The following is a 72,089-nucleotide window of genomic DNA, read 5'->3' as shown; positions in this document are numbered from 1 at the left end:
CCCCTACTTATACATCCCAAAATGCCATTGGCCTTCTTGGCAACAAGGGCACACTGCTGACTCATATCCAGCTTCTCGTCCACTGTCACCCCTAGGTCCTTTTCCGCAGAACTGCTGCCTAGCCATTCGGTCCCTAGTCTGTAGCGGTGCATTGGATTCTTCCGTCCTAAGTGCAGGACCCTGCACTTATCCTTATTGAACCTCATCAGATTTCTTTTGGCCCAATCCTCCAATTTGTCTAGGTCCTTCTGTATCCTATCCCTCCCCTCCAGCGTATCTACCACTCCTCCCAGTTTAGTATCGTCCGCAAATTTGCTGAGAGTGCAATCCACACCATCCTCCAGATCATTTATGAAGATATTGAACAAAACCGGCTCCAGGACTGACCCCTGGGGCACTCCACTTGACACCAGCTGCCAACTAGACATGGAGCCATTGATCACTAACAACATTAGAACTAGAACATTGATCTCGTTCTACAACAACTGGGAATGAATAACATCCACCTGATGGGTCCTGGAAATCATCCGCAACGGGTACTCCATCCATTTCAGCTCCCCTCCCCGCAACACCCTTCCCCATCCCTCTTCAGGAACCATTCTCACAAGAGTTTATTACGACAAGAAATAGATCACTTCCTCCACCTAGGAGCCATAGAACTGGTACCTCTGCTCTACGAGGCAAAGGTTTCTACTCTTATTATTGTGTAATACCCAAGAAGAAAGGAGGTTGGAGACCCACACTGGACCTCAGAACACTGAACAAATTTGTCAAAGCTCAAAAATTCAGGATGGTCACACTAGCAGCAATCATTCCATCTTTGGAACAGGGAGATTGGTTTTCGGTCCTCGACCTGCAGGATGCCTATTTTCACATATTGATCCTACCTTCCCATAGATGATTTCTCAGATTTACCCTGGCCCAGGACCATTACCAATACAGAGTACTCCCCTTTTGCTTCTCATAGGCTCTGACAGTAATTCTCCAAGGTCCTCTCCATTGTGGTGGCTCACCTACGCTCACAGGGGATCATGATTTATTTCTACCTGAACGATTGTCTCCTCAGATCTGGCTCCTTTGATGAGGCCCAGCAGGTTACCCAAACTGCTGTAGACTTGTTCACGGAACTGGGTCTACAGATCAACATTAAAATATCAATGTTCATCCTTGTACAGCACTTAGAGTCACATAGGGAATGACCTTGACTCATTAGAGACAAAAACCCTCCTGCCACAGTACAGGTTCCACACCCTGGCCATGCTCATAGAGACAGTACATGTCAGGTAAACACTGCCTCCAATTTCTGGGGCATATGGTAGCAGGTGTGTCCATGATATCTCATGCCAGACTTCACATGAGATGCCTCTAGATGTGGTTCAGCTTGGTCTACTAGCTGAACAGAGACAGACTAGACAAACCTCTAGCACTACCTGCCAAAATCAAGCACTCCCCGGTCTGGTGGAAAGACCCAGCAAATGTCTGCATGGGGATTCCTTTGTGACAAACTTTTCCATTATTACTTCTCACCACTGACACATCTCTCATAGGATGGGGCACACATCTCAGCAATCTTACGACACAGTGCAAGTGGTCATCCACTTAGATGTCTCTTCACATCAACCTTCTCGAACTCAGAGTAGTCAAGAATGCCTGTGCCAACTTCCTCCCATTAATGAAGGAAACACACACGAGTCTTGATAGACAACATAGAATGTATGTACTACAATAGAACCTCAGAGTTATGACACGCCCAAGGGAATGGAGGTTGTTCATAACTCTGAAATGTTCATAACTCTGAACAAAACGTTATGATGGTTCTTTCAAAAGTTTACAATTGAACAGTGACTTAATACAGCTTTGAAAGTTTACTATGCAGAAGAAAAATGCTGATTTCCCCCCCCCCTTTTTTTAGTAGTTTACGTTTAACGCAGTATTGTACTGTATTTTCTTTTTTCTTTTTTTTTTGTCTCTGCTGCTGCCTGACTGCATGCTTTCAGTTCCAAATGAGGTGAGTGGTTGACTGGTCAGTTCCTTACTCTGGTGTTCATAACTCTGAGGTTCCACTGTATATAAATCGACAAGGAGGCACCAGATTGCCCTCTCTTTGTGCGGAAGCACTAAAGCTATGGAACTGGCCCATTTCCCAGAATGTCACATTGTCAGCGGCGTACCTTCCAGGAGCACAAAACTCGATAGTGGACAGTCTCTGTCGCAAGATCCCTCCTGACCACGAATGGGAGATAAATCCAGCAGTACTTCATGACCTATTCAGGTGTTGGGGGACACTGACCACAGACCTGTTCGCCACTTACCTGAATAAGAAATGCCCATGCTACTGCTCCAGGGCAGGAATAGGACAACACTCTTTGGGGGTTGCTGTCCTCCTTCTGTGGGACAGGGACCTTCTATGCCTTTCCCCTGTTCCCCCTACTATCAAAAGTCCTACTAAAAATAAAAAGAGAGCGAGATCAAATGTCATACTGATTGCTCCCACCTGGCTGAGACAGACTTGATACCCTTTCCTGCAACAACTGGTAATGTGCCCACTGATCTCTCTCCAACCCACTCCATACCTCCTATTGCAGAATGAAGGACGCATTCGCCATCCTAATTTGTGGATACTCCATCTCAAGACCTGGCTCCTTCATGGTTCCAGCACATAGAAAGATCCTGCTCTGAGGGGGGTAAAGGAAGTGTTACTACACAGTAGAAAATCAACTACCCGTCATACTTACCTGCAAAAGTGGACCAGGTTTCAGGCTTGGTATAATTCCAGACAAATTTCCCTGTAATCTGATACTCTCCCAATGGCCTTAGATTGTATAATGACTCTCAAAAAATCAGGAGTATCTCTCAGTCCACTCAGAGTTCACCAAGTGGCTACAGCAACCTGTGGTGTTTAGATACTGCTTGTAATGATTAGAACTGGGAGCACTGGCTGTTGGGAGTCTGAAAGGACAGGAAACAGGAAGCGGGGGGAGGAGGAGTTGAGGAGGCGGAGTGAGAACTACCGAGGGTGCAGCAGCAGTTTGGTAAAGAGGTTTCCACTTTAGAAATAAAGTCCTGTTGTAGTTTGTTAGTCCCTTGCCTGGTTGTTACAACATTTTGGCGACGAGGATGGATCTTCTGCCTCTGAGGCCATGTGCACCCTTTCTGCAAAGCCCAAGTGAGCCTCCAATTGCTTTTACTGCCTGGATCCATATGTTTGAGACTTATCTGCTTGCAATCAGTGCTACAGAGATTTCTGAGTAAGAAAGCGTGTTCTGCTAATCCACTGCCTTGGAGAGAAGGCATATATTTTACACTTTTCCCCTTGCAGGTGATAAATATGAGACTGCACTCACTGCATTAAAGAACATTTTTGTGCCAAAAGTGAATGTAGTAGCTAATCGCTACAGATTTCGCCAGCATGAGCAGAAAACAGGGGACACTATAATGCAGTATATTGCTTCCCTGAGGAGTCTGATTGTAACTTGTGACTTTGGGAATATGGCAGATGAGATGATTAGAGACCAGCTCATTGAGAAAACAACTTTGCTTTGTGTAAGAGAACACTTACTTCTAGAACCACAATTTACTCTAGAAAAAGCAATAACCATTGCTACTCAGATTGAGTCAGCCACAGCTGAAGCCAAAATAATGAGCATGGATGCAGGAGGCACAGTCCAGGCTGTGACTCCTTTGTAGAAAAGTTCACTATTGCTGCAGACAAACAATTTTCATTAGAGAAAAACGAATGGAAAATCACCAAATTCAAAATACAGTAAAACCATGCTTTTGCTGTCGATCCCCACAACACCTTGCAAGCTACACAGGATGTCCGGCAAAAGTAGATCAGTGCAATCATTGCAAAAAGATTGAGCATTTTGCTAAAGTATGTCTCAGCAGCCAGTTCAATCAACATAGAATCATAGAATCCTAGAATATCAGGGTTGGAAGGGACCTCAGGAGGTCATCTACTCCAAACCCCTGCTCAAAGCAGGACCAATCCCCAACTAAATGATCCCAGCCAGGTCTTTGTCATGCCTGACCTTAAAAACTTCTAAGGAAGGTGTCATAAATATAAAGGGAAGGGTAAACACCTTTAAATCCCTCCTGGCCAGAGGAAAAACCCTTTCACCTGTAAAGGGTTAAGAAGCTAAGATATAACCTCGCTGGCACCTGACCAAAATGACCAATGAGGAGACAAGATACCTTCAAAGCTGGAGGGGGGGACGACAAAATGTTCTCTCTGTCTGTGTTGTCTTTTGCCGGGACCAGAGCAGGAATGCAGGTCAGAACTCCTGTAAAGGGTTAATAAGCAATCTAGTTAGATATCCGTTAGAGTCTGTTTTGTTTAAATGGCTGATAAAATAAGTTGTGCTGAATGGGATGTATATTCCTGTTTTTGTGTCTTTTTGTAACTTAAGGTTTTGCCTAGAGGGATTGTCTATGTTTTGAATCTGATTACCCTGTAAGCTATTTACCATCCTGATTTTACAAAGGTGATTCTTTTTCTTCAATTAAAATTCTTCTTTTAAGAACCTGATTACTTTTTCATTGTTCTTAAGGTCCAAGGGTTTGGGTCTGTGTTCACCTCTGCAAATTGGTGAGGATTGTTTATTAAGCCTTCCCCAGGAAAGGGGGTGTAGGGCTGATCACCTCCTCCCCATGCTGTGCTGCCCAGTGCAGCAGTCTGGGAGCTGACCTTGTTCGTGAAGACAGAGGCAAAAAAAGCATTGAGTACATTAGCTTTTTCCACATCCTCTGTCACTAGGTTGCTTCCCTTATTCAGTCAGGGGCCCACACTTTCCTTGACTTTCTTCTTGTTGCTAACATACCTGAAGAAACCCTTCTTGTTATTCTTAACATCTCTTGCTAGCTGCACCTCCAGGTGTGATTTGGCTTTCCAGATTTCACTCCTGCATGCCCGAGCAATATATTTATACTCTTCCCTGGTCATTTGTCCCATCTTCCACTTCTTGTAAGCTTCTTTTTTGTGTTTAAGATCAGCAAGGATTTCACTGTTAAGCCAAGCTGGTCGCCTGCCATATTTACTATTCTTTCTGCACATTGGGATGGTTTGTCCCTGTAACCTCAAAAAGGATTCTTTAAAATACAGCCAGCTCTCCTGGACTCCTTTCCACCTCATGTTATTCTCCCAGAGGATCCTGCCCATCAGTACCTGAGATTGTCAAAGTCTGCTTTTCTGAAGTCCAGGGTCCGTATTCTGCTGCTCTCCTTTCTTCCCTGTGTCAGGATCCTGAACTCGACCATCTCATGATCACTGCCTCCCAGGTTCCCATCCACTTTTGCTTCCCCTACTAATTCTTCCTGGTTTGTGAGCAGCAGGCAAGAAGAGCTCTGCCCCTAGTTGGTTCCTCCAGCACTTGCACCAGGAAATTGTCCCCTACCCTTTCCAAAAACTTCCTGGATTGTCTGTGCACCGCTGTATTGCTCTCCCAGCAGATATCAGGGTGATTGAAGTCTACCATGAGAACCGGAGCCTGTGATCTAGTAACTTCCGTTAGTTGCCGGAAGAAAGCCTCGTCCACCTCATTCCCCTGATCTGGTGGTCTGTAACAGACTCCCACCACGACATCACACTTCTAAACTTAATCCAGAGACACTCAGGTTTTTCTGCAGTCTCATACCAGAGCTCTGAGCAGTCATACTGCTCTCTTACATACAATGCAACTCCCCCACCTTTTCTGCCCTGCCTGTCCTTCCTGAACAGTTTATATCCATCCATGACCGTACTCCAGTCATGTGAGTTATCCCACCAAGTCTCTGTTATTCCAATCACATCATAATTTCTTGACTGTGCCAGGACTTCCAGTTCTCCCTGCTTGTTTCCCAGGCTTCTTGCATTTGTGTATAGGCACTTGAGATAACTTGCTGTTTGTCCTGCTTTCTTAGTATGAAGCAGGAGCCCTCCCCTTTCGCGTTCTCCTGCTTGTGCTTCCTCCCGGTATCCCACGTCCCCACTTACCTCAGGGCTTTGGTCTCCTTCCACCGGTGAACCTAGTTTAAAGCCCTTCTCACTAGGTTAGCCAGGCTGCTTGTGAAGATGCTCTTCCCTCTCTTCGTTAGGTGGAGCCCGTCTCTGCCTAGCACTCCTCCTTCTTGGAACACCATCCCATGATCAAAGAATCCAAAGCCTTCTCTCCGACACCACCTGCGTAGCCATTCGTTGACTTCCACGATTCGACGGTGTCTACCCAGACCTTTCCCTTCTACGGGGAGGATGGACGAAAACACCACTTGTGCCTCTAACTCCTTTATCCTTCTTCCCAGAGCCACGTAGTCTGCAGTGATCCACTCAGGGTCATTCTTGGAAGTATCATTGGTGCCCACGTGGAGAAGCAGGAAGGGGTAGCGATGCGAGGGCTTGATGAGTCTCGGCAGTCTCTCCGTCACATCGTGAATCCTAGCTTTTGGCAAGATGCAGACTTCTCGGTTTTTCCGATCGGGGCAGCAGGTAGATGACTCAGTCCCCCTGAGGAGAGAGTCCCTGACCACCACCACCCACCTCCTCCTCTTGTGAGCGGTGGTCGTGGAACCCCCATCGTAGAACAGTTCATCTCATGCCTTCCAATCGGCCGAGTCTCCTTCTGTTCCCTTCCTTCAGATGTATCATCTAGTCCACTCTCCGCATTAGTACCTGTGGAGAGAACATGAAAACGGTTGCTTACCTATATCTGCGCTGCTGGTACATGGATGCTCCCTTTTCTTCTTCTGGAGGTCACATGCTGCCAAATTTCTTCACCGTCCTCCTGTCCCCGCTGCATGGCCTTCTCTGAATCTTCAAAACATCGAGCCCGTAGAAGCATATCCTGACGTTTGTCCAGGAAATCTTCAGTTTCTCTTATGCGATGCAGGGTCGATACTTGTTTCTCCAGACCTTGAACCTTCTCTTCCAATATGGAGACCAGCTTGCACTTTGTACAGACAAAGTCGCTTCTGTCCTGTGGAAGAAAGACAGACATGGCACATCCAGTGAAGGTCACAACAGCTGAACGCTCCCCATCCATATTACCTTCCTTCTACGAGCTTCCTCAGGAGTTGTAGTAACTACTCAGAGAAGCTGGCAAGATGTAAGCCTCAGTGGGCTCTCCATGGGCAAACTCCCAGGCAAACTCCCTCTGTTAGCCTCTCTGCTGTTCACCACTCAGCTGCTTTGCAGCTGACTGGCTTTTTATAACAGTCAGGCCCACTCAAGGCTCACCGACACAGCCTCCCTAATGCAGCCCTTAGCGTACCTCCTCTCAGACAGATCCCAGGCAAACTCCCTCTGGTAGCCTCTCTGCTGTTTGCCGCTCAGCTGGTTCGCAACAGGTGCATGCAGTTACAATACCAGATGTTACTATGCTGAGCGTTGTCAAAATCACTACTGCACATATTCCAGAACAAATAAAGTGCACTGTAAATGGTGCCACCATACCCTCAGGCAAATCACACTCTATTCAGCTAATGCTGGACACTGGCTCATCAGTATCTATACTACCTGATTCCATCGATTTGTAGTACTTTAAAGATATGTCTCTTACTGAACCCAAACTTCACTTACTGTGCTATTTGAAAAACCATATTCCAGTACATGGCTGCCTGCCAGCAATAGTTACTTTTGGTGATTGCTGTGTAACTGCTGAGTTCTACCTTGTCCACAAAGGCACTCCTATCCTTGGCAGAGATTTATTGGCTGCTTTAAATCTCAGGGTAGTTAATGGATGAATTGATCTTCCTCAGCAAAGCACTCTTGCAGTGCGCACACCATTTTCAGCTGGGACCCAACACCAGGTGGAGGAGAAACTTGGCTGTGCTTGTGGGTTTCTGCATAACGTTAAAATGAGGAATAATGTGATGCCTGTACGACAGAAATTAGGGCGCTTACCATTTTCAGTCAGGGAAGCTGTTTCAGAGGAACTGAGAAAACTTGTTCAAAAGGACATTTTTGAAGAGATTGACTCCTCGGAATGGGTTTCACCTATAGTAGTGATGCAGAAGAAGGGTGGAGGCATTCACCTTTGTGTGGAGTTAAGGGAGCCAAATAAAGCTATTGTGATTGACAGCTGTCCTCTTCCTCGCATAGAAGAAGTATTTGCAGAACTCTGTGGAGCAAAGATGTTTTATATTCTTGATTTGCAGAGCGCATACTACCAGGTTATGTTGCATGAAGATAGCAGAAACGTCACAGCATTTATTACACATGAGGGACTATTTCCTTTTAAACGTGTTCCATACGGTCTCGCATCTGCTCCAAGTGCCTTCCAAAAAATGTCGTTGATTCTGAAGAATCAACATGGAGTTCAGTGCTATCTGGATGATATTATCGTGTTTGGAAATACTTCTGAGGAGCATGACTATAACCTGCAGTCTGTACTAAACTGCATCAGCAAAGCAGGTCTCAAGCTCAATAGGTCCAAATGCAAATTTAGACAAACTGAACTCTCCTTTCTGGGGCATACAATTTCACAGGCTGGACTAAAACCTGATCCAGATCATATCCTGGCAATTTCAAATGTTCCTCCTCCAACAGATTTGCAAACTGTACATTCCTTCTTGGATCTTACCTCCTCGCATGCAAAATTCATTCCCAATTATGCTTCTGTCACTGAACCATAATGAGAACTAGTACGGAGAAGTTGAACCTTAGTGTGGACAATGGATGCACAAGCTTGTTTTGAAACTGTGAAAGACTTGATTGTACATAGTCCAGTACTTGCCCTATTCAGTTCTGCATTGCCCACACTTGTAACTACTGATGCTTCTGATTATGGACTTGGGGCTGTCCTCACACAACTTCATGAGGACTGTTGCATTTGCTTCAAGGACACTAAGTAATGCTGAGAGAAAATATTCTACAGTCAAAAAAGAAGCACTTGCTTGAGTCTGGGCTGCTGAAAAATGGAGAACTTACCTGTGGGGCTGCACGTTCAAGTTGTGCATAGACCACAGCCCTTTGACAACATTGCTCACCACGAAAGGACTGAGAAAAACAGTTGAACAGAACCAAGCAAAGTATAAGGCTTTCACAGACAAGCGGCCAGGTGCTAAGGAACCAAAGTTTGAGTGTGGTACCTTTGTTAGAATATGAAAACCTGGAATTTTATGCAAAGGGGACCATAAATTCACAGCTCCTCTTAAAATCATATAGAATAAGGGACATTACACCTGTCGACTTTCTGATGGGCGGGTATGGAATGCTTCTTATCTTGCACCTGCCTATGCACCAAGAGGAGATTATGCCAACCCCCAGTCTGCATTGGAAGATTTCGCCATAGTATCAACACTACAAGACATTGCACGGGAACCGGGGCTTGAGAGACGGCCTGTCAGACCCAGATGACTACCTGACTGGACTAGAGACTATGTTATGTAGTATCTACAGTGTTTTCAGTGTAATATTTCTGCCAACAGTATAGTGTCTTGTTTCATATTTGTTCCTGTGGTTAGAACAACAATGCTTATTTTAATCGGGAGAGTTTCTTAAGAGAGGAGGGAATGTGGTGTTTAGATACTGCTTGTAATTATTAGAACTGGGAGCACTGGCTATTGGGAGTCTGAAAGGACAGGAAACAGGAAGGTGGGGGAAGTTGAGGAGGCTGAGTGAGAGCCACCGAGGGTGCAGCAGCAGCTTGGTAAAGAGGCTTCCATTTTAAAAATAAAGTCCTGTTGAAGTTTGTTAGTACCTTGCCTGGTTGTTACAACACAGCCTTCCATCAACAAGTAGAGGGATACTCAGTCCTTTCTCACCCAACCACAAAATGATTCCTCAGAGGTGTAGTAAACCTTTTCCCCCAACCCAGACATCCCACCCCGAAATGGACCCTAAACCTAGTACTAGAAAGCCTAACTAGACCACCCCTTGAACCCATGGTTACTTGTTCATTCTCATACCTGTCGATGAAGATCACTTGCTGAGGAGATTGGGGAAATAGCAGCACTGATGGTACATCCCCCATATACAATAGTCTGTCAAGACAAGGTCACGCTCAGACTTCACCCAAAGTTCATCCCCAACGTGACCTCATCTTTTCATATAAACCAACTGATTCACCTCCTGACTTTCTACCCCAGGCCTCACTGTGGTAACAGGGAGGCTATACTGTACACACTAGATGTTAGGAGAACCCTGGCATTTTACTTGGACAGGGTGGAGGCTTTTAGGAAGTTTCCTACGCTTTTCCTTTCCATTGCAAAGAGGTCTAAGGGCACAGCAATATCAGCCCAAAAACTCTCCAAATGGGTCTCAAACTGTATCAAAAACTGCTATCTGGTTTGCAGCATAACACCTCCATCCACAATCTGCACACAGTCCACGAGGTTGGTTTCCTCCTCTCATAGACTTTGTCAGAAGTGACCATTATGATAATCTAGTCTGACCTCCTGCACAATGCAGACCACAGAATCTCACCCACCCACTCCTGCAATAAACCTCTCACCTATGTCTGAGCTATTGAAGTCCTCAAATCATGGTTTAAAGACTTCAAGGTGCAGAGAATCCTCCAGCAAGTGACCCCGTGCCCCACGCTGCAGGGGAAGGCGAAAACCCCCAGGGCGTCTGCCAATCTGCCCTGGAAGAAAATTCCTTCTCGACCCCAAATATGGAGATCAGCCAAACCCTGAGCATATGGGCAAGACTCACTAGCCAGACACCCAGGAAAGAATTCTCTGTAGTAACTCAGATCCCACCCCATCTAACATCCCATCACAGGCCACTGGGCCTATTTACCACTAATAGTCAAAGATCAATTCTTGCTGACAAGTTTAACGAGTGCCCTCTGCATTCATTCATGAAATGTCCATTAGAAATCCAACTTTCCTGGGATGGAAAGATTCAAATAATTTCCAATGAATAAAACATTAGCGACCACTGCAACACCGAAATAACAACAAAATTTTGATTAAGCAATGATCACATTTCTAATTCATTCCATCTATCTGTTGTCTACATATAAATATCATTTTTTCACTGTATTTTTTTCTTTCAGAAAAGGAAAGCAAAGCAAAGAAGGGAAAAATCTCACAAAATGGATGTTGATAAGATGCTCTACAATGGTACATTTTCTTCATTAACAGTAAAATTCACCATGGTGCACAGAAGCTATGCAAAATTACCTATTTCACTTAAGCCCTCTGCGGAAGACCTATGTGGTGTGGAGGACCTTGTATTTGCTCTGGGGTGAATTCCAACCTAAGTTTTATAAAAAAAAAAAAAAAGACCCCATTTTTTTCGCTTTGGTAGTTTCTAGGCTACCAGCAAAATGACCAGTTAGTTCTCCAAAAGGTTAATGAGAGAGATTATGTTACTATCAATTATACAGACTGTACTGAGAAAATCTAAGCCTGTACAAAAAATCCATTGGATCCAATAGGCTTGGGTTTCTGGACCAGATTTGACCCAGGAGTATGTGGCTATGGATCTTTCAAAAATGAATGTGAAGCTTACTGGGGACTTCAGCCTTCCAAAAAAAATCCCCCCCACCCCTGCATTTTGTGAATATTATCTGTAACATTATGACTTTTGTTTTTATTTAAAAAATACCATAAATAGTCCAGTAAAAAGTATATGACATTTAGGTTCTGTTGAGTAGTTGCATGTTCTAAGTTTGACTTGGAAATGCCCTTTTATCACCTAATGTTGCCCTCTTCAGGAATTATGCACTACTATGTGTGTGACTGAGAGGCATCCAGTTACATGCATGGTATAAAAGGTCAATAAATCATAAAAAAAAAGACATACTTTTATGTGGAAAAATGCATTCAACTTTTTTTCCTGAGTAAAGTATGCAGAAAACCTGCTTAAATGGGGCATATAATTTTTAATGAATCAGGCCTTAGTCCTAGGAAATGAACCGAGTATGATAAATAAGATGGAAGCTGGTGAATATCAAGGGTCTAGTAATCATATCATCATGTTTGAAATACACCTGAGGGTTTGTGTGAAAGGTAGTAGCTCAAAAGGATTAGTCTTTAGACTAGCGGACTTTGAGAAATGTAGGATAAATTGGAGAAATTTGATTGTAATCGACTAATCAAAAACGTACTACTGAAAATTCAGAGGTGCTAATAGAAAAATCAGAAGGACATGAACTACATTAATTTCAATAAAATACGAGTCCAGTAGCTTACAGAAAAATACTTTGATTTATTTCTGTGGGATCCATGTATTATTTTCATAGAAATGCTTACCCTGAAGTGTAATTCCTTCTTTCCTGGTTTCCTTTAGTTACCATTTGATCAAACCATTAGGTCCTGAGTCTGCTTTCTTGACCAGTTTTAAACTGTTACACCACTGAGTTTAGTTTTGTTTCTTCTGTTTTATGCCAATTTGAGATCAGAATCAGGCCCATGCACTAGTGGCCAGTTTTTACTTCAGACTTGCCTTGCTTCAAAATGAAACACACAATTCAGTAGTCAGCTGATAAGAATCAGGTGGTCTGTGCAGGCATTTGAAAAAGCAATGGCTGTATCATTTATTTTATTTAATTTGATGTAATTGTTAAGAAATGTATGAACAGAGTTCCAGACATCATGCTGGGTGACAATGTAAGAAGAATGTGTAAATGGAAAGATTGAAAAAGCTGAAATAAATAGCTAAAGGAGGGAAAAAATAATGTATAAGCCCACTGATTTCAGTGCAGGATCAACAGAGCAACATGGCATAAAGTCTACAGGTACGGGGATATTGGAACCTCTGTTTGCTGTGAGCCCTAATAGGTGATATCACCAATATGGTTGATTTAATGTACCCTGTCTACATATACACATACATCATACATAATTTGAAAGCTTATTATGTCTACTTTAAGAAGATGTATGATGTGCAGCTGTCAAGTGGTGCTGTTATCATGCAAAGATAAACAGTGATACCATCAACACGTTAAAATGACCTCTTTGAAATATGTATATTTGTTTTAGTTCAATGACTCTGTGTATTATTTCAAGACATAACATTGGATTTCTTTGTGACCTCATAGCATCACAAAAATCTAAAGGGTAAAACAAAATCTAATAATAAATTTTTACAGATACCATTGAAATGTAATGGTGCTGGTGACATTTCTAGTCAACATCATTATCATCATCTTGTTCATCATTATGATCTCTGTCAAGAGTGCGTGGGTTACCACAGTCTTCACTGCTTGGGCATGTACACAGTTCTGTGCAGGGATGATTGTTCTGACTACAGACACAGTTGATTGTTGTTTGCACCTACCGTATAGGCACAGATAACATTTTGTAGAAGCTCATATGCCATTGGTCCTTGAAGAATACAGGAAGTAGTTCATCATCCACATTTTTCTATCCATGCTTCTATGGTGATCTGAATCTGGTTTACCTACGTGTGCAGACATCCACATCTTTGTTTGCCAAGATGCTCTTTTAACATAATCTTTACAGCTGTCCTCATATGCAAAAAGCCTCCAGAAAGAAGAAGTGTTTGTGTTGCGTGTGCTCTTACAATCTCAGGTGCATTTTTGAACCGTAATCTGTTTGTTCACATTTCTTCTTCTTGGCCATTTACCTTTCTTATATTTACTTTGGTGGACTGTTGACTACATTAATATTACCTCTGTTAGGTGGACCCTACTCTTACAAGAGGATATACATTTTCCATAGAACATGCTTCCTGGGCAGAGATAACATTTAGGTAGAAAATCTGCATAACACAGCAAGTGACATTTGTGCAGGACTAGTGAATGTAAATCAGTAAATTTACTGAATATATCAGTAAAATAATTGATTCCTTTTTTAAATACAACATTTAAACATAAACTAAAATACAAGGAACTGGGCATAATTAAGACCCTCATTTTACCTGAAGATAGCAGAGAGACTGAGTTCTTGTTATCAATATCAACTGATCAACAGTGCCTATATGTATCTAAGCCGGATTAAGCCACTGAATGATCATAGACACTAAGATTTTGTGTGTCCCTCTTGCACCATATTCTTAACCTTTGAACCCTGATGCAGCATGATATGGCAAGTTAGGCAGTCAGAGGTCAAAGGATTGTGCCATTCCCACTATGCCACAAACCTTTCTTCTTTTTATAGAGCCAACTCTGCTTGCCTGGTTCTGGATTTCCTTATCCATCTTTTCCTCTTACCATCCTTCCACTGGTACAACATTTCTCTGCTCTGCATGCAGTGAATATGTAGTTATGATTAAGGCGTGTCAGTGTTTGTGTTCCAAGATTAGATTAAACTGATTTTTAAAGACACATTAGATGTTCCATATTTTTTCCTCTCATGGTATCTGTATAGGCAGAACGAACGTTGTTTGGGTGCCTAAACAATGTATTTTTGTACCTTAACATGTTTTGATTTCTTTTAAGTGTAACCGTAACTCTGAATTTCTTGAGTTTATAATGCTGGGGTTTAGGATAATTATAAATCCTTATTTTTTGTCCATAAATTACTAATACAGACTCTCAACCTTAACTCCTTTTCAGAGTAGTTATATGTCTTGGAATTTCCTTGTCTTTTTTATATTAAATATTTTATATATGAACATGAAACAAGAAACCCAAAGAGAATTTTATTCTACTGATTGGAAGATTTGTAATGCCAATCTTAAATTACTTTTTAGTAATTTGAACATTTAAGAGCAAATTCACTGGTATACCACAGCAACGCAAAACAGGCCAGAGTGCACTAGCTAGTTAATCTGAGTTACATATGGTTTACGTTGCCAGAGCAATGCAAAGCAACAAAAGTGTACTGGTAAATTTTGCACGTAATTTGATTTACTGGTTTAAAGGGCTGTGATGGTGACACCCGGGCTATGTGAAAGGAGGGTAGGGAGACCCCAGTCCCTGAGTCCCAGTGGCTCTGTGGTTTAAGGGCTACCCTTGTGCTCCTGTCTCAATTCCCATGGCAGTGCTGCCTTGTTGCACTGTGGAATCAAGATAGCAGTGCCATAGGGGAACCTTTCAAGCACCGCTGCCCAAGCTAGTATGCAGCCACTGAACCTTAAAAGAGCAATGACACTTGCTCAAGTGATTTACCAAAGAGAAATTTTTACACATGCACCTAGTCTCTCTTGTAGCACTGACTCATTACAATATATAGAATTGTTGCAATCAAATCTTCTGTGGAGGAAGGCTGTTGATTTGTTGAGTTGCCTCTGTCACAACGAGCCATTGACCTGACCTATCTGTAGTCTATGTAATTATAGCAATTAGATACTACAATAAGTTAACAACTTACTTTAATTATAACCCATTTCTTCAAATATAGCCTATGCAAAAGATTTTTTTAAAATTCTAATTTATGGAATTGTTCCCATTATTAAGATCATTTGGGACAAACAAAAGACTGACACATACTACATTTCTTAAAGGATGAGTTTTTAATAATTTTTAACTCATAAACTAACAAATTTACAGGTAAATTCTCAGCAAATTCATTATATATCCAAACAATAAGTGCTATAAGTTTGGGGCGGATATGCTGTATTCTTCATACAGAACCAACATTGAATCCCTGCTTCAGGTGCAAATGGGAACTCAGTCTTAACCATGGAGTTGTGACTGGTATCTCCATAATATCATATATTCATCTGGAAGGACTCTTGTAACATTGAAAGACAGATTTCTGCTATTTTGACTGTTTAGTTTCTTAGGTGTGATTTCCATTTAGACTAATCTTGATGCTGCATCTCTGTGAGGCTTAGCGCTGCCTTTCTCTATGTGCAGATATTAGAATTCTGTCTGAGCATACTCGGCTGACTAAGTTTCATCATCAGCACTAGCCAGCTGCCATACAAGGTCTTGCCGGGAGATGTCAGTTCTTGCTTTGTTCTGATAAGGGCCCCAAAAGTCCAAACTTAAAAGCCTACTCCTATGAGATGTGCTTTTCATGGGAGTGGTGAGAGCTTAGCACCTAAAAGCATCAGAGATCTGAGAGGGAAATGCACCTTTTGAAACTTGACTTCTCTCTCAAAGACCTGAATTGGGAGAAGGCAGCATTTATAGCTCTCAACTTTCTAATGTGCGAGAGAGGCAATCAGAATGTGACCTATGACCAAAATGTCAAACACCTGGGTGGTGTTGCTTTTTGCACCAAAATTGACAGATTACAATGGCTAAAAATATAATTTATTAGTTAAATGTTTTGATGCTGTGTGAATGAAATAAAACATTTTAAGAAGAAAGCTGGAAAGAGAGAAATTCCATGATGCACAACTGTAAGGATCTCTTGCATTCTTATTAGCAGGATTGGGACCTTGAGATCCCAAGCACAGACCTCTAGCACTTGAGCTAAAGGAGATCTTTTATGTGGGCAAAGCCAGTGGTTGATAAAGTGACCCAGACTTTGCCAGTGGGTCCACAGCTATTTGCTCGGGAGCAGCAGAATGTTGAGAGTTAGTATTTGTGGATTCTATTACTGCCCCTTAGAAGAGAGGTTTGTCTGATAATTAGAGCCGTGGTTATAGACAGACAGAGTAGTCAAGTAAATACATTTGGCACATTCATGTGGAAAAGCAATGTGATTAAGGCTTTGGTCTACCTGTCATATTAAAGCCTGCCTCTCATATAAAGTATCTGGTGAAAAGCAGTCTAGCACCATTGAACTCAATGGAGCTAGGCTGATTTAAACTGGGGTTGTGTAGGAAATACTTGCCTTCCTCCTAGGGCAGGGACATAGGTCCTTGATCAACAGTAACGGTTTTGAAGAGCACAGAAGTATAAACAGCAGTCATGGGAAGAACTGACCTTGGAACTCACGGCCTTCTGGCTGTAGAGCAGTGCACCCTACCCAAAGTCAAAGGCTGTTTGCATAGAGAAGGTCTGTCTATCACACCCTTTTACTCATGACTGTGTAAGAGGAAAGTTGATTCTCCCGAAATGCAGAAATTACTGAAAAATCTTGAATGCCTGAGAGGTCTGGTAGCACTTCAGAAAACAAAACCATTTAAATCAACATTGTCTATTTTATCCACTGTTATCAAATTAATGCCGAGATATAGCCAGAACAGAAGTTATTTTATGAGGTTTAGCAAACGGTGCTTATGCCCCAATCATTTCCTAGAATTCTTGGTGGCTATCAGAGGATAATACTTAGTGATGTCTTCCAACAGTAGCTTAATTTTTGCAAAACAGAAACAAATGTTTCTCAGCTTCACATGTCCTAGACCTGCCATGTGATTCCCTTGACCCATAACCAGAGCACATACAGCAGTGACAGGAGCTGAGGATATGAAGGTGGCAACTTTAAGACTTCAGAAGTAGCAGCGTTGGCATACGCAGTCTGTGCAGATGAATCAGTTCTCATAGAACAGTCCTTAAATTTAAAAAGCTCCTGAGCACTAAGGGCTCTGTCATCTTCACAGTAATCACAGATAATTCTCATCAGCATTAATGGGAAAGATACACACATACGGGTCCAAATCCTGAAGTCAGTGCCATGGTAACTTTGGTTTACTTCAGCGGGAGTTTTATCTTGGTAGGGACGAGTTTTCATTTAATAGTGAAAAAACATGGGTGAATAATTATTCAAGGAGAAGTTGCCAAAATTTGTACGCATATTTATTTGCAATATATTATTCAACCAGAACTAGTAAGGAGTAGGTAAATTCTTCAGGATTTGGCCTATGGAGAAGAAAATAGACACTAAAATGCTTTTTTGTTTCTGAACACTGCATAAAATGCACAGGCAGTACCTTCTCTGTTCCTTGATATGGTCCAAAAAGTGACTATCAGAGTGTAGTGGGTGTGACTGGTACAATTAAGTTTCATGTTGCCAGTTAGCTAAAGCTTGAATTTTGGGGTTTCATCTGTTGAACTGCTAGTTTGAGCTACAGTCTTGAAATACAGTAGAATCATTCATTCTGGATTATAGGAAACAATGAATGTTGACTTGTCTGTTTAGGTCACAAAAAGTTATCGTTCTAACCAGGGCCGGCTCTAGGCACCAGCAAAGCAAGCACGTGCTTGGGGCGGTACAATTCCAGGGGTGGCACAGTCCGGCCACACTTTTTTTTGGCTTGGGCAGTTGCGCTCTCAGAGTTTGGGGCGGCAAATTTTTTGCTTGGGGCAGCAAAAAACCTAGAGCTGGCCCTGATTCTAACAACTTACAATCATTATATTTATTTCTTCCTTGAGGTAGTCATGTTGCGTATGTGGCCTCCATTTTGGAGAAATTAAAGTCACGTGAGGTCATCAATTCTGTTTGTTGGATTTTTAGCCAAGAAAACTGTCAGTGGTGAGTGAGGATGCCACAAGCACCACTAGTGATAGCCATGACCACAAAAAGAAAGGAGTTGTGAGGAGGTCAGGGTCTATCTCAATTAGTATTTAATATCCCTGCTCCATTATGCAATTCATTGTATTCAGATGCTTGTGATGCAATTACATACTTTGGATGGTCTCCCTTGCAGCCAATCCACCCTTCCTATAAATACTTAGATAGAATTCAGAATAAACGTTATATCTGAAATGCAGCCACGGACACTACTACTTCTTACTGCATACATTGTAAATACTCCAGATATATTATTGGCTTGGTTGGTAATTTGCATGCAGGGGATCACCACTGATCACGGTGATTCTAAAATAAAAATAACTTGCATTTCAAAAGAATATTTTATGTCTCATTTGTAATTTTCCCATGCAAGTTATAACAATTCAATAGTTCTGCTTCAGTATGTGTATTGCATAGAAAGCGCCTGAGGTGCATTCATCCCCTATTTATTGTAATTGGCTGCTTTTCATGGGCAGAATGATTGCATTTTCTCTTCTTAGTTACAAAAAGTATTTTCAGATTTTGAACTTATGCTTTAAGCATTTGCCACTTACACTTTTATCTTAGAGTGCATTCACTGGGTTTCTCTTTCAGCATTTTCTAGTATTCTACATTTTACAGGAGTGCAAACTTTTCAGATATCATAATCTCACTTTTTTATTATTTCGCATTCCAAGTTTAAAATGGTAAGTTGCTTTAACCCAACCATCTTGTTGAGATTCTGGTATCCTCAGATAGAGAGAAAGTCTGTGCTTTGACTTGTCTCTTGTGACTCTTCTGGATAGTCTATCGTATCTGGAAAGTATCACTTTTAGAAGACGGTGTTTCCAGGAATGACTTTTCAGTGAGGGTAAGGGTGAATTTGATGTCATTCTCAGAAGTAAATAAATATTATTAGTATTTTTGTGGATGGCCATATCTGGGCCAGTCATGGCTCAGTGATTAAGGGAATATTTTCATGGTAGGAAGATATCTGAATGACAGGCCTTTTAGTTCCCACACATCTATTTTTCTAATCCATTCCTTGTTTAATTTAAAAGTTCTCATGATATCCTCAATTATTTGTTAAACAATAACAACAACCTTGCATTTTACAAGATAGACTATCTCATGGGGCTTACAATGGAAAAGATTGCACATTAATTCTTGGGTTTTTTCACCTTGCATTCATGGAAACTAAAGCATTTGTACAATACACTTATTTAATCTGACTTTAGTGTGTTAAAACTAGAGATGGCCAGAACTCAGACCTCATGTTTGGACTTTATTGAATTTCCTGGGGGTGGGGTTTTCAGTTTTGAAAAAATAGATTAAAACCTATCTATACCTTTGTTTCCAGTTTAGATCCCAAATTGGAGAGAACCATTTTCCGTTTCCAGTTTAGATTGATATTACTGGAAATAATATAGCCACATAAATGTGTACTATACATGCTTTATAGTACAGATAAAGATGGAGACTGTGTCCTGAAGAGCTTGTGCTCAAGATGGAAATAACATAAGGAGGGGTCGGAAAAGGAAGGATGAGGCAGAGGACAATATGATTGAGGTCACTTGGGAGGCTAGTGAGTCTTGAGGGTAACAGTTTATTAAAAAATTATAAGGCTGTAGTTTATATAAGCCTCCCTGAAGAAGCAGGTTTTAAGAAGTTAGAGGAGAGAGATGACCTGTTGCAGATAAGTTATGAGGAGGGCAGCTTAGATGTGGGTGTAAAATGGGGCAAAAAAGAGTGTCTCTAGGTTAGGCGCTTCAGCTGAATAGATAAGACAAGGTGGTTAGAGCTGGGCGCTAGGAAGCTAGGTTATGGGGACCCTGACAGTGAGAATGAGGAACTTGGATTTGATTTGGAAGAAGTGAGCTAATGAAGGGGATTTTTAGAGGTTCTGAATATGGTTGCATCATTGAGAGAGAGATTTTTACAGTAGTGTTTTGATAGATTTGGAAAATTATGGATTTTTTTTTTTTAACTTGAAAGGACGATTTGTGAACCTTGATGAAGAAATCTTATGAGAATATGATAGGCAGAGGTAGAACAAGGTCTAAAGGCAGCAGGAATAATGCATTTAAATCTAGTAACTTATTTCCTGAATAAAATTAGAAAGGTTGAGACTTGCTTACTGTTTAGCAGGAAGTTGAATATTCTTTATTATTGCACACAGCTTTCTGCATACTTTTAGTAGGCCGTAATATTTTTCTCTTAAAGTCAAACCTTATTTTGATGTCTTTATTTTCAGAGGTTGAGACATTATGGTAGGTTTCCCTAATCTTCGGGATTGTGGTTTAGTCAATTATGTGTATGACCTCCTGGCCAGAATGTCACTCTGAAGCCTCCTTTTACAGGTAAGCTGTTTTGGTCGGCACTGTCGTAATTAAGCGGACTATTATTGTTCAGGATACACTCCCTGCACTATATATGTGTGAGTATATATATATTTTCTTACTATATGTTCCATTCTATGCATCCGATGAAGTGGGCAGTAGCTCACAAAAGCTTATGCTCAAATAAATTTGTTAGTCTCTAAGATGCCACAAGTACTCCTGTTCTCCCGAGACTGTAGCTAAACAGGACTTGTTACAGAAGAAGCTCCCTCCAAAATCCATTGGTACCACTCTGAGATCCAGTTCAAGTGCAACATGAGTGGCTTTCTTCCTCCTAGAAGCTGTGTGTTGCATCCATAGCACTCCATTCTTAGACTCTCTCAGTAGCAGGGAACAATGAAGAACTAAAACTGAAAATGACGAAGTCCCACAGATTCCTTCTGGGCAGCCCTTGATTTTGTCATTTAACTATATGAATTGTTTAATAAGAACATTACAAGAAATGCAAATATAGACTTTTCTCTCTTGGAAGGAGGGTTGAGTTGAAAGCTTATTTTCAAATAATAAATTTCAGTATTGTAGAAACAGATTTAGGAACTGTTCTGTTTAGTTAGTTTGAGCCGGTAACTTTTTTTTTCTTCAGCAGAACAATTTTACAAAAAGAAAAGGAGTACTTGTGGCACCTTAGAGACTAACCAATTTATTTGAGCATGAGCTTTCGTGAGCTACAGCTCACTTCATTGGCTGTAGCTCACGAAAGCTCATGCTCAAATAAATTGGTTAGTCTCTAAGGTGCCACAAGTACTCCTTTTCTTTTTGCGAATACAGATTAACACGGCTGTTACTCTGAGAACAATTTTAGTGTCTATCATGAAAGGATGCAGGTGGTAATTTCAAATTTAGTTTGATCTGTATATTCATACAAAACAGTATTCAAAACTCAAAATACCACACAGCTGGGCCCTTCAAAGGAAGGTATTTTGAAATAATCTCTCCAGTACATTCAAATATTTATGAGAAGTTGTATTGCAGCAAATCTTTAGAATACCAAAAATTGTAGGGTTTTTGCACACTGTCCTGGGGTTTGCCAGGGAAATAGAACTCAAGTCATTTGAAAATGAATCTGATCCTGAACTCTGCTGCCCCTGAGGCCCCATCACCCCTTGAGGCCTAGGTTATTCATGTTAGACCTCTTCTATTGGAGGTGGCTGTTCATAATTCCCCACCCAAAATAATAAGGTCTTCCTTTTAATTCAAAACCATTTATCATGGTATTTTAATATCAAAACTCATTCTTAAATTCACAGTATTTAAATTACCCAATTATGGGCAAGCACGCCTGCCACACAATCACCACTCAGCCACTTGTGCTAATTTGGCATGTGATGGATCCAGTGATATGAGGTGTCAAAGTTGTCGCTAAAGGGTGGGCAGTAGCCAGAATCATCCCTTTGGTAGCGTGAATTGGGGCAACCACTGCGGGCCCCACGGGCCGGTGCAATGGGCTGGCGCGGTCGTCCCAGAAGAGACGAATCCGTCACTTACACCCCGCACCTCCCTAGGGACGGCCCTGGCAATAGCATTGTGGGATTGTAGTGGAAGGGCTGATTGAACTGATGCAGCCGTCTCATTAGCGTTTGCTATCTACATTGGCGCTACCATTGTCCACAACAGTTTCACTCTCAACAATGTGTTGCTGGGCCTTGCTCAGAGTAAATGGCATTCTTATCATGCTTATTCTTATTGGCAGTAACTTTGCGTGCGTGAAGGGCCACACACTATGTAGTACATCAGAATTCCTCAGTGTAGCCAAGATTATACTGGCAATAACCTGTATCTTGTCCCACGCATCTCTACCAGCCTCTAAAGGCAGTTATTGGATACAACCTTGAATACAATCAAAGGAAAAAAATTGGGGGACCAGGAAGAGTGAATTTCGTTCAATGTAGGAAACACTGATTTGGTAAAATTGTAAGATAGCCAGCAAGGGCATGTTCTAGGTGGATATCTGACCTCACAGCACAGTTTTATCCCATCCTATATTAAAAAGTGTTTGTTTAGTGATGCCTCATTGTGGTGAAGGGGAGCAGACACAATCTGGGGCTGGGGCACTACATTATCCCGGGGGAAAGTATTTGGGATGGCATTCCTTCTCTCCAACCCCTTGATTGGTTGTGCTGCTGAACAAAATCCCAGATAAAGAGCACCAAGTCAGCTAGAGCTTCCCCTGCTTCATTGGAATTCTGTGACTTGCCCTCAACAAGTGGAAAGGCTTTATCTGTTGAAGTAAAGATTAGAACTGGGTGGAGAAGTGGCATTCTATTTGGCAGAGGATTTCAATATTCCAGTTCGGAATGAAAACCAAAACTTTAGAAATTCTTGGTGAATGGGAATGGAGCCGTGGTGTCCAGACTCTCTGCTCTGTGCCAGCCTGCCAGGACTTGAAACCTGGCTGGCAGGCTCCCCTGGTTTCTGTCAGAATTTTGTTGAAATTGAAGCATCTCCACAAAACTTTTTGACTTTGACAAAGCAGCAAATGCCAGTGAAAAAATTTTTTTACCAGAATTTTTTCTTCTAGCTCCGGTAAGGATATTAATAATGACTCTTTAAAGGCAGCCTTTACAGACAGTATTTTAAATTGATAGTACTGGAAGAAATGACCACGATGTTTTCTTTGCTTGGAATCCTAACCCCCTATAAAATAAGTAATTGTAACACATTTGTAGCTTTCAGTGGTTCTGATTGTGCTTTCTGAAGATAATGCAGTGATGAAGAGGGAGGTGTGCTGGAGTATGGGTAGCAAAGTTAACTCCTACAGCTAGTCATAGATTTGTGAAGAAGGCAAAGGGAAAGCCCATTTTTTAATGATAAATGGGATTTTGATTTTCATGAGGAATTTGAAGCAGGACTTCTATCCCAATGGGGCAAAGGATACATGTCCTTCAGAATCAAAACTGTCAGAAATGGTGTCCAGGAAACCAAGCAGACAATCCTGACTTTGTTAGTCTCTAAGGTGCCACAAGTACTCCTTTTCTTTTTGCGAATCCTGACTTTGTAAGAGACCCCAGAACTGCTTCAAAACTTCTGGGTGTTGTGCATATATAATACTGCCCTCTCCTGGAATATTGTAGACCTGCACCATTTTTCTCTCCTATCTGAGGTAGTAAAGCTGTCTTTCACTTATGAGAGATGGTAGCCTGTGGTTTTTGAACCAAAGATCTTTCATTTGAATTCTGAAGTTCTGCTAGTACATATGGGCAGACAGTATAGAGCTTGATGCAGCTAAAAGATGATTTTCCCATTTTCAGCTCTGCGGTAAGAGCAAAGTGTGTTCTCTATGTTGCCATGGGTACTGACTGAATATGGAGGAAGAGAGTAGACAGGCTTCCTTCATCTGTATTATTACAAAACTATATTTTTGTTTATAGGATTAACATTATTAATTTTTCATTGTAACATTTTTGTTACAATCTAGAGCATTTAAAACCTAAATGTACTAGAGAGGAGGGAGAAATCAAATAATGTGTGTTGTTAAAAGAATTATTTGTATTTAAGGTACTGTACTATTAGGTAGACTGAAATAGTATGCCATGCTCTCAGTAAGCTCTGGCAAGCTTTCACATGGTTTTTGATAAAAGGAAAAAAGTGTATTTATAGGGGGTGGTATTTAAATTGTAGATCCACATTTGGAACATCCAGAAAATTGCCTGATTGGTTTTCTTGAACATTGTTCCATTGGCAAAGAGGTTTGCAGGCTTCAGTATTGGAGGTCCAGCAGTAGTTGAGCAGATTTTGTGCAAATATCATTCCTGTTTTTATTCAATTGACTTTCTATTTCATACCCTGCTTTTTGGGAGATTACTTGTTTGTAATTTTGGAAGTAGAATAGCGGAAGTAAAAGTTGAAGTGCTTAATTTTTGCTTATTCCACATATTTTTTTCAATTGCAGTCTAGTGAAGAGGTTTCTGAACCTGATCATATTGCTCTTTAAAGACAGGTAATTGTGTACTGTACTGCAATGGTAGACTGTTGATTTTCATGAATGAAAAAATACATTCATTACTCTGTGCAAACTTATTACTAGCTTGTATTCCAGGGAACAGTAATTATGTGAAAGGAAGAATTAGTTTTGGCTTTTTGTTAGACCTATGAGAGACTGAGTACACCTCTTATATAAGCAAACTCATTTCTGTTTATTTAGGGCTAGGTTGAGCCTTTAGGCTCAGGCCAGAGTAAGGGATAGCGTGTAGCTGCACTGCCCTAGAGCAGCCCTGGGAAGGAGTTGTAATTGAGAGTTGATGCAATTACTTCTCTTTTCCACTCTTGCTCTAGGAGGGGTAGTCAGTTACTGCGACCATTGAAAGATGCATGTTGCATTCCTCCTTGTGTCAGGCCAGCTACCCAGGGTGTGAGGGATGGAATAAAAGATTCCACCCTCTCCCTGTCCTTTCTGTCTCCTTTCTATCCTCACGGGGTGAGTATCTGGAGAACAGGGACTGCACTCTGCACCAGCACTGAAACCAAGATCTCACTAGGTCTTACTCAGCGGGGCAGAGAATGACGAGCCCTTACTATCCCTTATTTCCCCTGTCTGGCCCGGTCAGAGAAAGGCACAACCTGACCTTTACTATTTACAAACCTGTGATACTATGAAATTGAGTGAACTTGGGTCAATCAAGAAATTAAGCAAGAAACTGAAGAACAAAACAAAAAAGAAAATCTGCACTCGAGCTAGAGTAATGGTGAAAGAACAGGCATAAGACTTTTTCTTGTGCAGCAGAAATAGGCATCTCAACTTCACAAATGAAAATCCGATAGAAAGTGCCATTGGCAACTCATGGGAGAGACTCTCAGTCACATTTCCTAAGAGGTGTATGTGGGGGTTTCAGTAATGATTAAAACGGGGATTTTCTAAGAGATTTGGATGCCCAACTCCCTTAGGCTCCTTTGAAAACTCAGCATAAAATGGCAAATATTATGCTAGTGGACGCAAACCAAATAAAAGTATTTAATGAAGATTTGTAGCAGGTACACGATTATTTATTAGGGCATACAATTTTTCTGAATGTTGATCTTCAACCAGAAGAACTATTTAAGGCCTGGTCTACACTACAAAGGGCGATGTAAGGCAGCTTATGTCAAGCTAATTATGTCAGGGTCCAGACTTCGGCTTTGCTTCTGCCGATGTAAACACCCTACTTACCCTACTAATAAATCCACCTCCACGAGAAGCATAGGGCTTATGTCGGTGTAGTTAGGGTGACTCAGTATCCCTGTAGACACTGCAGGTTACTTACATTGGCTGTTAGCTGTCAGTCTTGTCAATTTCATGGCGAGCCATGAAACTGACAAGAAAGCTCAACCCAGCTGACAGCTTGGGCTGTCACCCTGGGTCGGGTGGGGGCTCCAGCTAGAGCCCAGCTGCCCCCCTGTTCCCAGCTGGGCTGGTGCCCCATCGCCCGGCTCCCTGCAGTGAACCCAGGTACTGTCCAGGCTCTGGGTTCCCAGCCCCACACTCCCCATTGGGAGCTCGGCTGCTGCACAGGCTCTTGACCCGCCGCTTCTTGCTGGGACATTGGCTGCTTCTTGGGCTCTCGCCCCTTCCCACTGTCCCTCTTAAGTTGGTGGAAGCACTCCTGGTGAGGACATGCACCACTGACAGAAGGAGGGTAGTGTGGACTTGAACCACAGCAGTTATTACTGTGGTGGCTGTACGTCGACCTAACATAGGTCGACTTAAGTTTGTAGTGTAGATATGCCCTTAGTAAATATGCAAAGAAGTATTAGAAATACGTCTCTAAGGGCCACATTTTCAAATGTTAGAAGCGTGCAAAAAGTACAGAAGTGGGTGCTGACTAATAATTGTGCTTTCAAAAGAAATGCAGTTCTGTGTGCACAATAAGTGATTGTGTGAGCAAACAAATGCAGTTACCCAGTTTGTATGGGCACCTGCATTGTTTACATATGTGCCAGTATTTGAATCTATATATCTTGTATGCAAAATGTAGGTACCTAAATTTGAAAAATTGACAGGAAGATCTAACGAGTCTTTTCCCTGTGGCATACCTACCTTGCTGTTCATATTCATGCACAATTTGCAGTGAGGCTCACATCTATTTCTCTTGTAAATTTGGCCCTAAAAGTATATCTAAGCTTATAGAAAAATGATGACATGATAGCAAATTATTTCTCAAATAATATCATATCTTGTAATTAGACTATGCCGTAATGCATGTGCTCAGTCTATCTTGTCTTTTTAATCTGATATATAATCTTATACTATGTATAACACTGCAGTATGTGAGTGCTGGTGATCTAGAGAGCACATGTATAGAAAGTAGGGATGGGCTAACCTCAAAAGGTCCAGAGGTTCATTTTAAATTCTTAGCCAAATATTTTTGGTCAGTATTTCCAGTGGTGCAGCTATGATGGCAGGACAATTGTAGCGTCCCACTTTTAGAAATCAGGTGATATAATTTCTTGACATGTTTAAAATACACACTTACCATGGTGAATAATCATATTATGGGTGCTGTTTTAGAGCCTGAAATATACACAACATGCTATAGGAACTTTTGTATATTTCACTATATGTAAACGAATGTATTTGTTAGTGAGAAGTGCAGCTAAAATGTTCCTAGAATCACCTGCCTGTTGTGAGTTTTCCCTGATGAGTGAGTGAACAGTTTTTCTATGCCTGGGGTGGACATGGGTTTTTCCTCATGCCATACATGACTGTCTACATGCAGATTTGGTCTACATGCAGATTTTGCTGCATAGTTTGGGTAGCTATGCACACAAGTAACCACTGAGACAGGTGCAGAGACAATATTTTGCAAACCAAGTAATTTGACCCAAGAACGCAATACCATTGTTCTTTGTCACCCTTGTTGTGTGAAGAAGTTGTTCCTCACTGGAAATGCTATTTCTATAAACTGTTTCAGGATCGGAAATGCTATATTTTCTTCCAGTTGCTGCCAAATGCATTGTCCTCTAATCTAGAGGGGGAATATTTCAAGCAATGTTACAGTTAAATAAAGTTGGTCAGTATTTTTGTGTGTGCATCATCTTATTCCCTCATTGGATATTTTTCTTGCTGTAGGACATGGTGTGAATTTGGTCTTTCTAAGAAGGAAGGTTTAACAAAACAAAAACCAGAACTGTCATTATATAGAACAAATGATGAAAAATGTAAATATTATTTTTCTCTGGAGGCATCACTAACTTTTTAGTTCTAATGGCTGATTTTTTGCATGTGCGCCATAGGTGGATGAAACCAGTGTGTTTTTGAATTATCATTGACATCAGTACAAGAGCCTGACAGTCTATTGGAACCAGAAAAAATGTTCAATGCGTGTTTGTATTTGCCTTGTTTGGAATGATTTACCAAGTAAAAGAACTTGAAAAACCTAATATAATTAAACTCAGAAGAATGATGTATCAACCTGCCATGGGTCTGAAATCCTTTTCTCAAGGAAGAAAACGTTACTACATTAAGAACCTCAAGATTTAATAAATATTTATTGAATAGTAATGTCCCATTTGATAAGAATCTCTCTCCATACCCGGCATTTCTAAGCCTACAGTGGAGGTGGAGATACTTTGCTTCAGAAAGAGACCCAGTGATTTGTAACTGACCTGCGAGAATTAGAATCTGTTTAACAGGAGCATCCCCTTTGTTAACCAGTTGTTTATAAATTTGAAAAGTGGGGAAGGGAAATATGTTGTCCTCTTCTTTTAGTAATTTGAAAGTCAGGCACAGAACTATCACTGCCTCGGTGCTCTGTGCATTTGTGGCAAAGGATAACATGGCAAAACCCCATGTCTTACAAAAAGTGCCGTCACTGAAAACGTTGCGGTGTTTGAAGCCACTGTTGCACTGCAAAGAGGGGCGTTAGTGGCAGTTTCCAGGGGTATTGTGGAGGAGGGAAACAGGCAGGATTCTTCCAGCAACACTGTGAGAAATGCTTCTAGTGACAGACAGTCACAGGATACCTTATATGCTCCCCATTCAGAGCCAGTCCTGTCCAACAGCTGGTGCATGGTGGGTGGGTGTGGCCCCTTTTGTGGTTTTTAGGGCGACTGCTGCTGCTAATATATACACACACACTGAGGCAGGGGCACTCGTGGGGGTTTGGGTGTAGAATCTGGTCCTTAATATCCATGCAGAATAAAATGTCTGTTTTGAAATTTTCATCCAGAGTTTCTCTATGTAGTAAATTGCACGGAACTCTATTAATTTCTTTCTAAAGAAGGAATGAGTGAGATGACTCTGCTGGTATTTCAACTTGTGGCTTCAGGAACTCTGCGTAATTCAGATCTAATGCTTATAGCTGGTTAAGCCATTCACACCAGGTGTATTAAAAATGCAATGTTTGTATTGAGAAAAGACTTTCAGTGTAAATTACAAAGGGTGGGAGATTGGTGAAGAAATTCCCTGGGAGATGGGCGGTGAGATAAGGCACCTTTAACTTCTAGGGCATAATAGGTGAACACTGCAAATAATTATTTGTGAATATTCATTTGTTTAATGCCCTCAAATTCTCTTTGAAGGCATCCACAACACCTTACATAGACTTCCATACAATCAAACATTTTGTTCCCAAGCACGTAAGTGGAAAGATTGTGTTATAAATACTTGGGAATATATATTTGCATTAATAGTCATACCAGAAATGTTAGGTGTTTCCCTTAAAAGCTCTTTTTGGTAGGGAGTTATCTAATCAGGGAGCAGAAATAACACTATGGGTGACCACCTCACAGTGCTACTAGCAAATAGTCTATGCACTGCTTACAAGCTAAAATATGTTCACGTAAACTTTTGGTCTAATTGTGAATAATGAACAAATTAATAAAAAGCAAAGTCTTTGCAGATGATTGGTTAACAGAAAAGGGGTCGGCATTTTGTCTAATGGTTTTCTTGGGCTAGTTTGCCCATCGCTGTTTTTGCCATTTAAGTAGCTGGATGGTCTCTGTGGAAGGAGATGATGGCTTCATTCTAGTTGACAGGAATCCACGTTACACAAAAATATCACCATAATTGGCAGACTTGTTGGCAGTGTCAGTAGAATGGTCAGCCTCTATATTAAAAAAAAAAAAAAGGGGGGGGGGCATGCAGTTATCACTCTGGAACAGTTAGGGCATATGGCAGGGCGGTGTGGAGAAGCTTACTCTGCTGCAGCTGTCCATAGTATACATGTGCTATGGGAAAATCTAGGACTTCACTCTGATTGACAGCACTTCATCTTTCCTGGGCAGTATATTCAGTGCGGGATGTATGTGTGTTTATTTTTAAAGGAAAACAGAGAGCTTTCCGCCTTCTGAATAGGAAAAGGTTTGGGTGTTCTAGATGTTCTGCTATGAGCATGGCCTGATCTTAGAAGCAAATCTGCGAAATGATGATTTGCACAAACTCCTGGAGCAGTTGCCAAAGAAATCTCCGCTGCTTTACCCTTTCTAATTCTTGTGGTGTTCCTTCACAACTTCTCCCTGGTAACACCTTTTGTTACAAAGCCTTATGCTTCAGAGCAGATGCTAAATTGTTCAGAATAGAGAAAAGGATGCGTATAATTTTTTATACGTGCAGCTAATTCATCTAGATTCTGATTTAGCTGTAATCAAATACACTTTATATATCAGGTATAATTAATATTCCAGGACATCCACAGTGCTTAAATATCTAAATTTTGTTAATGGATTCAGTATGCAAGCCTGTTGTGTAAGCACAGGACTACATAATCCTTTGGGGATTACTCTGGGTCTTTCGTTAGTGATCTAAAATACCACCCAGGCTAAAATATCTATTTTTCTGGAGGGCTTCTTAAGCGATTGATTATAAACACAGATTTAACTAACAAATCAATCATAATAGCTGGGATTATATTGCCAATCTGCGTTTAGTGGATTTTTATCAGTTAGCACCTGAAACTTCAGCTTTTGGTCTGAACTTTGTTGACTCTTGCTAGACTTTGGAAGACAGGTGGATGTGTTTCAATTAATGATGGGAATACAGTATCTGTAGGGTAGCCTTTAATTCTATTATCTCTGTGTGTGGATAATCTATATATTGTTTTTTCAAAAATAATGTGTTAATTAAGATTAAGGGCCTGTTCTGTAATTACACACACAAACTGATTATAATGAGTTTGTGGTTTAGGGCTCAATTCTGCCCTCCTTACTCACATAGGTCTTGATCCAAAACACTTTAAAGTCAGGGGAAAGATTACCATTGACTTCAGTGGGCTTCAGCCCTCTGCATTATTACTACTCAACATGAGGAAGGGGGCAGAATCAGTATTACTTGTATTTACTTTGAGTGGTTGGGAAATACAGACTTGTTACTTATAAAAAAATCTTGTAACTGAATGTTTCGACTTCCTGTAAAATACAATATAGTACATTGAAATATCTCTGTTCATATGTTAAAGGAATTATGCAAGTGTCTAAGTTAGACATAAGAAGAATGTAATGAATAACAGTTTTCAGAGTAACAGCCGTGTTAGTCTGTATTCGCAAAAAGAAAAGGAGTACTTGTGGCACCTTAGAGACTAAACAATTTATTTGAGCATGAGCTTTCGTGAGCTACAGCTCACTTCATCGGATGCATACCGTGGAAACTGCAGCAGACTTTATATATACACAGAGAATATGAAACAATACCTCCTCCCACCCCACTGTCCTGCTGGTAATAGCTTATCTAAAGTGATCATCAGGTTGGGCCATTTCCAGCACAAATCCAGGTTTTCTCACCCTCCACCCCCCCACACAAATTCACTCTCCTGCTGGTGATAGCCCATCCAAAGTGACAACTCTTTACACAATGTGCATGATAATCAAGTCGGGCCATTTCCTGCACAAATCCAGGTTCTCTCACCCCCCTCCCAAAAACCACACACACAAACTCACTCTCCTGCTGGTAATAGCTCATCCAAAGTGACCATTCTCCCTACAATGTGCATGATAATCAAGGTGGGCCATTTCCAGCACAAATCCAGGTTTTCTCACATCCCCCCCACCCCCCTACACACACAAACTCACTCTCCTGCTGGTAATAGCTCATCCAAACTGACCACACTCCAAGTTTAAATCCAAGTTAAACCAGAACATCTGGGGGGGGGAGGGGGTAGGAAAAAACAAGAGGAAATAGGCTACCTTGCATAATGACTTAGCCACTCCCAGTCTCTATTTAAGCCTAAATTAATAGTATCCAATTTGCAAATGAATTCCAATTCAGCAGTTTCTCGCTGGAGTCTGGATTTGAAGTTTTTTTGTTTTAAGATAGCGACCTTCATGTCTGTGATTGCGTGACCAGAGAGATTGAAGTGTTCTCCGACTGGTTTATGAATGTTATAATTCTTGACATCTGATTTGTGTCCATTTATTCTTTTACGTAGAGACTGTCCAGTTTGCCCAATGTACATGGCAGAGGGGCATTGCTGGCACATGATGGCATATATCACATTGGTGGATGTGCAGGTGAACGAGCCTCTGATAGTGTGGCTGATGTTATTAGGCCCTGTGATGGTGTCCCCTGAATAGATATGTGGGCACAATTGGCAACGGGCTTTGTTGCAAGGATAAGTTCCTGGGTTAGTGGTTCTGTTGTGTGGTATGTGGTTGTTGGTGAGTATTTGCTTCAGGTTGCGGGGCTGTCTGTAGGCAAGGACTGGCCTGTCTCCCAAGATTTGTGAGAGTGTTGGGTCATCCTTTAGGATAGGTTGTAGATCCTTAATAATGCGTTGGAGGGGTTTTAGTTGGGGGCTGAAGGTGACGGCTAGTGGCGTTCTGTTATTTTCTTTGTTAGGCCTGTCCTGTAGTAGGTAACTTCTGGGAACTCTTCTGGCTCTATCAATATGTTTCTTTACTTCTGCAGGTGGGTATTGTAGTTGTAAGAAAGCTTGACAGAGATCTTGTAGGTGTTTGTCTCTGTCTGAGGGGTTGGAGCAAATGCGGTTGTATCGCAGAGCTTGGCTGTAGACAATGGATCGTGTGGTGTGGTCAGGGTGAAAGCTGGAGGCATGCAGGTAGGAATAGCGGTCAGTAGGTTTCCGGTATAGGGTGGTGTTTATGTGACCATTGTTTATTAGCACTGTAGTGTCCAGGAAGTGGATCTCTTGTGTGGACTGGACCAGGCTGAGGTTGGTGGTGGGATGGAAATTGTTGAAATCATGGTGGAATTCCTCAAGGGCTTCTTTTCCATGGGTCCAGATGATGAAGATGTCATCAATATAGCGCAATATAGTGGCCAGGATGGTGTTATCAGGAAGATCACCGATGGATTGAAGTTTCCTCAGGAAGTCAGTGGTGTCTCGAAGGTAGCTGGGAGTGCTGGTAGCGTAGGGCCTGAGGAGGGAGTCTACATAGCCAGACAATCCTGCTGTCAGGGTGCCAATGCCTGAAATGATGGGGCGCCCAGGATTTCCAGGTTTATGGATCTTGGTTAGTAGATAGAATATCCCAGGTCGGGGTTCCAGGGGTGTGTCTGTGCGGATTTGATCTTGTGCTTTTTCAGGAAGTTTCTTGAGCAAATGCTGTAGTTGCTTTTGGTAACTCTCAGTGGGATCATAGGGTAATGGCTTGTAGAAAGTGGTGTTGGAGAGCTGCCGAGCAGCCTCTTGTTCATATTCCGACCTATTCATGATGACAACAGCACCTCCTTTGTCAGCCTTTTTGATTATGATGTCAGAGTTGTTTCTGAGGCTGTGGATGGCATTGCGTTCCGCATGGCTGAGGTTATGGGGCAAGTGATGCTGCTTTTCCACAATTTCAGCCCGTGCACGTCGGCGGAAGCACTCTATGTAGAAGTCCAGTCTGCTGTTTCGACCTTCAGGAGGAGTCCACCTAGAATCCTTCTTTCTCTAGTGTTGGTAGGGAGACCTCTGTGGATTAGTATGTTGTTCAGAGGTATTTTGGAAATATTCCTTGAGTTGGAGACGTCGAAAATAGGATTCTAGGTCACCACAGAACTGTATCATGTTCGTGGGGGTGGAGGGGCAGAAGGAGAGGCCCCGAGATAGACACAAATCAGATGTCAAGAATTATAACATTCATAAACCAGTCGGAGAACACTTCAATCTCTCTGGTCACGCAATCACAGACATGAAGGTTGCTATCTTAAAACAAAAAAACTTCAAATCCAGACTCCAGCGAGAAACTGCTGAATTGGAATTCATTTGCAAATTGGATACTATTAATTTAGGCTTAAATAGAGACTGGGAGTGGCTAAGTCATTATGCAAGGTAGCCTATTTCCTCTTGTTTTTTCCTACCCGCCCCCCCCCAGATGTTCTGGTTTAACTTGGATTTAAACTTGGAGAGTGGTCAGTTTGGATGAGCTATTACCAGCAGGAGAGTGAGTTTGTGTGTGTATGGGGGTGGGGGGGATGTGAGAAAACCTGGATTTGTGCTGGAAATGGCCCACCTTGATTATCATGCACATTGTAGGGAGAATGGTCACTTTGGATGAGCTATTACCAGCAGGATAGTGAGCTTGTGTGTGTGGTTTTTGGGAGGGGGGTGAGGGGGTGAGAGAACCTGGATTTGTGCAGGAAATGGCCCGACTTGATTATCATGCACATTGTGTAAAGAGTTGTCACTTTGGATGGGCTATCACCAGCAGGAGAGTGAATTTGTGTGGGGGGGTGGAGGGTGAGAAAACCTGGATTTGTGCTGGAAATGGCCCAACCTGATGATCACTTTAGATAAGCTATTACCAGCAGGACAGTGGGGTGGGAGGAGGTATTGTTTCATATTCTCTGTGTATATATAAAGTCTGCTGCAGTTTCCACGGTATGCATCCGATGAAGTGAGCTGTAGCTCACGAAAGCTCATGAATAACAGTGTTTCACAGGGCCAGGTTCTGATACTTGCGGATAGTTTAAGTGAAATCAGTGGGGCTGCTTTTGCAATAAGGGTGCTTCTTCTTTGAGGGCTGTCGCATTTTCTCACTCCTAGGATGTGCTAGCTGGTGCACCTTGGATGGTGGAACCTTAACTAGCAGTGCCCGTTGGAGCAGTTATGCGCCTTTTCTACCCCTCTGCTCTACTTGGTGTTCATGAGCTGTTTCTGGGCAAGGCTATAACGGGGGGCATGGTGCTTTGGCTGCCTCAGTTCCTTGCAACTGAGACCAGCTGTCTGATCAGGAGATGTTCTGGGCTTTCCCCAGAGCCGTCTTTAGTGCTTGGATTAGATAATTTGTTTGCGGTTTTTAGTGCAGTTTTGATAGTGAGTCCCTTTGGATATAAGTAACAGCCGTGGGTGCTTGACAAGTGACAACTTCCATAGAAATGCCTATAAATGAATAAAATCTAAATGCTTATGGACTCTCCACTATCCAGGCGAGGCCTTATCCTCAGGCTGCAGCCATGTAACTATGAGCAACAGGATACATTCACCCATGAGAGTTGCTTGATATCACGCCAGGATGTCAATGCCCCTGCTGCTGTCTCTGTACACAAATGGGGAGATGCAGGGAGAAAGCTCTGTACTGGCAGGTGGCAGCACAGGAGGTGGTAAGTGAAAGCAGCACATCACGCTATTGCAGTTAAAATCTAGAAAGAAGAACGTCACATGTGTAGAAATATCTTCCTTGATTCCCATTTTAATACAACTATATGCACATAATATTTTGTAACAGTTAAATATCACAAAATCCCTCAAGCAAATTATAATGTATAATTTCTATATGTTACTTAACCTATACTGTTTTTTAATAACGCAATTTCATACATGATAGGTGCAGAGCAACTCTGTCAGTATATTTTATGTCACATTATTGAATGTCTGTTTTCTACATTATGAGGGTAAGCAAGTGCCCCACAACTAATTTATAGTATTCTTAATGGATTATATTTTTCTTCTCACAGCTTCCAAGTGGCTTTGCAGATCAATATGCCCCACACACCGTCAAAGTGTGAAAGGAGAATAGTGCTAGAGTTACATTAGCTTAACTCAGCTTTGGTGTTTTTTGTTTTTAAATAATGCTGAGTAGTGAAGTGGTCAAAAGCGGGTACATAAATATCAGTTCTGTGCATCAGGATTGACAGATGAGATGGGATCCGACCAGTTTGGGGAGAAGAATCATTTTGGATCTTAAATGACCACCTGAAATGGGATGTAGTAAACTAACTGTATTAAATGAAATGTGAATGTTAGTTTAAAAATATGCAGTTTGTAGTCAAACGTACACCTAGAGCCTTAAAACCTGCTCTATGATAGCTTCCTACTTTTCAGGGTGAATGTGTTTTGAATTATATTGAATTCCCACATTAAAATAAAATTAAAGATCCTCCTGTATCGAAGGAATGGATGGAATTTTGAGGATGTGGAACTCAATAACTCATAACCTCAAAATCCTCCTTGCCATTCCCCTCTAAATCCTCTCTTATTGGGGACCATAGCAGAATTTGTTCTTAGCATGAAGCACAAGCAGATACAAACTACTATGTTGCATTTGATGTGAAGAAAGACTTTCATGCATGGTCTTGATAGTGCATGGTCTTAGATTCCTGGGAAACGAATTCCAAATAGTGAGGTTCTTGCATTCTTCTCAAAACCGTATATTAATCTCTTTAATATCTGACACAGTAGACACCTATTCAGATGAAACTCCCATTGACTCCAATGAGTAATTTGCCTGAGCATGTGCTACAGTATTGGGCTCTTAATACATTTTTTTAGACACACATGGAAAGACGAGTACGGGAAGAGATTCTGCTTCTTCTGATTCTCAATGCTTGCTCAGAAAAGAGCAATTGAAGGACAAAGTAAAAAAGAAAAAAGTCTGGTTTTTGTGAATGTGCTTTCTCTTTCATATCCATAAGCTCCCATGTAGTCTCCTTGTTGTTTAATGAGCATGTTCCCAAAGATTGTGTTGCCTGGATGTCTCTTTTTCAGTGTGTGCATTCTGCAGCACCTTAAATCTCGGTTCCCTGGAAAGGTTTGATATATTCTGAACTTATTTGAGCAGGTGATTGCTAATGAATGGAGACGACTAGCTTGAATATCTTTGTGTGATGCTGTTTCTTCTTATGTCTGCCAGTCGCTTGTCACCTGTTTGTAATGAACAGATATTGATGCAATATCTAGAAGAGTCATGAAATACATAATTATTTTCTTCAGGTTCCTGTTGTTTTCCACTGTTTGTTGGTCACTTGAATCTTTGTCAGGAAGTACCAGCAGCAAATAGTATCCTAGGTTTTGTGAACCCAAAATAAGATAATTCTTAATTTATACTCTCTTTTCCCCCTGCTTTTCTCCATAGGTACCAAATAATGTCTGCATTGTATACTTGTATACTTGCTTTGCCTATTTATATGAGCTTTTTATAGTGATTTTGAAGAGGTGACTCTTGTACTCTTTCTCACATAAGAATGACCATGCTGGGTCAGACCAAAGGTCCATCTAGCTCAGTATCCTGTCTTCCCAAAGTGGCCAATGCCAGGTGCCCCAGAGGGAATGAACAGAGCAAGTAATCATCAAGTGATTCAACCCCTGTTGCCCATTCCTAGCTTCTGGCAAACAGAGACTAGGGACGCCATCCCTGCCCATCCTGGCTAATAACCATTGATGGACCTATCTAGTTTTTTTTTTAATGCTGTTATAGTCTTGACCTTCTGAGCATCCTCTGGCAAATAGTTGCACAGATTGACTGTGTGTTATGTGAAGAAATATTTCCTTTTGTTTGTTTTACATCTGCTGCCGATTAATTTCATTTGGTGACCCTTAGGTCTTGTATTATGAAAAGGAGTAAATAACACTTCCTTATTTACTTCTCCACACCAGTCATGATTTTAGAGATCTCTATCATATCCTCCCTTAGTAGTCTCTTTTCCAAGCAGAAAAGTCCCAATCTTATTAATCTCTCCTCATACAGAAGCTGTTCCATACCCCTAATAATTTTTTGTTGCTCTTTTCTGAACCTTTTCCAATTCCAGTACATCTGCATGCAGTATTCAAGATGTGAGCATACCATAGATTTATATAGAGGCAATATGATATTTTCTTGAGTGGTAACACCTAATTTAGAACCCATCATTTTATATGTATAGTTGGGGTTGTTTTCCAATATGCATCACTTTGCATTTATCAACACTGAAGTTCATCTGTCATTTTGTTGCCCAGTCACTCAGTTTTGTGAGATCCCTTTGTAGCTCTTTGCAGTATGCTTTGGACTGAACTATCTTTCGTAGTTTTGTATCATCTGCAAATTTTGCCCCCTCACTGTTTACCCCTTTTCCAGATAACATATGAATGTGTTGGATAGGACTGGTCCCAGTACAGACCCCTGGAGTATGCCACTATTTACCTCTCTCCATTCCAAAAACTGACCATTTATTCCTACCCTTTATTTCCTATCTTTTAACCAGTTACTGATCCATGAGAGCATCTTCCCTCTTATCCCATGACTTACTTTGCTTAAGAGCCTTTGGTGAGGGACCTTGTCAAAGGCTTTCTGAAAATCTAAGTACACTATATCCACTGATTTTCCCCTTGTCCAGACACTTGTTGACCCTCTCAAAGAATTCTAATAGATTGGTGAGGCATGATTTCCCTTTACAAAAACCATGTTGACTCTTCCCCAACAAATTTTGTTCATCTATGTGTCTGACAATTCTCCATGAACAAGTAAATGGAAATGATGTTTTATGATGCCTGAAACTATGAAGATATCTGCAAAGGTTTCAGAAACATGCTCATATACTTGTCCTTAAGTGTCCTTAATTTTTGATGATGAATTCGTGTTCCTGGAAGGTTTATGGCTTTTGGACTTGGTTAAACCCCAAAAATATTGTAGTTGGATGGCTACTACGGATATACTCAGACAACTATGATCCTCCTGGTAACACATTTGATAAATGAATTTAATTACACATAAATACCAATTGATATGATCATAGTGTTTACAAAGTGTGGTTCATTTTTTGTATTGGTTGGAACATTCAGAGGTGATATCCACTGAAGCCTTTTTATAACAAAAAACGGTTGTCAAGAATGAATCTGATTACATGTACCATTCCCTGTATGTTAAAAGGCATTGCAATTAACCTACGTGAGTCCACTCCTCTCTGCTCACCTTCTATGGCACATGATCATTTTCTCAAATAGAGTGAAGGTAAAGGTACAGTATGTGGAAACCTTCTTATGTAGTTTCCTTCACAATCTGACATTTCTTTTTCATCTTCCTTGTGGAGAACCTTCAGAAATCTTTACATAGACTGATGGCTCTGCCATATAAGCAGAAAGAATGATTGCTTGGGGCAGCAAACAAATGGAAAAGACAAAGGTTTGGTGATTGTTTCTTCACCGTGTGACTGGTTGAAGGGCTTGAAGAAGCATATTTTTTCAGTTTAGGACAGCAAAACTTTCCAAGCAGTGCTGTCCTTTGTTTTGAGTTCTCCTAGATTTGACAGTGTTTCATTAGCACAGAGTGAAGCTGAATGCAAGTTAGGTTGAACAAATGGAACTTCATTAAATCCTGTGCGTTGCTCTGTCCATGTGGCTGCATTGCTTCCAGTCTGACTCCTCTCAAACCTGATTTCCTGGTATCCCCTCAGTAACAGGTGCTCCAGAGAACATTGGCCCTCTGATTACATTTTCACTGATCACGATGCATCATCTTTGTTTTACAAAATTTTAATGTAAAGATTAAAAACAGATAATTGACATTGAGACCCCAAGTCTGTGTCCCTTTGGCCCGAGTTTGCTAGTGCATAGCCATGTTGGAGTCTTGCCTTTAGGCACAGACTCAACTGGTTGCATATTCTTTAAGATAGTTTGGGATGGGATTTGGCAACTGTTTAACATACTGACACCACAGTGTTACACAACAGTTTATGATAGGGATAAAAAAGGAGGAGGAAGAAGACAAACACTATATTCAATTGAAATAAAGGGAGAAATTAGATAGCACAGAATGAAATATGATCAGGAAAATAAACACACTGTTGTTATGAACAAGCCATGGGAATTTTAATTACCTTGGTGGATCAGTACATAGGATTTGAGAAGGATACTATGTCCAACTTCTCTGAGTTCCCTGGACACAAGGTAGGGCATTATTTCACTACTGACTCATTGAGAGGACTGCCAGCTATTGAATCTCCAGTATCCCTTCCTGTAGTATCCATTCGGTAAATGTTCCATGGGAGGTCTCCTGTCAAATTTCCCAGCTTGACCCTGCTTAGCTTGTGAGATCAGAAGGGATCATAGTACAAGATGGTATGGCTTCCGGCCAATTGTAAAACACAGAGTTGGGCTGGGATTGAAATACCTAATTCCTGTGGCTATTCACTGCTCTAATCCTCACCTCCTTGAATCCAGCTAGTGTGCTATGTTTTGACATTACACTTGGAAGCACTGTCTTTCAGAAGCAGCCCTTCAATGGTATGACCAAACCTTGAAAGGTATTTTGTAAAGCAAAATTCCAATTCTAGTTCCGAAATTCTGTGGTAACTGTACAGAGACCATGCTCAGCCCATTTCTGCTAAAATAGGGAAGTATTTTAACCTCTCTATGTCTCTGTTTCTCCATCTTTAAGATAGAACTAATTAATATCCACTTTTGAAAAGCACTTTGAGAACCCCCGATGACAGGCACTTCCTGCCCTTTGTCCAATCAATAAAAGTCCAATCCTGTGAGTTGTTGAATGCCCTCAGCTACATTTGGTTGCAAAGAGATTTAAGGGTGCTTAGTGCCTTACAGGAGTGGGCACTATATTTTAAAAATACATCAGAAAGGATCCTTAACTAATGCTATTAAGCATTCAGTTCTCCACATTCAAACTGTAAATTGTTTGGGATGTTATTAGATTTAAACTGCCATTCTTTGAAAATATACTTGCCCTAGACAAGGTTGCTGATGTCACTGGTAAGAGTTCACATCCTGGGAGAGGCTTACAATTGAAATGGAGGTGTATCTGATTCAACCTCAAGGCAGAAAAACTGGATGAGGCAGTTTTGGTTTTTTTTCTTTGCCAAGTACGTGGTTTCTGCAATTACATGAGCTTGACAAATAGGGAAGTGCTTATGCTAAATTCAGTTTTTATTCTAAGGTCATGGTGTATCTGTGTTTCTTAATTCTTTGACATAGAAATCCGGGACATTTTATTTTCTTTTTTCCTCCATAAAGGGAATAAACATTTAGAGAAAATGCTGATCAGGTTGTAACGAGAAGAAATTTTAACAACAAAATGTTTTCAATGCTCCGTGTTTGCTATAGAGAGAATTGTTGCCAGTGATAGGTATAACCGTATTAGCAAGATAAAAATTCATATTGAACAAACAGTTTTAATTTTTTTTAACTAACATTATCAATAATTCTGTTTACTACATAAACAGAACATTTTGTGTCCAGGGTTGAGCACATCTTCCTTTTCAAACCATTGACTAACTACCTGCTATAACATAATTATCAAGCTGCTGCCTCTTGTACCATTCCACTTCATTGGCCAAGTTGCCTTATTTTGTTTAAGTAAGAGTCATTACTCTGATAAAATGAATTTGAATGTATACAAGTGCCATTGCAGGAAGAGAAATCTTACTTTACATAGGTATGACTTGTATTTTTTTTAGTCCCATTTTGATACATTCAGCTAACTCGTGATCTGATACCTTCAGTGAATGTAAATTTCATTAAAGTCCTCTGGGTTTCCTGGCCACCTCTCCACTATGAATGCTATTTTTGTTGTTTCTGCCTGTGCCACTTTATTTTCTCTTACCTTTTCCCCCTTGGTTTTATGTAAATAGTGCTTGGATAATAGAGGGAAATGGTTTCCATGGTGCTGAACAAATATAGGTCACGTTGTTTGGAACTCCTCTGCACTTGATCAGTAAAGGTGAAAATGTATATGATTTTTAATTATTCTATTTTATACATCTAAAATTAAGAAATAAGTTTAGTGTTTTATAGCAGCTTTTTTGTGGACTAGACATGTTTGTTGTTAATTATGAACTCTGCAAAAATTATGTTCCTCTATTGTAATGTAATTTTCATTGTATTTCATACTTTTTGAAATGTTGTTATGCATTGTACCGTCTGATTAAAGAATCCGCTGGAAAAAATATTACCACAGTGAATATCTGTCATTGACATCTGCCAATATGTACTGTATTTATCTATAAAGAAATCAAATTAAGAACTTGCAGTCAACAGAACTTTTTTGGAAGGGATAAATAGGCCTAAATGTCCTGTTCCCATGCACTGTCCTTTCAGGTCACTATGGTATATAGGTGACCTGAAAAGACCAAAGATATGGGATGGAAAGCTGTAGTGACCATCATGTTCTAAGCCAAACAGAGGCATACAGTGTATAGATTATTAAAATACCACAGTGTTTGTTAAACTTTGTCCCTCTGGAACTGTGCTTTGCTGCAGACAGCTTACTGAATCTGGATTGCAATTGTCTGACACTGTTCAGAGTTTCCTGATGTGACACATTTTTCCCAAAGAGATTGCTTGGATTCAGACTGCCATGGAAGCAGATCCATATCTTGTGGGGAGGGAGGCGGAAGGCTCTGTGTCTGCTTTGGTTGAATGTTTACCACAGGAACATTATGGTGGAGTCCTGATATTACCTGTGAATTGGACCCTTGTAGTTTGTGAACTCAAACCAAGAGGAGTATTGTTGGGGGAGGTTGTGAATGTCTCTTAAAGATGACAAAAAAAGAGTGAAAAATGTCAGGCTTGTGCACATTTTTGCTTCTTTATAATAATTTATATAGATAATATATAATCAAAGAAGGCCTAAAATTTTGAAGTTCTTACTTGTTCTTTATTTTTGCTTGTTCTTTTTTTAATATTAGAAACTCAGACCTGGTCTATGATGGCTGGTTAACTAGTGAAAAGATGACATAGAAAGAGCGAAGCAAGGGAAAGTTAAGCAATTGAAAGAGAAAGGGATTTTTAGTCACTGTTTAAAACTTAGTTTGTTTTGTTGGGGTTCCCCCAAGATTGCTTCCACTTGGTTCCCCAAGAACTCAGTTTAACTCCAGTCTCATCACTCAAGTTCCTTTATTTGGTATAAAGCAAAGTTATGCTGAGTTAATCAGGCTCAAGAGTAGGAGGTGAGGATAGGGCATACCACACATCCAAAGTTACACAACAAACCACCTCCTTTACATAAGTTTACACATGACTTTGCATTTACTATACATTGCATCACACGTTTTGGGATTGGCTTGGTCACATTGTATTAACCAATCCCTGTATAGCATGCAGTGCCATGAATGACTTATTCGTTACCTCATTTTAGATTCCAGGCTTATTTTGACCATTTGTAAGTGGTTCCCTGGGTGTTCCCCCTTATCGTAGTTCTAGTATAGACATTCTTTTTACAGACTACTGATCCATTTATGTCCCTAATCCTGTCTTTCAAGATATGAGGGCTTCCCCGTGTATAATTACTCATGTCAAGTCAGGCCTACATTCCACTGCTTTTGTTTTTCATTTTTATATTAGCAGTTGTTTTATTTGCATTATATCCCCATTTTTTTGTGCTTTCTTTAAGTTTGCTACCCAGGAACACATTCTCAAGACTGCAATAGTTTAATTATTTGAACCATGATTAATATTAGGCTCAAAGTACAAACCAGGGAGTACAAGCTCACCTCCTATGATATAGCCTACCAGGGTATAATCTCATATTATAAGATTGCTCTGACTTTAAAGCATCCTTTTGTAATGTTAACTTTGCTTTCATTTTAATTACATTAGAAAAAACTGGGACAAAATATAAAAATCTTTGTTTATTACAACAGGAAATGTAGATGTGAAACAGAACAAAGGACAATTAAAATAACATTCCCTGGGTCCATACCAGAAGTGGTCCTTTTCAGTCACCACACAATATTTGTTATCACCAGCATAGGCAGTTTTTACTTCACTAACATCCTAGCGTATCAGCCATGTGCAATTTTGAGATCATTCCCAGAGAGTGAACCCACATGCCAGCAACTCTGTCTGTAAGACATTACATCTGCACATGTACATGTCTCCCAGGTGCAAACAGCAGTAAAAGTCTGAGGCTTTCCAGATCTTGCATTGTCTTGGAATAATATTTGAGGAGGGAAAACAAACTTCTTTGATACTGTATGGGTTGTAATGACTTCACATTTAATTTCATGGCATTGGACCCTTGTTAATATTTTCTTATCCTGCTCCCACTGGTGTCACCTCTCTTGTATTAACTTTTCTGTTTTAAAAAGAGGACAAGTTTTCTTGCTCTGTATTGCTTAAGACTGCTCTTACTTTGCATAACTTATATCCACCACATACTACACATAGTATTATTGTTAAAACACACTGACTTAATACCATACTTTTTGAAAAGCAATGAGGTTTTTTATTTTGCCTATTTAACGGATGCAGTACTTTTGTTGCTATTTTCTGTTGAAATGCTTGGTTATGTTTTGAAAGCATATTTTTTGTTAACTAGTGACTATGACCTAAATACCTAAATACCTAAATGTTCCCAAGACCTCCTAGAAGTTCTTCAGCCTAACCAAGAAAGGTCAGATGAGCTATTCCTGATATTTCTGTGGTAAAAATAAGCACAAAATAATCTTAAAAAAAGCTTTCAGGTGTTTTTATATATCATACAGAGGCAAAAATGCTGTAAAACAAATAAAAAAATATTTACAGATAATTTTTAAGGTGAGGACAGGGTGTCAGATTCCTTCAAATGAGCGATTAGGCCTTTGGTTCAGAAGTCATCTTGGTGTTGCCTGTCTTGCTATCTATTACCCTGTCTCAAATTTGTCATTTTTGACTGAGAGTAAGGAAAAGATGGTGGCATGGCAAATTTGGAGTGATATAGAATCTTCAGATATTCCTGAACCTTATAAATCTGCTGTGAGGCCTGTGTAGAGTACAGCTATTACACTGGTTGAGTTTGCTGTTGGTCTGCTAGCAATGGGCCAGATTAAGATGTCCATGCTTAACCACCCTGGCTTAACCAGGAGATCGTCAATGATCTAAAACTCAAATAGAGTCCTACAAAAAGTGGAAACTCGGTCAAATTACAAAGGATTAACATAAACAAATAACACAAGTATGTAGGGACAAAATTAGAAAAGCCAAGGCACAAAATGAGATCAAACTAGCTAGGGTCAAGAAAGCCGTCTACAAATACATTAGAAGCAAGAGGAAGACCAAGGACAGAGTAGGCCCATTACTCAATGAGGGGGGAAAGACAATAACAGAAAATGTGGAAGTGGAAGAGGTGCTCAATGACTTCTTTGTTTCAGTTTTCACCAACAAGGTTGGTGGTGATTGGACATCTAGTGAATGCCAGTGAAAATGAGGTAAGATCAGAGTCTAAAATAGGGGGAAAAAGGTAAAAAATTACTTAGACAAGTTCAATGTCTTCAAACCACCAGGGCCTGATGAAATGCATCCTAGAATACTCAAGGAGCTGACTGAGGAGATATCTGAGCCATTAGCAATTATCTTTGAAAAGTCTTGGAAGATGGGAGACATTCCAGAAGACTGGCAAAGGGCAAATATAGTGCCCATGTATAAAAAGGGAAATAAGGACAACCCGGGGAATTACAGACCAGTCAGCTTAACTTCTGTACCCGGAAAGATAATGGAGTGAATAATTAAGCAATCAATTTGCAAACACCTAGAAGATAGTAAGATAACAAACCTTGTGGATGGAGGAAGCAGTAGATGTGGTATATCTTGACTTTAGTAAGGCTTTTGATACTATCTCGCATGACCGTCTCAGAAACAAACTAGGGAAATACAACCTACATGGAGCTACTATAAGGTGAATGTATAACTGGTTGGAAAATTGCTCTCAGAGAGTAGTTATCAGTGGTTCACAGTCATGCTGGAAGGGCATAACGAGTGGGGTCCCTCAGGGATCGGTTCTAGGTCCGGTTCTGTTCAATATCTTCATCAGTGATTTAGATAATGGCATAGAGAGTACACTTATAAAATTTGCGGACGATACCAAGCTGGGAGGGGTTGCAAGTGCTTTGGAGGATAGGATTAAAACTCAAAATGATATGGACAACTGGAGAAATGGTCTGAAGTAAATAGGATGAAATTCAATAAGGACAAATGCAAAGTACTTCACTTAGGAAGGAACAATCAGTTGCACACATACAATATAGGAAATGACTGCCTAGGAAGAGTACTGTGGAAAGGGATCTGGGGGTCATAGTGGATCACAAACTAAAAATGAGTCAACAGTGTAACACTGTTGCAAAAAAGAGAAAACATCATTCTGGGATGTATTAGCTGAAGTATTGAAAGCAACACATGAGAAGTAATTCTTCCGTTCTACTCCATGCTGATTAGCCTCAACTGGAGTATTGAGTACATTTCTGGGCACCACATTTCAGGAAAGATGTGGACAAATTATAGAAAGTCCAGAGAAAAGCAACAAATATGTTTAAATGTCTAGAAAACATGACCTCTGAGGTAAGATTGAAAAAAATTGGGTTTGTTTAGTCTGGAGAAGAGAAGACTGAGAGGAGACATAACAGTTTTCAAGTACATGAAAGGTTGTTACAAGGAGGAGGGAGAAAAATTGTTCTTCTTAACTTCTGAGGATATGACAAGAAGCAATGGGCTTAAATTGCAGCAAGGGCTATTTAGGTTGGACATTAGGAAAAACTTCCTAACTCAGAGTGGTTAAGCACTGGAATAAATTGCCTAGGAAGGTTGTGGAATCTCCATCATTGGGGATTTTTAAGAGCAGATTGGACAAACACCTGTCAGGGATGGTCTAGATAATACTTAGTCCTGCCTTGAGTGCAGGGGACTGGACTAGATGACCTCTCAAGGTCCCTTCCAGTTCTATGATTCTATGCAGATATCATTTACCACAAGTTTTGTTAGTTTGTGGACCTGAAAGGCTGGATGGGATTGCTCTTGAATGGCAACTTTCAGAGAAATTCCCAAGGATGATGGTGGCAGTAGCTTATCAATACCAAGGGCTTTATGGTGCAGGGTTCCACAGGGTTTTGTTCTGTAGTAGGTAGGTAAGGCTGCTATGGATTCCATTTTGAATTGTGGCATCACCATGTAGATGGAAGACAGCTTTCAGGTTAGGCAGCCAAGGGAGCCAGCCAGCCTGGAAAGATAGGGAGCCCTGGGGTCCTGGGGCAGTCTGCATGGTAGAGCTGCTTGAAATTGGCATTCTTGACTATGTCCCAGGGACCAAATTTTGTTTTGGAAATTCTGTGTGTTTCTGAAATGAAATTTGGTCAGGATTTCTGGTTCTCAAGAAACTTTGAAAAAATTGGTTTTGTTCCAATGCATAATGAAATCCAAATTTCAAAATGCTGAAATTTCTCATGAACTACAAATATTGAGTTTCAGCCAGCAGTAGGTATGAAGCTCTAACTACCCTGGATTCTCAGGTTCTTCACTAGTCTGGATGCTCTATACACATATGCTTAGCACAATATAGTATAATAATTTCTTTCAGATGTGTACCTTGCCACAACCCTCCATGCCTTTGTCACCTCCAGACTGAATTATTATAATGTGCTGTATGTGGGACTATGTCAGAAAACCACTCAAACGTCATTTGGTGCAGAATGTGGCAATCTGATTACTTAGTGCTGCAGGCTGAAGAGAGCATACTATACTAGTCTTCCAGAGACTGTACAAGGTCCTTATTCACTACCAAGAGTAATTCAAGGTGTTGATTAGAGTTGGATGAACTACTTGAAGTGAACCATTTATTTGACAAATATATCTTTCTCTTCTATTCATGGGTTATCCCCAGATAAACTTCTGTTTCTCTTAATTTATTATTAATCATTTATTATTTATTCTGAATTATTCAATGAATGGCTCATGTGGTTTATAACATATTTCAGCCTAAGGATTGCTTGTGAAACATTCATCATGACTATTGGCCTGAAAATTAGTTATGTTGTGTGATTTGTCATGTAAATCATATGGTACTGTTTCTTGTCCCTGACTAGCTGGCTTCCAAACTCACAAAAAGCTTTAAAATGGCCTTTCTCGTTAGCTGAGGGTTCTCACCTAGCATTCCCTAGATATAAATGTCTGGAGTCTTCTGGCAGGACATTTTCAATGGAGAAACCCTCCATTCTGGAATTGGTCTCTCCAGTTATTATGATACAGGCTGAGAGTTGACCTTCAAGTGCATGGTGCACAACTCATCAGCTTACACAGATTTTTGCCTGATAGGATAATGGGACTTTGTTTTATTTAATGTAATTGTTGAGAACGTTTGGGAATGTTATTTAAGTTCACTTTCCCTTTTGTTTAAAACTTCTGTATATCTTCCTAAAATGCAGTAAGGGGCATGTTTTATAAATGGAAAAATAAATGCTACCTAATTTTAATTATTTAAAACTTTTATTTAAGGGAATTTCTCATTGTCACTTATTTAATGCAGTGTTTTATTAGAGTCTTACAATGGGTTTTAAATTTAGGGCTAAATTAAACCAAACTCTTTGCATATCTCTTCTTTTGATTTCAGTGGAGATGTATTTCCTCTCAGCGGGGTGACTTTGGCTCTTAGGTGCCAACTCATGAAATAAAATAACATCATAATTCCTGTAATCTCTCCTCTACTGTTTTGGGATGGAGAGGAACAAAGCCATATAAAACTATGGCTATAGAGTAGAGCAGACTGTACAATGGAAAGACAGCCACTTGGTAATAGCTATTCTTGGCCCCACTGGCAGATTTAGAGTTAGTGGGGCCCTGTGCGCAGCTTCCTTTTCGGCTCCCCCTTGGGACCCAGCCAAGAAAAAGAACATTCTCTCTTATCTCCCCTCCCCCCATTTTCATTCTTTTTTTCTTCATCCTCCTCCTATATTATAAGTAATGGGAAGTAAATGAAAATAAAGTGAGGTACCTTGATTGGGGCAGGAGGTTTGGGTGCGGGGGGGTGTGTGTTCGGGGGTTGGGCTTTGGGAGGGAGTTTGGGTGTGGGCTCTGGGCTGGGGCAGGGGGTTGGGGTGTGGGAAGGAGTAAGGGGTGCGGGCTCTGGGAGGAAGTTTAGGTGTGGGCTCTGGGCAGGGGTTGGGGTGTGGGAGGGAGTGAGGGGCGCGGGCTCTGGGCTGGGGAAGGAGGGGTGGGGTGCAGGAGGGGTCAGGTGGGTGGTGCTTTCCTTTGGAGACATGGCTCCCAAAGCGACCAGCACATCCCTCTGGCACTGGCTCCTAGGCAGGGGAGCCCAGGGGATCTCTGCACACCGTTGCGCACAGGTGCTGCCCTGTAGCTCCCTTTGGCTGCAGTTCTTGACCAATGGGAGCTGTGGAGTTGGTGCTTGGGGTGGAGGCAGCCCCCCGAGAGGGGCTGCAGGGACATGCCGGCTGCTTCCAGGAGTGGTGCGGAGGGAGGGAGGCAACGTGGGCAGGGAGCTGACTTAGCCCTGCTGCACTGCTGCTGGCATGTCTCTGCGCACCCCTTGGGGGAAGAGGGGTAGCAAGTCTCCGTGTGCTGCCTGGGGCGGGGGCAGTGTGTGGAGCACGCATAGACGTGCCAGCAGCCGGCTGCTTCTGGGAGCGGTGTGGGGCCATCAGCTACAGAATGCGGGCAGCCAGCCTGCCTGCCTGAGCCCTGCTGCGCAGCCAACCAGGACTCGGGGGCAGGTTGTAAGATGAGATTTGTCCTGCATTTCAGGGGCCCACCTGTCACTGGGGGCTCTGTGCCACTGTACTGTTTGTTTTATGGTAAATCCGCCTCTGCCTGGCCCCACACGGTAGCCACTTCTAGCCTCTCTCTGGCTTGGTCTAGACAAGGATTTAAAGGAGTGTTGTTAGATGGGCTTAGCTAATGTTTTAAAAGTCTAGTGTAGACAAGGACGTATAGACTTTGACATGTGTTAAGATGGTTGAGTTAAAGCCTGAGTAGAAACAGGAAAAATGGCCCGGATGAGTCAATTAACAGATGTTCTCTCTGGCAGATTTCCCTCTCTAACCTGAAGAAAGAAAAGTGCATAGAGATAAAGGATGGTATTGCCGTAAAGGCACTGAACTGGGTAGTACTTGTGTGATCTGGGTTCTGTATGACTTTGATTTTGTGCAATTTACTTATTATCTGTGCATCAATTCCCCACTTCCCTATCTCACAGGGTAAATTCATGGTTTCTGAAGTGCTTAAGTGCTACTGTGATAAGCATAATAGAAAAGCTTGCAAATAAATAAAATAAAATCCATGGAATTATATGCTGCTTTGTGCTGGAGAGGAGATCTCTAGGGACTTCATTGTATTTTTCCAGGGACATCCATCCATTATGAGTTCTAGAAGCAACATCTTCTGCATTCAGTTTTATTTTCCTGAAAGGGTTACTAAGCAAAGCAGCCAGAAGCTAAAAATAATAGAAATTTGCAGGTAAATTTTCCCCTCTCACAACTGTTTATGTGAGAGTAAAAGATATAGATCCATGTGTTCACCAGTGCATCCCACAGTGCAACCCTTAAAACACTGTGAGTCAAATTCATTGCTGGTATAATGTCACTTACAAGAGTGGATATATTATGTATCTCTCTGGAAGGACTGATAGTGGAGTGGGTCCAGGGAAAGAGCGGTGTTCCAGACCTACAGCTACTGTGGTTTGTTGAAGTAATGCTTGGGTTTTCTGAAAGTCTTTGAGAACTACTGTCATATATATCAGGCCGAAAAACTGGCTTGTAGAGAAAGTCTACATAATCTTGTCCTGGATGGTGCATCAGTTATGGCAATTAAAGAGTTAAAAAGTGAAAATTTGTCCTTGAAGATATATAAGGCTGCGTAGAAGTGACTTTAATTTAGTTGCCTTGATATATTGTACAGGTCTTGCGTGTCTCTTCAACCTGTTATTCACTAACAAAATAAATACACAATGTAAATAAAACACCAGAAAGTTCCTCTTACAGTGCAGAGAATACTAGAGTAAAGAAACTTATACCTTTTGAAATATTTTAAGTATTTGTCTTTCATTTCTGAATGAGAATTACACCACAGTTCATCAATAAAAATCTTAGAAACTGCGTTCAACTCCACATAAGATTTAATAACCAAATAAATTAGATGTTACATCATTTTTCATTATTCAATGGTTCAGCTGTGTATGTGCTGATACTCTAATATTCTACCACACAGGATAATTTTTTAGAAATCAAACATTTAAAATGTGTGACTAGTAGATTTTAAGTGATTAAAAATAAAATCAAAACAGTAAATATTTGCTTTTGCATCCTGTATTATACAGAATAAGAATATTACACTGATGATTTAAAAGGTTTAAAAGATTATTTTCTCTGACGTTTTTACACATAAAAAGTTTGTAAAGGGAAGTGTGATGTTTATACTAGCAGTACACTATGGCCTGAATTTAGTTACTGATGAAGCAGGAAACTGTGTGAAGTAGTTTAGGTTGCAGCTGAATCAGGGAAACCCACCTTCTTCAGAAATTAATGGATGCTTTCAATCTTGCTGGCAGAGCTACTTTATCATTCATATGACTAAACAGACAATCAATTTAGCAGCAATGTATGGGAATGGAGGGAATGAGCAAATAAGCTATGAATGATGAGAACAGAAAAATCAACCCCCCCTCCCTTATTCTCTTTTTAATGGCTAATACCAACAGGGACAAGACCAGTAAAAAGAGGTTAATGAATTGCAAAGATCCTTTAGAAAGTGATTGACTGGTATTGAAGCTCAGTCAAATCAGTCATAAATATTTACTTTTATTAGCAACAGTGAGTTGCCTGTTATTTTCAATTGATTTTTAAAGCTGTCAAAAATCTACCACTGTGACTATTATCAAGTGTTTTATTTCATCGATATTTTCAAGTTGCAAACAGTTGCACAAAACATAGTGTCCTAAACCCTTTTTCAAATCTATTTTATAAGCACTGTTAATAATGATTAAAAACAGAAAGTTAACATAAGGTTCATGGTACCATTTAGACGAATCATTTAAATCTTTTCATTTTGACATTTAGTCAGTCATATTTTATATAAAAACTGGGGGTTTACTGTTCCCTGGTAATCTCTATTAAACCAGTAATGATTCTCTAACCTGCGGTTGTATTATCTATTTTACCAGTTTGGAATGAGCTATAATGGAAGCCGACTGCATTATTTTTATTTCCAGCCAATATAAATGGTATCAAGAACTCCAAGAGTTAACATGACAGCATCCTTACTGTTTGTGGAAACTGTGCTAAAATTTGCCCACACAGAATATTGCTATCTGCTGTAAAAATCAGAATTACAGGACTTCCTAAAGTTGGTATCTAGACAATCTGAAGTGAAAATATTTTTCAAGGTGCTATTTGTTACATTAAAGTCCAATAATTTAATTCAAAGGAACATAACAAAAGGAATTTCCTAGAGATAACAAAGAGTTAACATTTCCCAGGGCAGACAAGTTTCCAATTCAATTAGTTTTAATGAACCTTCTGCTCACTGGTTACTGAACTAGAAAGAACAGCAGTAAATGCCCAGAGGAAAGAGAGAGAGAGGATGTTAAAGGAGGGTTAGTGTATAGTATATAAATTTCCAAGTTGACTAAAAGAGTAGCCTTGATATAGTTTTGGGAACCAAAAGCCACAGAAACCTATATACCGTCTCTTTCCAGTGAATGATTGTCTCATGACTTTGGCTGATTTATACTTTTTCATGATTCTGTCCCACTTTTGACCCTATCCTGTCTTTGAATGAGTTTATTAAAAGAAAAATAATAATTTGACAAATTTAATATGATTTGCAACCCATATTTTCAGTTAGTTTGTTGAGACCTGGAAACAGAGGAGAGTAAAAAACACCATCAATTACAATTTTAAGTTTTCAAAAGTCAGGTTTAAAGGAATATAAGTTAATGAAAAACAAAGGAAAAGGCAAATAAGAATTCTATAGATACAATTCTCTGTTGAATATCTTTTAATATAAAAAGTATGCTAGTTTAAAAATGAAACTCTTTGAAGATAAGGGACACTTCACAAGGGTTTTAGCTAAACCATTTCCTGTTTTTAGGTGAGTTTATTGGTCATTGAAATTGTGCTACAAAATTTCTCGCCTGTATTTCCAGGATCAAACTGTGTGTCAAATTGTGGTTAAACATGCATACACACAAAATTACATATGTATACATATCCATCTTAGTTAAATATTTTAAGTAAATAATAGATTCCTATAAATGCTCCATACCCTATTATTGTTTGAAGTAAGCACTGTTTGTTATGATGTTTTTTCTTTTCCATTCACTGAACTTCTAAGGTTTAAGTTATACCTTTATTACACAGGCTTCCCTTAAAACCCCCAGAAGTATTTCATTATCTATTTTCTTGGATTAGTAGTAATAAATGCAACAATAGGATTTTTAGAACAGTTTTCAACATATGTTTTCACCCTGCTTAATTTATGACATAAAGGATTTAATAAGAACTAACATTTCACTAAGAACCAGCATTTTTTAGTTTTTCATGTAAGTGATATTAACTATCACTGTGTTAACAACAATTTGCTGCTTGCTATGTTTTCACAACAGTAATATTTATGACTAGTCACCATTGATCATGCAAACTGATTTTCAATTATACATATTCTTAATTGTGTATACATTTCCTTACATCATCTTTCATTTAAATTAAGACTGTCTTGTGAAGTACTGCATCTTTAGTCGATCCCACAAATATATACTGTACAACACATATAGAAAAGACGAGTTTAAGTTAACTAGTTTTAAGTCTATATCCACAAATCTTACCAGAAGAATACTAATCCTAAAGTAACTATAATCTATAGCTGTTAGAAAAAAGATATTCTATCAGTTTATTATTCATGTATTTTGTTAAGGTATCAATATCAGTATTAAAAGGAAAAGAATTTTCAAATTGTTCATATTTTAATAATAGAACATATTCAATGTTTTGCAAAGTTAATAAAACATAACCAAACCATGTAGTTAAACGGCAAATATGGATATTCCTCAGTCTTTAAGGTATTAAAGTAATCAACATTTTATGCAAGGTCTCCAGGTAATCTTTTTAGCAGTGAATCTTTAACCTGAGGTTACAAATATTCACATAATGGAATGTAGTGGAAGATACTCTCACACAGTTCTTAGATGGAGTTTGTTCTATGGAGGCAGGAGCATGAAGGATAAAAAAATAAAATGCAGAACACTAAATTCTGGTATTAATTTTTCATTCTCTATATATCTGCGTTCTAACCACACAGAAAATTATTACGAGAATCCTACAGTATATATAATACACAACTGATCTGTCTTTAGTCAGAGAATGAACTTGACAGGGCAAAGTTCTTTGGAAACATAAATATTCATGTTTCTCAAAATGGGATAAGGACAGGATTGAATTTTGAAAATGTAGCACCATTACAGCCATATTTCACTTGTATCAAATGTAATGGCAGCTAGATTTCATGTTGCTTTGGTTTTCTCTTTAACACAGCTAGGGAAATTGTAAGGCAGTATGTGATAGTAGAAAGCCAACTTTGGACACTATGTAATAAAAATTTTAGGGAGCCTGAAGATAATATTTAAAACTAGCAAATAGACCTTTAATTGATGTCACATGGAAATCTGTACAATTTCCTGTAGATTCAACTCATTTTACTTCCAAAAGGTGTAACTCCTTGAAGTTATAAATTCAGTAGTGAGCCATATATTTATTTTAGTGGCAAAAACTTCAACACTGGAATACCACAACTCATAGAAAGGTGAGACTTAGAAAGAAACAAACTGACAACTTCCTTTTAGTGTATTAAAACACAATAAATTGGCATAGAGGACTATGGGAAGGGGAACCTGAACAATACAGAAGATAAAATAACTCTGACTTCCAGTTTCTTAAATAGCAACTAAAACTCTAGAACTTGCCTCTAAGATATTACAAGAACTTTGTCAAGTAGCACATGAGAAAATAGAGCCCACAGCCATATAGTAAGCAAAAAAATTCTGTTTGAGTATTGACATGACAGTTTTTGAAAGTTCAAGCAGAAAACCAATTATAATGAGCACTGAAAAGCCCGAAGCCCTGCTGTTCAATAAATAAAAAGTACAACAAACTATTTTCCAAAAAGGTTCTAGAGAGTTTCTTCTTGTCCCACTACTTACAATATGATTACATAAATAGTCTCTATTTGCTGTTGAATTGCCAGGCAGCTGTATTAAAGTACAAATCAAATCAAGTCAGGATTAGAAAGTAAAAGAGCATGGTTTAAAGTAATCTATCCCCCAGGAACTGTGCTCAGATTCATCAAACAGAGCTTAAAGTACAGTATATCTTATACCCTTGTGTTTCCATGCTGCACTGCTGCAAAACCAGTTATTATTTTTGATATCCAGAGAATGTTGCTTGTAGCTTTAGGAGGCTCACTTGATTATTTAAAAGTACTATAAACCATATCTGTCACTACTTATTATTTCTTTTGGTTAAGATTCATGAGAAGGACATAAGTATGAAAGACAAGAAGCCTGTATTATTGATCATACAATATTTGTCTCTGCTGAATTACTTTGAATATCTTCTGTGGATAAAAGAATAATTAGTTTTTTCTAAGTTTCTGGTGATATACTTTTATAATGTTTTTAAAAACTTGGGAGATCTATTGTACAACACTTCTTACTATGTAAAGCAATGCACTCTCTTTAATATACTTTTATGGCCCAGGTATACAGTCTTTACTTGGGCAAAATTCCCATTGAAGTCGATGTACTAGATTCTCATTTTACCCAAAGATCCCTTGGCACTTTTCTGGTAGGTTAACGTAGATGAGAATCATTTGCCAAAGGAAAGACTGTAGGAGTGAGCCCTTACATATGTATATGCCCTTATTGTTAAAGAAGGAGAATTATATCTCATAGCCTAAATTCTGATCACTTTTGTTGTAAAAGAGCACATGGATGGATATGTAGCTGCTGTTACCCTCATCATGGCTAGCCATTTTTGACGCAAGAAAAAATAGCATGAATTTGAGTGTAGAATTAGTATGCTTATCTGATTAATACCTTATTTAGTTTTAGTTCTGAAAACTCTTTACTTTTCTCCTGGAGATGTGACTGGTAAAGTAAAAGGTAGTCAAGCCTAAATTGTCTTATTAACTCCATTAATAATAGCTACATGGGTTTATAAGGTAGATCATTAGGCAAAGCAGAGCTTTATATATAACCACAATGCACAGCTATACTCAATACGTTTAGTTAGAAATGATTGATCTTTACTGGTGTGTCAACTTGACACACTGGACTGAGTTAAGGACTAGGAAATCCCAAATTCTAATCCTATCTCTAATAGGTCTCATAATGATTGAATGTATGGCCTAGCTCCCAAATTATTCTCCCTGTATCTGTATCCCTATGCGCAAGATGGGACTGATAATACTTATCTACCTCCTAGGAATGCAGTGAAGATTTCTTAGTTAACATTTGTACAACACTTTGAAAATTGAAAGTGCTATGTAAGTGTTAAGAATTACTGTTGTGGTGAATGCTTGTTTTTGTAGAACAGACAGAAGTACATTTTAAATCCAGTAATAATATGGTTATAATCAAACATTTACATTGGAACAAATTTTAATTGTATGTATCGACATGATGGATGTATGTTGTCCTTAGTTAATATTTCTTATGCAGGTGACTGTGCTTCTAGACAGTTCCTCTGTGTCCCAAATGCCTACCCACGTATGGGTATCTACACCTGTATGTCACAATTTGGGAAACCTAAGAATAATATTTATATTCTATCTATTGTTATCTCATTGATTATGGATCACCTTAATGAAAGTCATCCCGGAGGTTTGGGAGTGATGTGTTTTTATTAAGAGACTTGGAATATTAGAACAGAGGAAGTCCAAACCAAATCCAGTGGCCCTTGTTCAAAATTCCTATTGACTTTTCAGGATATGGCCCGTAGTCCATTGATGGTGACAATGATAAAAGTGGTAAAGCAATCTACCTGTTATGGTTCCTCTTGCCAGATGTTTCATAGAAAGGTGAGACATTAGAATTCACTATTTCCTCTCAGCCTTACACCAGTGGAGTAACCTCCTGTGTCCTACCCCACTTATTTCCATGGCTTGCATGTCTTCATCACTTTCATTTCATGAAGTTGCTATATTAAATGGTGTAGTACATAAATTATTATATAACATTGGAGACTGGCCTGAGTAAAGGAACTGCCCCCCAGGTGCTTGAAGTAGTCTTAACAATTTCTGAAAATCTTTTAATGAAGTATTGATTTAATCAAGCACATCAAAATAAAGGCAAATGTACCATGATGTTGTGATTTAGAAAAAACAAAACAAGCCCTTTCTGCTCACTCCCCGCACCCCCATTATATTACAGGTAAACTAAGACAAATGATTTAAGTGCTCACTTTGTGGAGTAAATTGAAACCATACATCACTAACTTTAATTATTTTTCTTATAAATACTGTAAGGAATATGGGAGTTAATTGAACAGTAACATAAAATTAGTAATAATGGATGTAACACTACTGAGGGGAAATTCTCTCTCTTTTAATGCAAGTAAGATGGACTAATCTCCCTAACAAAAGCTATTTTTTCTATTTCTTTTAAAGTGATTGCAGTGTGATAATCAGGGGACTATGACACCCATTAAATTGCACTTCCCCGATCCTGCATGAAGAAATGAAGGTATCTGTGTTAATTTTAAACCTCCCTTTGATTGGGTGAACCTGTCTCCGTTTTGTGTGACACTGTTGCCACAGGTCATTGCCTGGTGCAGTGTACCATGAAACAAACAAATAGAAAAAGGCACCTTCTGGCACTTTAAGTTTCACTGCCATCTGACTGCAGCCCCAGTGGTTTGAAATGATGAAAAGCATAGCCTTGGAAAAATCTTCCTATGGTTAGATTGGGAAAAATGAGTATGATTATCACATGTGCGGGGAAGGGCAGGATAGACAGCTGAAGTCATCTCAAAACTCAAGAGAAAAGAAGAAGACAAGAGGTCACAATTATATTCTAGTATCACACTCCCTTTCACAGAGATCTGATATATTCAGTTTGTTCTTGTATGGTGCTTAGGGAAGTTCTAATTAAGGGAAGAAAGAATTTTGACACATGTGAAGCAGAGATCAATATTTAGCACTATAATCAGCAATTCGTGATGGTTTGACAATGTCACTATACACATTGTAACTATCCATTATTCTCTGAAAAGGGAGCCAGGCGGAGGCTACCAGGCTTACTGCAAGCTATCATGAATCACATAAAGCAGTGCCTCATTCACTTCTATTTGTCTTGCTTTTCATCTTCATTCATCCTTATAAAGAAGGCTGTACTGCCACCAGCCTTGAAAGCCACCATGCCTCTGAACTGCAGTGAAAAGGAAAACAGTTACTAAAAATGTCTGTTGCATAAAACACAACAGCCTCTTTCTATAGTAGCTGTGAATATTTACTACACTTATACATAGTACTATATAACATTGACACATCTGTTTGGGAACAGTGTTTGCACAATTGCACATACTTAGGAGCAGTGTGTTCCAATATTTGAAAGTATTACAGAATTGATTAAACGATCTTGCTATTTAGTAGCCCAAACCAAAAATTCTGTCCTATAACAACCAATACAGAGGTAAGGGAAGTGATTTTAAGGGTCTGATCCTGCAGTGAATGGCATTGTTGCCACTGACTTGTATAGCAGATGTATCGAGCCCTAACGGTATAGGAGTAAAAGAAAAGTGGAGGAACAAGCTTAATCTCCAGTTTTCACTAGCTGTACATCTAAACAGTCATTTACCTTCTTTACCAGCTAGACTATAAGAAAAATCTGATTCACAAATAAAGCACCCTGTTTGGTTTGCTATTGTGTGGTCCTATTCATTCTTTGCAAGTACTTGTATAATCACTAGGTATTTCTAGTGTATAATCACTAGAAAATGACTGTGGATATTAAAATTTAACCTGTTTTAGTGTGAATGAATGTTCTGAAAGTTTGTATTTGAATGTATTATTCACTGTTCATATTCACTATTCATCATTTGTTCTTTAGTTTCAAAAAATTCGGCTCATCCAGTCAGGAAGCAGAAACAAAGCCATCTGACTTAGTGACTAGTCACACACCATGAATATTGAATTGTCATGAGTTTGCAGACAACTCCTGAGCTAAAAATTCTCCAAGCTATTTGACTTTACTTGCAGATAATCAAAACATGAGCAGACATGACCATTTCACAGATATTAGTAAATTTGCAAAGAATATATAATTGGCAATGGACAATTCCATGAGCTCTAGTTTTGGATCATCATAATATGGCACACAGTTTTTCGTGGGAGTTTGTGAGTGATGTACTATTTTGGATGACAGTGCCTGATGGAACTTGATTCATTCAATAAACTGACATTTCCTACTAATTTAAACTGAAAGCATAATGTTTGTTAAAAGAGTAAAAGTTTAAATGTAAAATTCAACATGTTTTCACATAATTCATAATAGAAAATGTTTGCTGGCAAATTTCCGATAGCAGATCAACATAATAGGGACATAATTTTCCCTCTTTGTCAAATAATCGGTTGTTTACTTAAAAAGATATTGTAATATATTTCTTATCGATATTTCCGATCCAACACTTCAAATGTTTTTCCTTGCTTTTAAGAAGGACTTCTTCTTTAAATACTTGAAAAATATTCTCATGTGTCAGTTCTCAATTTTTAATTAGCTAAAGGTGATTTCAATGTTTTTTTTTTTTTAAACTGTTGAATACATTTTTTGGTACGGATGAGAATGTGCACTGTGCTAACTTAAAGAAATAAATACCGTGTAATATGTAATGGAATAATTTGAGTCCATTTAACATAAAGAACATTATTTCAAACATTTCTCATAACATTATCAGTCTTGCAGCGTGCATTGTATTACTGTAGACGGAAGTGAAAAAGACCTGGTGTCCTGCATTTCAGATTGTCATCTGGTTTTCACTGCTCTATTGCTGTTAAAGGGCCCAATCATGCAAAGCGCTGAGTGCATCCTGAGTGCCTGCCACTGCCATTGACTTCAGCAGGAGCTAAAGGCACTCAGCGCCTTGCAGAATTGGGCCCTAAGTGAGATGCTGACACAGACTCTCATCCTGACTATCCCAAGTAGCACTAATTAAGGGCTGTCCAACTGTGCTTTCTGTTGAGCAGTTTGCTCTGGTGGGTGACAGGAAACAGCCTGGGATCTGTCTGTAGAATGACATAACAAAGAAGTAAAAAAAATCAGATCTGGTGGGCTGGAATGAAGAGAGCTAAACTAGACCTAACTTGCATATTTTTGTTGTTATAAATGTGTAGTCTGAGATTAGCACTGAGCTTGCTATGTCATAGCTTTCATTATACATTTATCAAAGCTCCTTTGGTTGATATAAGTGATAATTAGACAGAAGCATAAATTAATAAGGAACTTGGAACAATGCTCTCTTTGTTAGGTTATCAATAAATCTTCCTTTTTAAAAATGGTGGTCATTGTTGTTGTACCCTAACCTGTAAACTGTGAAATGTAACACACATTTTAACAGCTGTGGAGACAGTGCACCTGGGGACAGTGGGGAAAACCAGTGTGTTAACATCCATATAGATTAACCAATAAAAGTCTGATCCAAACAATTAGAATTGGAGATACAGTAACCCAACGTTTACAGAGCACTGTGTTTAAAATCTGCACTCAGTTTGATTATGATTCAGCTTCTTTATCCCCTCCCTCTCCAAAATAATCCCTGAGCAAGATTTTGAGAGAACTGTACATAAATGACCTAATTCCCCACTATTGTGTTGTTTCATTACTTAAGATGTACCACTATAGCGTAGAAAAGGCAGCATTACTACAGGATTCTGTGAAAACCAAGAAAGGCACCCAAAGTGTTTCCTAATGCAAGACCTAGATCATATCGTCATGCTATGACATGACATTACATTTAAAAAACACAACAAAATGTAGAGCTGTTTTGCTGAAAGCCTGAAGCAATAATGCCTCCTGGTTGCTTCTGTGTGTCTAATAAATACTGTCTGGCCTACTACAATACTGTCCTTTTTACAGGGGTATCATTTAATTGCAAACCAAAGATCAAAGGTCTTTAACTCTTTAACCAAATTCCAATGTCTGCCAAATTCAATAGCTGTCATTCCTTTAGAAAAAGACAGTGTAATATGTGCGTTCTGATCTAATTTTATAGAAAAAGACACAATTTACATACTGTTTATTTAGTTAAGTCCCTAAAATCAATACCTTTGTCTGTAGCTCTTTTATTTAAAATACATCATGACATTGCAAACGGCAATATAAATGAATTTTTCTAAACCACACATGTTGTTAATGTTTTTTTATTGCACATTTTTTAAAAAGTTTGAATCATAGCATTTAATAGATCAACTTAAATGTATTTTAATATTGGATTACTAAAGAATGTTAAATTTTACATTTCTAAAATTATAAATATTGTTTTGAAAGGTCAGTCATTTTCCCAAGATCTATTTACCAAATGGAGGACATATTTCAAACCAAACCAGTACAAGGAAACTGCTCATGCTGAATAGTAAGAAAAACAAATGTACTTTCTTTAAACTGCTTTTCAAGAGCAAAGAGAGAGATACAGCTGCCTTGGGCAACAAGCATCTGAACAAAAATTTCAATATGCAGCAGCAGTATTTCAGAAAAACAGAACCCACTTTTCGTAGGGAAGAAATTTTAAAATAATTCATATAATTTATATGTAGGTTAAAAAGTAATTTGCTGCATGTAAGAGAATACAAACAATGTTTTATTGATGTTATTTGGGCCTGATCCAAATACACTTACTACGGCTAACCTCTCAATGAAGTCAATGGGAGTTTAGCCTGAGGAAGGAACCCCTCCTTCAGTTGTAAATGTGTTTGCTGTAATGACTTGTTTTGGAGAATTTCATCAAGATGCGAAGCAAATTAATAGTTTCATAACATTTATTTCTGTAATTATTTCTCTGTGTGCTTGACAATTAAATATTTATGGTTTGACAGTCCTTTGGAATTATTCACTCTCCTCATTGTCTTTTGGCATGTAATCAGGTTAGGCCCCAATCCTGTAATCAGAGCAATATACTGATTTCACTGGGGTTCTCTGCTGGCACAGAGGTCCACTCATTTGGATCAAACTGCAGGATCAGGGTCTTAGTTAGCAAGGCAGAGGCATGGGTAAGAGTGAATGTCCCCCATAGGTTAGAGATAGTGATGAAGGGCACAGTCCAGTCAGGTTCTGGATGCTCTCAATACCTATAGTTTCAGTGGAACTAGAGGGTACGCACATCTAATAGGATCAAGCCGGAAGTGAAAATTACTTTGTTTTGCTTTGTACGTTATGGTGAGTTAGATAAATTCTTGTAGGAATGAAAGTGCTAATGTTACAAATGCTACCTTCTCCCCATTCCCATGAGTTCCCCAGAGTTCTGCCGGTTCATCTCAGTCCTGACCTACATCAGCCTTACTACTCTGGTCCTGGACCTCTCCTAAGCAGAGGCTGCCAATCATGCTGAATAGAGCTAAAATGTTTTTTTTCACTTTTCAGAGGGGAGAGGTTAATTCATTAACACAATCTGCTCTAGACAGAAACCAAAGAATAATTGCTTAGAATTATTTATTTTTGGTTAGGCTCCTTAAGGTCATATCCTAACACAATTGCAATCTAGTTTGTTCCCCAGTGCTCCTTTTCAGGTGAAGCTCTACGAAGTGGGCAATGAAGTCCAGCTCTTAGGAAGCCCAGATAAAACCTATTTGCCTTTAGGAAAGCTTGTTTTCATCCTTGTAAATTCCTATCTCCAAAAGACACAACAATGACTTTCCTCCAGTCAGCTGTGTCGCACACCCTTTAGGAGTCCCATCAGCCCTCATTGCTATCAGAGATTCCTGCTCTGCAGCTTTTTAAGGGATAAGTGTACTGTTTCTGCAGCAGCCTTAACCCCTTTTCAGTTTAGGAAGTGCAAGCCTGAATTAGGGTTCATCTCTAGGTCTCCTGCACAGCAACATGTAACATTACTGCTAGGCTAATAATAAAATTTGTGTCATTAGTAGTGAGTATCTGGGTATCTTGTTTATCTCTTTGCAGCTGTGTAAACTTTTAACATGTACCTTTTTTTGTCTTTTGCTTGAATGACTTTTTGCCCTTGTCCCCTGAAACCTTAAATACTAAACCCACTGACTGCACTGAACTGGTTGGTAAGGGCAGAGCTGATCATCTGTATGCTTTTTCTGCTGCTGATCTTAGTTGACAAGTTGCTCATATAACTCCAATAGAGGCAGCTGCTTCTAAAGAACTTTAACTGATTACCCTTTCTCCCCTCCCCCACATAGAAAATGCCAGCCACCTTTAAGGCCTCAGGTATTTATCTTTTTATTTTTACCCATAGGCTCTCCCAAACACCTCTAATCATCCTCCATAATGCTTAACTGACAGAATTAATTAGAGAGCTGCTGTTGGTACATATACATAGATATTTATATGTTCAGTACATGCTTTTTATAAAATGAACATGTGTATTTTGTGTGATATCCTGGTTATTCTGGGATTTTCTTACCTACAGGGCTCTGCGTTTCTTTTATTGGATGCTTCAGCTCATTTCTCTGGAGTCTTCTGTAGCTTAATTGCTGAATTAGCTCTTGCTGCTTGATCTGCAGAAGCAAAGTATCAAATGACTTCACAACAGCAACAATTTTGATTGAAGACTGTATGAAATGGAACAACTCCAGTAACTTCACATTTGAGTCCTTGGTTCTTTTTCTTTTTTTTTGAAGTAATATTTTTCATGCTAAAACCTCACTGGCTTTTATGGTGACCAGATGTCCCAATTTTATAGGGACAGTCCTGATTTTTCGGGGTCTTTTTCTCTCATAGGCACCTATTACCCGCCACCTCCTGTCCCAATTTTTGACACTTGCTTTCTGGTCAGCCTACTGGCTTTCTAGGTTTTTTTTTTAATATCAGCTTTTGTACTGAATGCAAACTTTAAAACATTATTGTGTTATTAAAACTGCTTATGGCTTGTTTCCGTTAGTCCTCCATTTTTATAGTAGAATGTTGTTAATATAAGGACAGCTATTTGAAGGGGGTAGCAGAATTTCTTACCCACATTGTCTGTGATGTGCTGTTGATATTTGAAAAGTGGCTCCTACAAAATTTTCACCTTTAAGCTGTGATCAACCCCATCTTCCAGAGATGCATGTAATTGCATAGAGAATGGTGAAGGACTGGGGAATATATTGATGTATTTTCCTCTGTAATAAAAAATGTTTTTTCATAATCAAGGAAGGTGGCAACACCATTTGGCAAACAACATTATTCTGAATTCACTTTGCCAGTAATATTTAGCATGAGTGGCAGTGATTGCTAGAATGGAGGTTGAATAATAGTTTTCCATTCCAACATCTGTTTCCAGTCACTCATAACATTGTTGAAACTTCCATCTTTAGGGCTAAAACTTTCCAGGCTCTTGATCTCTGGCCAAAATTTATTTATTTTTAATTTGTCCTTTTATTAAAAAAAAATTCTTGCAAACATTTTCTTTTGGAAGAGCTCCAAAGCCAAAATAGGTGGAATAAAAAGTTGATAGTTGCCATGAAATAACCATCATTGAGTGTCTTTCAGTGTTCTGGTGAAATTTATTTTCAATTCAACAGAGTTATGAGACTTTTAAAATCACCTGCTGTGCGCACATTGTACATTTTGCCCAGGTCTTTCCCTGTCTGTTTATAAAGTGTGCAGCTAAAGAAAGCTGCCTGCACATGTATACATGGGTAAGCTGTCTGTAATGAAGAATGTACTGGAGTGTACACACGGAATAAACAAAAGGCTTCCGTATGAATATTGTAAGGTGAGAAAGGGTTAGGGAAGGCGACTTCACACGATCACATGTGCTTAACTTTAAACAGTTTGAGTAATTCCGTTGAAGTCAATGGCACTACTCAGTGTGGAAAGTTAAGCAGATAGTAAGTTTTTTCAGCGGTAAAGCCGTTGTTCAATAGTTGGGAGACAGTTTCGTTCTTAGGCATCTTAGGAGCTTCTTTCTATGGACTGTCTAAGAACTTCGTAGTATTGTCTTGACAAGACGTTTCAGATTATGGACTTCACGCATGATGTTGCATTTTCACTTTTTTTTCTAGTCAACAAAGCCCTGGTATTGGAGTTGTTGGGAATACAGCATGTCACAACCCATGTTTCGGATCTATGTCCTTCCTGGTTGGTAAAGGCCAGCTGGGAAGACCTGTGTTCTTTTGCTGTCGGTGATCATCAAAGCCTTCCTTAGGAAGATGCTGACTTTAATAAAGCCTTTTTGTGGCTATCACTCCAGAAAAACATTACTTGATGTGACAGTCTGGCCAGCTATCCTCCAGTACCTATCTTCCATTTTTGTGTAAGTTTATTATTTACAAAGCCATGATATGAGAGCTCCCAGAGTATCTGCATACTTCAGCTCTCTTTGACCCTTTATCATTCTGAGTACAGAGCTGGATATGGCACAGAAACTGCACTTGTTGTTCTTGAAGTTGCCGTTCTCCTGGTGATTGATAAATACTGGAAGTCCAGGGTGATATTGTTAGATTTATCAGCTGTCTTCCATACTGTTGTCATGCGGTAAACACTAATGGGGGTAGGCAATTGTCCTTCAGTGGCATCTGTCTTGAAGAAATCTCAGAGGGTAGTTAGGGGCAGCTGCCTTTCTGCCCGTAGAGATCCATCTTATGAGGTACTACAGAGTACCATCTTCTTCCTCCTTTAGTCAGTCTGTGAATGGAGCCATTGGGAGGTTTCGTGATGAGCCATTGGACTATGGTGTTTTCAGTAGGCTGATAACTAGAGCTGGGCAGGAGATAGTTTCTCATCCCATGAGAATTTTTGAGACTTAGAAGAATTTTCTAGCCCTAAATTGGGGGAAAATTGGAAATCTGAAAACCTTTTGTGAACTGAAAATATGAAAAAAAATGTTCAAATCAGATCAATCTAAATCAGGGGTCTCAAACACACAGCCCACAGGCCGCATGCGGACCGCACAGTTATTTCCTGAGGCCCACCATAGCTACCTTCACCCCCTACCCACCCTTGTCTTCCCCCCGCCCCAGCGCACCACGTCCCCGCAAAAGACCAGATTTCCCTCTCCTTGATGCATTTTTTATGGCTGTGAATTTGGTAGGGCAATGTCAGCAAAATGTCTCACAGCCTGCAATCAGTTACCCTGATGGGCCACAGGTTGCCCACCATTGCTTTAGATAGTCAAATAACTTGTTGAGCTCCCTTAAATTGTCACAGGAGTGTGTGTTTTCATTTAAATATACGGTGCCCAATCAGTAAAGATCAGTAAAGATCAGGAAAGTCACAGTTAAAGATTAAGGCTTTGATTCGCCTATGACTTTACACCGCTGTAACTCTGCTGACTTCCAAAGAGTTACTGCTGATTTATGTTAGTGGGGGGAAGAGAACTGGGCCCCAAACATCCATTATTTAGTTTTCATGCCCTGTTTTTCCTAGGGCCTGCAGGGAGTTATTCTTCTGGGAAACACAAAAGAAAACCTTTTGATTGATTTGTGTGTATTGGCAGAATTACTGTAATTGCATCAAATGACATAATTGGCGTAAATAGGAGTAATGATGTCATTACCATGTGTGATTGTGACATTTAACAATGTAATTAAAATGTATAATGACATCGTAAAAGTCCTTATTAAAGTTTGTGAGAGAAGCTCTGAAGGTGGACAGAGCAAGATTTTAAAAATTCAATGTCACTGTCATTCTTTCATGTTCTTTTCAAAACAGCTAAAGCAATTAGGTCACATCAGAGCAGATTTTTAAAAACAAAGAGCCTAATCCTGCAAATCCTTTCTCTAACGGGCAGTCTGTACATATAAGGATAATGCCCTTGATTTCAAGGGGACTACTCACATGAGTAAACTCTACTCCTGTAAAATATGCATATTTCAGCGCAAAACCTCTTTCTAAATTATTCATGCAGTAGCATCAGTTTGTTCTCCTTAACGCACACAATGGTCAAATTGATTTTATTTCTTAGAAATTTGTTTTGTTCTTAAATCCCCAATATGAGGAATTGGTATGCCAAGTATCAACCAGGATCAAATTATATTTATATAAATAAACTATGTTGGACAGATTAAAATTCCAGTTTTCAAACAATGATGTCATTATATGTCATACAAATCCTACATTTAGATGCTCATATTAGCACTTATCTTTAGGTGTATCAAATGGATATTTATGTACCCAAGTTCCTGTCTGAATATACAGATGCAGAGTTTGATCATCATATTTAAGTGCCCCATACTGGAAAACTGAGTTTTTTATTAGACATTTCATGAACAGGACACCATGTTGGCATTATATCTGGCTTCCAGCTCCACATCCGACCTTACATCGTTGTGTCTTTTCAGTATTTCTTGATATTTATATCACATAAATATTCAGCCAACCTGTGTGTTAACTAGTACCCTTCTCCCCCCTGAAATTTTCAAATAATCATTTGTGGATTTAACTATACAATACCTACTGATTTTAATGTGAGTCTTATGACTAAATTCCTATGTACCTCTGAAAATGTGCCTTTATATGGCGTATTAAACAGGATAAAGAAGACAGGCAGCATGGAAGGTATATGAAAGTGCTGGGTTCATTGTTAAAAGAACATAAGAACTGCCATACTGGGTCAGACCAAAAAGGTCCATCTAGCCCAGTATCCTGTATTCTGACAGTTGCCAATGCCAGATGCCCCAGGGGGAATGAACAGAACACGTAATCATCAAGTGATCCATTCCCAGCTTCTGGCAAACAGAGGCTAGGGACACCATACTTGTCCATCCTGGCTATTAGCAATTGATGGACCTATCCTCCATGAATTTATCTAGTTCTTTTTTGAGTCCTGTTATAGCCTTGGCCTTCACAACATCTTCTGGCAAAGAGTTCCATAGATTGACTGTGCATTGTGTGAAAAAAATACTTCCTTTTGTTTGTTTTAAATCTGCTGCCTATTAATTTCATTTGGTGACCCCTAGTTCCTGTGTAATGAGGAGTAAATAACACTTCCTTATTTACTTTCTCCACAGTCATGATTTTATAGACCTCCATCATATCCCCTCTTAATTGTCTCTTTTCCAAGCTGAAAAGTCCCAGTCTTATTAATCTCTCCTCATATGGCAGCCGTTCCATACTCCTAATCATTTTTGTTGCCCAAACATTGTCTATAATGGTTGCAAAAACATTGTCTATTATTTTGATTGCAGCCAGCCTGAAATTATGGTGTAATTGCAATACTGTATTTAAAAGGAGATTGTTAACTACATAAAACCCCACACTTCTGTCCACAAACGTTGTTCTACATAGTGCTCTATGTGAAAGAGTAAAGAAATTTTACAATTTTCATTTTGTTTACTTTGTGCATTTGACATCTTTACTATATTAACTTTTTTCTCTGTTTTTTCCCATGTATATCTAGTTTATTACTTTATTAGTCAATTTCCCCTTTGTTGTGTTGATTGTAGAACAAAAAAATTGGCCTTGGAACTCGGGGCTGGGTGTAATACCTAGATCTTCTGTAAACTGTCTCTATCACCTATCTATAGATATATTTTAAACTGACTAAATTTCAAGTTGGTGTCCCATATGTTTCAATAACTCATAATTTCAACTGGTCTGTTGTGTTAGCTCACCAAAGCTGTTTTGCATTCTTAATGTTTTTTTTTTAAATCCCAGATCCCTATAAAATGACAATATATTCTCATTACTTTGGTGACTCATGGTCTGGTTTCATTAGTAAGATTCAGGAACATTTTATAGACAAAAAATGTGGAAGTTTCTGTATTTAAATCCAGCTTTTGTCATTGCTTGTATAAACTATAGAATTGAAAGTTTTGTTTCCCTAGAAAGCGAATATAATTAAGGGAGGAGATAGAAAATACTCACCTCCCAGTGTGGTGTTGGAATAGGAAGTGACTCTGTTGTGTTAGGTTCTGTACTAGCTGGTTTGATGTTCAGCTTTGTTCCCTTCTAGAATTCTGTGAAATCATATCACTAGCATGTAGAATTGGTTTTCCAAGGATATTTGCTATGGACAAACAGTACAGTATGTTTATATTTGATCACAAATTAGTTACCTCCGTTAAAAACTTAGACTTTCATAATTGATTATTTTTAAACTATTTTCTGCTGAAGATGCTTTGAGTAAAAGCTTGAATTCAAGATGGAATCCTAATCCACAGGAAAGGTAATTGAAAGTTAAGCTGTTTAATGTTTTAGTTTGTAGAAGCAGTGCTTATGGGTTTCTCCACATATGCACATGCCAACACATTCCCATCCACTCTTTTTGTGTATGGGGAGTGATTGGGACGGGGGGATTTTATGCTCAAGAGCTCTTTTCAGCAGGCTAGGTCAATCTTCAAGACCACGTGAGAGCTGTTTTTATCCCCCTCAGTCATGTTCCATGCTTTTCCTACAACTGCCACTAAACCATGTGATTCCTACTAAAAAAACCAGGCAGATTTATGGTATTGTAAAGTAAACCGTTGTGAGCCACATTTTGCCACCCTTGTTCAGGTGTACTTTACTCCATGTACAAATTGTCATGTTGGTCAGTACTTACTCCAAGAGTAGTCTCATTCATTTCAATGGAACGACAAGCACAAGTAAATACTCCGCAATATGGCCCAACGTGCCCTACTTATTGAGCAAGATGCTACTACACCAGCAACTACACACTGCACCATAGTAACTCTAACTCAGGAACCAATCCATGCAACAAACCTCGATGCCAGTTCTGCCCACATATCTACACCAGCGACACCATCACAGGACCTAACCAGATCAGCCACACCATCACCGGTTCATTCACCTGCACGTCCACCAATGTAATAAATGCCATCATGTGCCAGCAATGCCCCTCTGCTATGTACATCGGCCAAACTGGACAGTCCCTGCGTAAAAGGATAAATAGACACAAATCAGATATTAGGAATGGCAATATACAAAAACCTGAAGGAGAACACTTCAACCTCGCTGGACACACAATAGCAGATGTAAAGGTAGCCATCCTGCAGCAAAAAAACTTCAGGACCAGACTTCAAAGAGAAACTGCTGAGCTTCAGTTCATTTGCAAATTTGACACCATCAGCTCAGGATTAAACAAAGACTGTCACTGGCTAGCCAACTACAAAAGCAGTTTCTCCTCCCTTGGTGTTCACACCTCAACTGCTAGAAGAGGGCCTCATCCTCCCTGATTGAACTAACCTCGTGATCCCTCTCCTGATTCTTGCTTGCATATTTATACCTGCCTCTGGAAATTTCCACCACATGCATCCGATGAAGTGGGTATTCACCCACGAAAGCTTATGCTCCAATACTTCTGTTAGTCTATAAGGTGCCACAGGACTCTTTGCCACTTACTCAGCATGAATAAGGCTGGCAGAATCTGGCCTTGCAGTTGTGTGAAATTTACCTGTTTCACTTTGCAGCAGTTTGTGTGGTTACTTTATTTTATATTTTTTGGTTTACATCTGAGTGATTTTGCATCCTCCTTTCACTTCTTGAAACTATTTAAAACAACTAAATTTCACCTGGTTTACTGTCTAAACAATGTAAAAATACACATTACAGTTTTGCATTACAATATTATGAAACGTGGGCTCAGATAAAATGCTTAAGGGACCGTAGCGAACTTCTGTTCTGATTTTCCATTTGTCACAAAACTTGAAGTTTTGAGTGAGTGAGATGAGTTTCAGAAGTTAGTGAACGTTTTGAACAGAATGATACACCTTTGTGGAAAAGTTTGATGGTTATTTAGTTAGAAGAGGAGGTCTGTGTGAGAGAGAAAAAAATGCACTTTTCTCTTGATGTATACCTTACACTGCTCTTGTTTTATGTCTTTACGGTCTTCAGTTACCTAGAAGAGACTGCATCCCCTTACACCTTTTCCTCTTAAGGCATATAGTGAAAACTAGAGTTGAGCATGTAACTTTAAAATGAATAATTTATTGAACAAATCCACCCTTTTGTACTGTTTGTGGATGGTCTGCAAACACAATGTAAAATTCTCAGATTTATTAGCTGTTTGCAGTTAGAGGTGAGTTTTGATCTCAGATTGTTTAGATTGTACAATTGTACGTAAACTTTAAGTGGTATAAAGTAACAATGTATGGAACTTATGCGACTAACTTATGTAAGTGATTTATGTAACCAACAAAACATGAATTTCTAGTTTAATTTATATTTGTACATTTGATTTCAATATTCCTGATTCATGCTGTGTTGATTAGTTACAGAAGTAATCCAGACAGGGAACATAAATGGTACCATGTCACTTATGTACTGAGACAGTTGATAGTGTACTGGACTAGGAGTCAGGTGACCTTGGTTGTAGTCTCAGTTCTGCTATTAAATATTTACCCACTCAGTGAATTATCGGTCTATGCCTCAGTTTCTCCATTTCCAATAGGTAGAGTGATACCCACCTTTGAAAAACATGTAAGTTTTGTTGTCTGTGTAAGTTGTAAGCATTATTTCTATTACTGTAAACAATCAGCACAGCATAAAGCACAAATTTTACAGTTGAATGTACAATTAAAATTTTCTTTCCAGTGAATATTCTTGCTAAAGATTTTCTTTGTGTGAACAGTCTTACCTATAAATCTCTGTTGGTTGTATGTGTCCAGAAAGTGAACTCAGAAGGGTTGTGAACAGTACTAAATGAACATTTACTTTCTATTTTAAACCAATATCTGTGACTGTTTTTCACTTTGATCAGCTCAAGTTTACCCAGATTTTTTTAATGATATATTTCTTAACTCTTCTTTACTATAACTTTAATTAGAGGCTGGTCTGAGATCTGGTGTGTGACGAACCCCAAAGTTTGAGAATGTTCAGTGCAGATATTTTTGTTTTGTGCCATATAAAGATAGGTCCAGCTATGAAATGTGGATCCGTGTTTGGACTCTGAATCCCTTCGCAAGATTTGGGCTGTTCAGAGCTGTGATTTTTGCTTCAGCTTTAATGCCCTTTCCACCACCAACCTCCAATTCTGTTTTTCTTGTTTTTACTTGTTTATAATTTTTTAGACCCTTCTGCTTCAGCCATTAACTCATTAGCCCCTTATTCTCTTGCTTTTCATTCTTCTTAGATCACCAAGGAGAAGGAAACAAAAAATATTTTCTTTGATACCACCCTCACATTTATTTCATCATCCTGAATCATATACCTTGCCCCTGCCTTTATATCACACAAATTATACTCTCCTTTTAAATATTAATCCTGGAGAAGGCCTCATGGTTGAAACATTGCTAAGAACTGTACTTTCTATAATTCTTCTGTGTTGTCATTGCAAACAGAAACTGATGAAGTGCTCCTTGTTTGGTTGGTTTTGAACTTTACTCCTGGGGTCTGTGCTATTTTAAAAATAATATTTAATGATTCTAATTAATCTCTTTATTTCAGCTCTGTATATATTACAAACCTGAAACAACACTGTATTTTATTCCTATCATTTGTAAAACCAGAGTTTGTTTCTTGTTAGAATTGATGGTACTGGGATGAACAGAATTCGGAAATGATCCAGCTCCAACTGAACTCAGC

This window comes from Eretmochelys imbricata, chromosome 11, assembly GCF_965152235.1.
Source record: "Eretmochelys imbricata isolate rEreImb1 chromosome 11, rEreImb1.hap1, whole genome shotgun sequence".
NCBI classification, from domain to species: domain Eukaryota; kingdom Metazoa; phylum Chordata; order Testudines; family Cheloniidae; genus Eretmochelys; species Eretmochelys imbricata.
This window is presented reverse-complemented; position numbering follows the sequence as displayed.